Genomic DNA, 72089 nt, shown 5'->3' with positions numbered 1-72089 from the left:
GACGAAAGTAAGAAAGGGTTCTTACCTATGTTACCAGGCAAGGTCTTGAGTAAAACTCAAGGACCGGCTACGGCAGAAGAAAGAGAAAGGATGAGTAATATCCCCTATGCCTCGGCAGTAGGATCTATCATGTATGCCATGCTATGTACTAGACCGGATATAGCACATGCTGTTAGTTTGACTAGCAGATATCAAAGTGATCCAGGAATGGAACAACACGGACAGCGGTCAAGAATATCCTGAAGTACTTGAAAAGAACTAAGGATATGTTTCTTTGTTATGGAGGTGACCAAGAGCTCGTTGTAAGTGGTTACACCGATGCAAGTTGGAACACTGATCCTGATGACTCTAAGTCACAGTCTGGGTACGTGTTTATATTGAATGGTGCTACAGTAAGCTAGGCAAGCTCGAAGCAGTGCACGGTGACGAAGTCTTCAACAGAATCAGAGTACATAGCGGCTTCAGAGGCTTCATCAGAAGCGGTATGGATGAAGAGGTTCATTGTAGAGCTCGGTGTGGTTCCTAGTGCATTGGACCCATTAATCATTTACTGTGATAACATGGGTGCCATCGCGAATGCACAAGAGCCAAGGTCACACAAGAGGCTGAAGCATATCAAGCTGCGTTACCACTCGATTCGCGAGTACATCGAAGATGGAGAAGTAAAGATTTGCAAAGTACACACTGATCTGAATGTAGCAGATCCGTTGACTAAAGCTCTCCCTAGGGCAAAACATGACCAACACCAGAATGCCATGGGTGTTAGGTATATTACAATGTAATCTAGATTATTGACTCTAGTGCAAGTGGGAGACTGAAGGAGATATGCCCTAGAGGCAATAATAAAGTCGTTATTATTTATATCTCTATGTTTATGATAAATGTTTATATATCATGCTATAATTGTATTAACCGAAACATTAGTACATGTGTGATATATATGTAGACAACAAAGAAGTCCCTAGTATGCCTCTTAAACTAGCTTGTTGATTAATGGATGATTAGTGTCATAATCATGAACATTGGATGTTATTAATAACAAGGTTATATCATTATATGAATGATGTAATGGACACACCCAATTAAGCGTAGCATAAGATCTCGTCATTAAGTTATTTGCTATAAGCTTTCGATACATATTTACCTAGTCCTTATGACCATGAGATCATGTAAATCACTTATACCGGAAAGGTACTTTGATTACACCAAACGCCATTGCGTAAATGGGTGGTTATAAAGGTGGGATTAAGTATCCGGAAAGTATGAGTTGAGGCATATGGATCAACAGTGGGATTTGTCCATCCCGATGACGGATAGATATACTCTGGGCCCTCTCGGTGGAATGTCGTCTAATGTCTTGCAAGCATATGAATAAGTTCATAAGAGACCACATACCACGGTACGAGTAAAGAGTACTTGTCAGGAGACGAGGTTGAACAAGGTATAGAGTGATACCGAAGATCAAACCTCGGACAAGTAAAATATCGCGTGACAAAGGGAATTGGTATTGTATGTGAATGGTTCATTCGATCACTAAAGTCATCGTTGAATATGTGGGAGCCATTATGGATCTCCAGATCCCGCTATTGGTTATTGGTCGGAGTAAGTACTCAACCATGTCCGCATAGTTCGCGAACCGTAGGGTGACACACTTAAAGTTGGATGTTGAAATGGTAGAATTTGAATATGGAATGGAGTTCGAATATTTGTTCGGAGTCCCGGATGAGATCCCAGACATCACGAGGAGTTCCGGAATGGTCCGGAGAATAAGATTCATATATAGGATGTAATTTTATGTGAATTAAAATGACGCGGAAGGTTCTATGGAAGGTTCTAGAAGGTTCTAGAAAAGTCCGGAAGAAACCACCAAGGAAGGTGGAGTCCCGGAGGGACTCCACCTCCATGGCCGGCCAACCCTAGTGGGGGAGGAGTCCCAAGTGGACTCCCCCTTAGGGGGCCGGCCACCCCCCCCCCCCATATGGAAGGTGGAACTCCCACCTCTAGTGGGAGTCCTAGCTTGGGTAGGTTTCCCCACCATATGGAAGGTTTTAGGTTCGGATCTTATTCGAAGACTTGGAGACCAACACTTGGGGTTCCACCTATATAATGAGGGGCCAAGGGGAGGGGGCCGGCCACCCAAGAACCACAAGGTGGCCGCACCCCTATAGTGGCCGGCGCCCCCTCTCCCCAAACCCTAGCGACCTCTCTCCTCCACCAAATCCCGCACGCTTAGCGAAGCTCCGCCGGACTTCTCCACCACCACCGACACCACGCCGTCGTGCTGTCGGATTCAAGAGGAGCTACTACTTCCGCTGCCCGCTGGAACGGGGAGGTGGATGTCGTCTTCATCAACAACCGAACGTGTGACCGAGTACGGAGGTGCTGCCCGTTCGTGGCGCCGGAGGGATCGTGATCAAGATCTTCTACGCGCTTTTGCAAGCGGCAAGTGAACGTCTACCGCAGCAACAAGAGCCTCCTCTTGTAGGCTTTGGAATCTCTTCAAGGGTGAGACTCGATAAACCCCTCGTTGCTACCGTCTTCTAGATTGCATCTTGGCTTGGATTGCGTGTTCGCGGTAGAAATTTTTTTGTTTTCTATGCAACGTTATCCTACAGGGATCCGGTGTGGCGCCATAACTGCTGGCGCAGAAGTCGAAGGGAAGTGACCCCTGACACTGGTGCGACAGATACAGTGTGCATGTCACTGACAGGCACAGTACCCGAGAAATTCTCGACTTCGCCGAGGAGAGGTTTAATGTCTAAGATACCGGAAAATACCTTGCAAAGAGAGAAAGGACGTGAGTTCGGCAAAGATGCCGGGATCTAAACTAACCACCGGAAAGATTAAATCGGTACCTTAAGATATGGGAACCTGGCATGGTCTGTTGGATAGAATCCACCAGACTATACCAGCTTCGGGGACTAATGTTGGGGGGATGACCCCCGATATGCTAAAGGCATGCCAAACCGGATGGTTTGAGCCATCAAGATACCGGTTTAATGTTTATACCGGAGCACAAAGTTGAGCGTTTGGCTAAGTAAAGCTAAGCCGGTATCCCTAAGAGGGATATACCGGAACCAGGTAAAGAAGACACCGGGCTACCGGTAAGAAGTGTCCTGTAGCACGTCGGCAAGACTGGTCAAAGATTCTCTTCAGAGCTAGAGGATAAAGATGAGCTAAGCAAAGTAACTTTAAACGAAGCCCTGGCGCCAAAGAGGAAGATGACGCTGAAAGAAGCCGGAGGACGTCAGCCTCCCTGATTAAAGAAGACCCCGGTGTCATCTATGATTAAAGTAACTTTGTAAAGTAGTTTGTCTAGTCAAAGATGCCATTAGGGTTTCTTCCCCTGTAAGCCACCCTCTCCCCTATATAAGGAGAGGGGGCACTCCCTATCGCGGGATGATCAATCACTAGAGAAACCATGTATGCACAACCTGCATCCTGTTGAGATCAATGAAGAGAAAGATCTAGAGCAGAGTTCTTCCTTGTGTGTTTCTTCTTCTATCTTTGCCTTTGGCTGAGTTCTTGAGGAAACCATCCGGAAGTTCATCCCATCTAATCAAAAACCCTCCCCCGGATCCTCTAGCGCCCATTCGGCCCCAACTTAAGCCATCCCATGGTATCTGCTCGTTCACCACGACGACAGGCGGTGCCCACGGACGTCACCGCGTCGGTGGAAGCTAAGCCGCCAAGGATTTCTCCTGACCCCCCTCCCCCCAAACCCCACTCCAGATGCTTCATCGTGCTCCACCAAGCTTGCAGCCCACCAACGCGCGCCACCATGGTTTTGCCAACACCAACGCCGTCTCACCATTGAAATCAAAACACGACCAGCGGGAGCGACCGAGGTGGGCCGAACTGTTTCGTCTGGTCTCGCCCCTTGGTATGTGTGTTGCGGTAGTAATTCTTTCTCATGTCTCCTAACCCAATCGATCATATGCCACACAAGATGGGATGCAATGTGTGCACCTCACGCTAGCTGGGCATTAGGGTTTACTCAAAAAAACACATTGTAATTTTGGTTTTGAACTAAAACCTGAAATTTGTCGAATTTGTTTGATGCCCCGATAATTCATCATAATTTTTGCATTGTAATTTAGGTTTTCAAGTGAAACCTGAAATTTGTCCTATTTTTTTGGATACCCGATAATTACTCAAAAAATTTCATTGTAATTTGGGTTTTGGTTTTGAACTAAAAGCTGAAATTTGTCAAATTTGTTTGATACCCTGATAATTCATCATATTTTTTGCATTGTAATTTAGGTTTTCAAGTGAAACCTGAAATTTGTCCAATTTTTTTTGGATACCCGGTAATTACTCAAAAAAAATTCATTGTAATTTGGGTTTTGAAATGAAACCTGACATTTGTTCAAATTTTTTGATTCCAGATAATTCGACCATGTTAACACAATGTGAAACGCCCTAAGAAAATGTGTGCATATTGCATTGTGTCTATATCAAAATAAATTGAAAAATCGTAGCAACGCACGAGCACTTTGCTAGTATATTGATATATGAGCACATACCAAAAATTCGGACAAAAGAAATTCCTACTGTTCATAGTCACTCGAATTTCCTCAAACCTAAGGAACATAATCATAGTATCAGATTATAAGAGCATAACTACAGCTCTCTGCATTCTTACTGGAATATAGCCCCAACCAACGAAATAGAAAAGAAAATGAACTACAAAGAATCAAACTGGTACAACACAGCAACACATACGGCAAGAAGCTTTTGCTTCAAAGTAGATAGACATATATGAGAAACCATGATTCTGAAAATGGGAAAAACTTCAACATGTAGCTTGATGGAAGTATATGGAACAGAAAACTCAAGGAATGTAGAGCAGCTTCCACGACTCCAAGGAAGGGGAACTTGTAGCCTCGGTTGTCATGGAGGCGCTGTTCACCCCGGCGGAGGCGACGCCCCCGTCCTAACCCTAGCAGCAGTAGGACCGGCGGAAAAGCGCCGGCCTTGCGGCAGGCGTCCGAGGCGGCGCCGACCAGCCGGGATCCACGGGTAGGTTCATCGTGGGGTAGCGGATAGGAGGAGAGGGTGGCTTCAGGTTGGTAGTAATCGGCGCCGCGGGGTCTCGCCGGAGCCGGCAGGAATCGACCGTCGACGGAGGTGGCTGGATGGGGATCGGGAGTGGAGCAAGCGGTGGATATGAGACAGTGAAGAAATTGTTTTTATTTTTTGGCGACACACCAGTCGCGGCATCATGGTACTGGACAAGATTCTACGGAGTACGGAGTAGTATTTTTACAGTATTTGTTGATACCCAGAAATAACAGTTTCCATTGTATGATAAGGACGAGAACACTGGTGAACTGATTTATTTAGCACATGCCTCCTTAGTGATCTGATGTTCAATTTTACTGGTATAATTACTTTGAGTCAACTATATCTTAAGCTGATGAGAATATCTGTACTATCTAACTTCTGGGGAGTTATGCTATTAAAATTAGCTGCTTCAGAAATTATACTCGTGAATCAGAATGAAGAAAGAAATTGTACTGTACTTTCTAAATGACAGCCATAGCAAAGCTGTCCTCACAACCAAACTGAAGCATTGAAAAGAGCAAGCTCAGCTTTCGTCAGTTATGCTGTATCACATTGTCTTACACGTATAATGCACCGATGCAGAATTTACAGTCACAATGAACTGATGTATTTACCACAGTAATGCAAGTGCCTCCTTGATGATGTGCAACGAGACCTGGTGCAACTGATAATACAAATCCAACTTATGTTGCTAAGAAAATATGGCATTGTCTAACTTCTAATTTGTTGCTACCATTGTCATCAGACATAGTACTGAATTCTCCATGCTGCTGTTCTCCAAATCATCCTCAGCCTTCTCCTTTGCCAATGTCAACCTCTCGGGAGAAGAAGGTGGGGATCCGGGAGATGCTAACCTGTGGAGTTTAGGCGCTGTGAAAATTGCTGCATGATGAGATAGCTTGTACGGAGCGCGACGCAGCCCATGCCGGCGACGGCGAGCGTCCCGAAAACACGGTTTGTCCCGCCGAGCGTGGCCCCGATCCATCCTATCAGCGCCAGAACACCGATGGCTATGCCGCAGACAACGAAGATCCTGCCATCCCGCGCGAAGACCGTGAGGAGGGGAGGAGCAGCGCCGGCGAGGAAGCCCAGGACGGTCACCACCGTGTCCATGGCGGCGCGCTTCATGTGTGTAGAGGTAACGGCGGTCGCACTGAATTCGGCGACGGATAATTGGACCAACCCAAGTAGAAACGCCAGCAGGCCGGCTTCCAGCAGCACACTGCTCACGGTATCACTGACCACCATCATGGGAACGGAGACCGTCAGCACGCCTTGAAAGGCGTTCGCCAGGAGACGAGTGAGAACCTCCATGGTTGCCGCCTCGAAGCGATCAAGTACTGTGCTGTTCTAGGTACTATAATTCACATGTTACCGAAGCTGTTTGTGGAGCAGTCATTAAGTAGTCCATGTTACGGAAGCTGGTCCCGTCGATTGTACGCGCGCGGCCCGCCCATTGACGCGGTCACCCCCTGTGAGTGTGTCTGTCGATGCCAGGATCGGCATCGACCTCGGGTGGAATCTCTGGTGCACGAAAATGCGTGTTCTGATGTTTTCTGGATGCAGACGAGCATTGTGCATAACTTTGCAATTGCAAGTTTAGCCAAATTCGAAAGTCGACAATGGAAAAAGTTTGAAAATTCAGTTAAGACTGAAAATTTAGAAATGATTTTGAGGTCCAAGATGGAGGATTTTGGAAAAAAAAAAATTTTGCATTAGATGCCGCACATCATGTGCAATTGTTTTCTACACTACCATTTTCCCAAATTCAGAACCTGGTGATGGTGAAATTTTAAATCTTCAAACAGAGGAAATGGTTCTTCGAAATTTTGAAAGGGTTTTAGAAAGATTTTCGACTTGGGCTTTTGGTGGCTTATATAGAATCCAAGGGTGCATCTAAAAATCCAACTTGTCCATCCAGGGGAAAAGTTTGAGAATTCAAATATTTTCAAAATTCAGAAAGAGCATATTAAGGGTTTGGCATTTAGTGAGGTTTTTGACATGCCATTGATCCAAAGTTTTAGTAGGAGGTGTTGGAGCGACGAGGTACTTCAGCTAGAAATTTCAAAGAAAAGAGCTTGGGCTGCTAGGCTTCTGTGATGTAGCGGTCGAAGGAAACAATTAAACATGAGCAGCATATTGTACCAACTAGCTACATACTGTGGAAGGACGAGCACAGCGTCGATCAAGCACAAGGAATATAAAAGGAAAGGAAAAGAGGAGGGAGATAGCATGGCTCGATGCATACAGGTAGCTAGCTACATGAAAATAATAGGAAGAGGAATCGATTGGGTGCAACTCGTGTAGGTATCATACATGAGAGCATCCCCACTCGTTGGCGCTCCCCACGCCCAAATCCGGCGAAATTTTTGTCCGGATTGGAGGAAGATTTAACGTGGGGGGCAGTATATTTCCAGTCGTGTGCTCCCCAAGCGGCGTTTCTCGGGGAAAAAAAGGACGGCTCGGGGAATCCGGACGAAAGAGGAGACACGTGGGCGTGGGCGGTTGGTTTAGCTTCATCCGGAGTCCCCGAGCGCTCCCCGGGGGGCCGGGGATGGCATGGGGAGTCCGGACGAAAATAGGCTCAAATCCGGATCAAAACGAGGAACCGGGGGCCTGACTGGGCCGTTTTTCGCCGTCCGAATGAAAAAAAGTGGCCGTGGGGGGCTCTGTGGGGAGACGAGTGGAGATGCTCTGACCAAGTTCAAAGTGGATTTTTGGAGAAAAGCAAATGAGAAGCACATACTCCTCGAAATTACTACATCTCACCATTGTTTTTCCCCACCTGTCACCCGGAGATTCGCAGCATCAATATAATAACAAGTGATACACCTCGCAGATAAATACCATCCTCATATATATGATAAAGCAATATAAGTTCAGTACTGAAAATCAAGTTACTTGGGCCCTAGTAACAAGAATTAAACATAGCAAAGGTGTACCAACACTCATACAAGAATATCTTCAAGACGAACACCTAAAATCTCGACATATGTGGAGGATTACATGATCAATCTCATCCAAAACACATCCGCCGCTAAAAGTACAGAGAACTACTCACTCATGATGATAGGAGTGAGCACATGGTGGTTGATGATGACATCGGTGGCGGTGATGATGAACAAGCTCTCCAAATCCCTCTCTCCCGGGTGGAGAGCGGGATCAATCTGGCCCCCAAAACGAAGATCGTGATCTCGGCGGCGCTCTGTTTCGCGATACATCGCGTCCTTCTGGGGAGTCAGTTTTTAGGGTATATAAGGCACCACGCGAAGGGGGAGGCGAGACGACGATCGAGGGCCGAACGGACTTGGGTTGCGCGGCCAAGAAGTTGGGCCGCGCCACCTAGGCTCTTTCGAGCCTCGTGGATCCCCTCTCGTGATCCAAAGCTCCAGATGCTTCCTTTTGGTGAAAAACTTCTGTGGTATTTTTGCCCGATTTTATTTCGTGCGAAAACTTGATAAAAGGAGACTTTGCTAAAAACAACATCAGATTTACCAGTTTTTATCCAAATAAGGTGAGATTCCAGAGTAATTCATTGAGCAAAGTGCTTGGAAATGGAGATACATTTGGGATGTATCAACTCCCCCAAGCTTAGCTCATTGTTTGTCCTCAAACAACTCAAACGGGCAGTGTAGAAGCGATAAAAAACTTTGACAAAACTTTGCTCTATGCATGCATAGTTTTTTTAACATGGCAAGTATTCGATACATAGCTTCACAAATGAATGACAGAGTGTTACTAAATAGGCACTATATTCATGTTCCTATATCCATGCATGGTGTAAGAGAGGTATTATATGTCCCACTATTTGGACAAGATTAATTGGTAATAGTAAAAAAGTAAAGTTCTAGCATTGCATTCGGTTAAATGATGAACAAGGTTGTTGAGACCTTCCGATTCTTTCAATTGTTGACAAGTAATTTCATCGTACTAGCATTGCAACACCAAATAATGGGAGGATGGCGTACCCTTCCTAACGAGGGTGCTCTGATAACCCACAAGTATAGGGGATCGCAACAGTCTTCGAGGGAAGTAAAACCCAAATTTATTGATTCGACACAAGGGGAGGTAAAGAATACTTATAAGCCTTAACAACTGAGTTGTCAATTCAGCTGCACCTGGAAAAGCACTAGTAATAGGGGTGATGTGAAAGCAGCAGTAATATGAGAGCAATAGTAATGCGAATACACAGACAGATAAAGAATACGTAGGCAATGGCACCAGAAAATAGTTGATACTACTTCCAATGATATATAGAACGAGTATATGATGATGAGAGATGGACCAGGGTTCCCAGCGATCTACACTAGTGGTAACTCTCCAATAACAAGTGACAAGTGTTGGGTGAACAAATTACAGTTGGGCAATTGATAGGATTGAAAGCATTAAGACAGAACATCAAGATTATTAATCATGTAGGCATGTTTTCCATATATAGTCATACGTGCTCGCAATGAGAAACTTGCATAACATCTTTTATCCTACCAGCCGGTGGCAGTCGGGCCTCAAGGGAATCTACTGGCAATTAAGGTACTCCTTTTAATAGAGCACCGGAGCAAAGCATTAACACTTGGTGAAAACATGTGATCCTCATACCACAGCCTTCCCCTCCGGTTGTCCCAATTTCTGTCACTTTGGGGCCTCGGGTTCCGGACAGCAATATGTGCAAACAACTTGTAGATACAATCTAAGCAATAATTATAGAGCTTAAATCTAAGATCATGCCACTCGGGCCCTAGTGACAAGCATTAAACATAACAAGATTGCAGCAACAATAACTTCACAAACTTTATAGATAGACTAATCATAATGTATCATCCATCGGATCCCAACAAACACAACACCGAGTACATCAGATGGATCTAAATCATGTAAGGCAGCTCATGAGATCATTGTGTTGAAGTACATGGGAGAGAGAGTACCAACTAGCTACTCTACTGCCAGAACCCGTAGTCCACGGGGGAACTACTCACGGAGCATGATGGAGGCGGTGGCTTCGATGGAGATGGCTTCCGGGGGCACTTCCCCGTCCCGGCAGGGTGCCGGAACAGAGATTCTATCCCTCGAATTGGAGTTTCGTGATGGCGGCGGCGCCCCTGGAGTCTTTCTGGAGTTTCGTCAATCCGTCTCGTGTTTTTAGGTCGAAAGGGGTCTTATAGGCGAAGAGGCGGCGCAGGAGGGGCACCAGGGCGCCCTCCCCATAGGCCGGCGCGGCCAGGGGCCTGCCCGCGCGGCCCTATGGTGTGGGGCCCTGGGCCACCTCTCCGTCTCCCCGTCGGTGTCCTGGTGCGTCTCGGTGAATTATGATGGTTGGTCTTCGTTTCGTCGAATTCCGAGAATATTGCCCGAACAGCCTTTCTGGAACCAAAAACAGCAGAAAACAGGAACTGGCACTTCGGCATCTTGTTAATAGGTTAGTTCCGGAAAACGCATAAAAACATTATAAAGTGTGAGCAAAACATGTAGGTATTGTCATAAAACAAGCATGGAACATCAGAAATTATAGATACGTTGGAGACGTATCAGCATCCCCAAGCTTAGTTCCTACTCGCCCTCGAGTAGGTAAACGATAATAAAGAATAATTTCTATAGTGACATGCTACTTACATAACCTTGATCATACTATTGTAAAGCATATGATATGAATGAAATGACTCAAGGCAATGATCTATAGTTGCTAACAAATAGATAACATATAGCAAAACTTTTCATGAATAGTACTTTCAAGACAAGCATCAAAAGTCTTGCATAAGAGTTAACTCATAAAGCAATAAATTCAAAGTAAAGGCATCGAAGCAACACAAAGGAAGATTTAAGTTTCAGCGGTTGCTTTCAACTTTCAACATGCATATCTCATGGATAATTGTCAACACAAAGTAATATGATGAATGCAAATAAGCAAGTATGTAAGAATCAATGCACAGCTGACACAAGTGTTTGCATCTAAGATGGAAGGGAGTAGGTAAACTGACTCAACATAAAGTAAAAGAAGGGCCCTTCGCAGAGGGAAGCAGGGATTAAATCATGTGCTAGAGATTTTTAAGTTTTGAAATCATATAGAGAGCATAAAAGTAAAGTTTTGAGAGGTGTTTGTTGTTGTCAACAAATGGTAGTGGGCACTCTAACCCCCTTGCCAGACAGACCTTCAAAGAGCGGCTCCCATGATGTAGTTTATTTTTATTTTTGGGTGACACTCCTTCCAACCTTTGCTTTCACAAGCCATGGCTAACAGAATCCTCGGGTGCCTTCCAACAATCACATACCATGAAGGAGTGTCTATTTATTTTAGTTTTATTTAGAGATGACACTCCTCCCCACCTTTGCTTTCTCAAGCCATGGCTAACCGAATCCTCGGGTGCCTTCCAACATTTCACATACCATGGAGGAGTGTCTATTTGTGATTAATTGGGGCTGGGAACCCCGTTGCCAGCTCTTTTTGCAAAATTATTGGATAAGCGGATGAAGCCACTAGTCCATTGGTGAAATCTGCCCAACAAGATTGAAAGATAAAACACCACATACTTCCTCATGAGCTATAAAACATTGACACAAATAAGAGATGATAAATTTTGAATTGTTTAAAGGTAGCACATGAAGTATTTACTTGGAATGGCAGGAAATACCACATAGTAGGTAGGTATGGTGGACACACATGGCATAGGTTTTGGCTCAAGGTTTTGGATGCACGAGAAGCATTCCCTCTCAGTACAAGGCTTAGGCTAGCAAGGTTATTTGAAGCAAACACAAGTATGAACCGGTACAGCAAAACTCACATAAGAACATATTGCAAGCATTATAATACTCTACACTGTCTTCCTTGTTGCTCAAACACTTTTACCAGAAAATATCTAGACCTTAGAGAGACCAATCATGCAAACCAATTTCAACAAGCTCTACGGTAGTTCTCTACTAATAGGTTCAAACTACATGATGCATGAGATTAAACATGATCTACTTGAGAGCTCAAAACAATTGCCAAGTATCAAATTATCCAAGACAATATGAGGCATTTTCTGTTTCCAACCAAATAGCAATAAATGCAACAGCTTCCAACTTTTACCATTGAACATTAAAAGTAAAAGCGAAGAACACAAGTGTTCATATGAAAAAGCGGAGCGTGTCTCTATCCCACACAAGGATTGCTAGGATCCGAGTTTATTCAAACAAAAACAAAAATAGAAGCACACAGACGCTCCAAGTAAAGCACATAAGATGTGACCGAATAAAAATATACTTTCAATAGAAGTGTCCTGATAAGTTGTTGATGAAGAAGGGGATGCCTTGGACATCCCCAAGCTTAGACGCTTGAGTCTTCTCGAAATATGCAGGGATGAACCACGGGGGCATCTGCAAGCTTAGACTTTTCACTCTTCTTGATCATATATCATCCTCCTCTATTGACCCTTGAAAACTTCCTTCACACCAAACTTCTCATAAACTTCATTAGAGGGGTTAGTACTCAAAAAACTTTTAATCCACTTTAGTCCTGTAGTGACACATTGCAAGAACTTAATAAAACATTAGCTACAGCTCTCCATGTCTAGAAAGCCTTGCTTAAAGTCCACAAGAGACAATGCAAAAAACAGAGACATAATCTGCCAAAACAGAACAGCCAGTAAAGACGGATTTTTAAGAGGTACTTCCATTGCTCAAATCAGAAAACTCAAAACTAATGAAAGTTGCGTACATATCTGAGGAACATGCATGTAAATTGGCAGATTTTTCTGAGTTACCTACACAGAACCCTGCCCAAATTCGTGACAGATAGAAATCTGTTTCTACGCAGAAATCCAAATCTAGTATCAACCTTCTATTAGAGACTTCACTTGGCACAACATTGCAATAAAATAAAGATAAGGAGAGGTTGCTACAGTAGTAACAACTTCCAAGACACAACAAAACGGTAGCAAAATAAAGACATGGGTTATCTCCCAAGAAGTGCTTTCTTTATAGCCATTAAGATGGGCTCAGCAATTTTAATGATGCTCTCATGGAAAATAGAAAATGAAGCAAAAGGAGCATCAAGAAGCAAATTCAAAACACATTTAAGTCTAACCCACTTCCTATGCATAGGAATCTTATACACAAATAAATTCATGAAGAACAAAGTGGCAAGCATAAGAAGATAAAATAAGAGTAACTTCAAAATTTTCAGCATATAGAGAGGTGTTTTAGTACCATGCAAATTTCTAAAACCATATTTTCCTCTCTCATAATAATTTTCAGTAGCTTCATGAACAAACTCAACAATATAACTATCACATAAAGCATGCTTTTCATGATCCATAAACACATAATTTTTATCAAGCTCAAAAATAATGGGGTCAAAACTTTCAAACCCACTTTTATCAATAATATAACAAGATGATTGATCAACCTCAAGAGATATGGGACTCATAGATAAATTCAAGACTTCTCCAATCCCATTTTCATTAGTAGTATAATTAATATTATCAAGTAAGATAGGACCATCATCTAGAGCTTTATCATAAACATTTGCTACGCAAAACTCTTTAGTACCATGCATTTCGACATCAGGCACAAACAAAGCATTATCATAAGATTTATCAAAGTAGCATGGATTATCATAGATAACAATATCATAATTATTCTCACAAGTTTTACTCATAGGTACTATTTCAAGAGAATCCACAGGAACATAACATTCAACCTCCTTTGGTAAGCATGGAGGACAATCAAATAGTGTAAGAGATAGAGAGTTACTCTCATTAGAAGGTTGGCATGGGTAGCTAATCCATTCTTCCTCCTTTTGTTCATCACTCTCCTCCTCTTTTTCATCCAATGAGCTTTCAGGTTTATCAATTTCCTCCTCTTTTTCATCCAATGAGCTTTCAGGTTCATCAATTTCTTCTTCCACTGGTTCCTGCAAATTGTGAGTGCATTCTTGTGCATTAATGAGTCTCTCTTTATAATCAATGATATAAGGATTATCACTGTAACTTTCTATGCAAAAATTAAGGATAGAAGAGACATAATCTTTAAGGTCCTTACAAACAACACAAGTTTCATAATTTTTAGACATGAAGGATTCTATCTCAGAGGCTCCCATAAATATGACAAATTGTTCTACCTCTTCGAACCCAAGATGAATATAGTTATTCCAATTATAGTTCATAATTAAAACTTCTTCACTAAAGCCACATTGGAATTTAAGATGTTTAGTATCCTGTTGAGAGCAACGGTTTATATCATGGCGTTTAAGCAAGATTTTAGCAATTGTATTCAATTTTTCTATCACAACACTCATCACTTCACCCGCTCATGATTCTCTATAATTATTATATAATTCAATAAGCTCCAACATGGTTATGTGTTCTTCCATAACAACAGTTTTTAATTTTTCGATTTTCAAATTTTTATGGATTTTTGGGTATATGAGAAAAGTAAAACAAGACAAAAGTAAACTAAGCAAAATAATACTAAACAGAAATAAACTAAGCACAAATAAACTAGACAAAAGTAAACTAAGCAAAACAAAATAAAACAAAATAAAAACAGAGAGAGGTAGAGTGTACTTCCCAGGTGAACTTATGAGTAGAGCTATGCCTCCCCGGCAACGGCGCCAGAAAATAGTCTTGATAACCCACAAGTATAGGGATCACAACAGTCTTCGAGGGAAGTAAAACCCAAATTTATTGATTCGACACAAGGGGAGGTAAAGAATACTTATAAGCCTTAACAACTGAGTTGTCAATTCAGCTGCACCTGGAAAAGCACTAGTAACAGGGGTGATGTGAAAGCAGCAGTAATATGAGAGCAATAGTAACAGTAACACAGCAGCGATAAGATATCTGAGAGGCAATGGCACCAGAAAATAGTTGATACTACTTCCAATGACATATAGAACGAGTATATGATGATGAGAGATGGACCGGGGTTCCCATCGATCTACACTAGTGGTAACTCTCCAATAACAAGTGATAAGTGTTGGGTGAACAAATTACAGTTGGGCAATTGATAGGATTGAAAGCATTAAGACAGAACATCAAGATTATTAATCATGTAGGCATGTTTTCCATATATAGTCATACGTACTCGCAATGAGAAACTTGCATAACATCTTTTGTCCTACCAGCCGGTGGCAGCCGGGCCTCAAGGGAATCTACTGGCAATTAAGGTACTCCTTTTAATAGAGCACCGGAGCAAAGCATTAACACTTGGTGAAAACATGTGATCCTCATACCACAGCCTTTCCCTCCGGTTGTCCCAATTTCTGTCACTTTGGGGCCTCGGGTTCCGGACAGCAATATGTGCAAACAACTTGTAGATACAATCTAAGCAATAATTATAGAGCTTAAATCTAAGATCATGCCACTCGGACCCTAGTGACAAGCATTAAATATAACAAGATTGCAGCAACAATAATTTCACAAACTTTATAGATAGACTAATCATAATGTATCATCCATCGGATCCCAATAAAACACAACACCGATTACATCAGATGGATCTCAATCATGTAAGGTAGCTCATGAGATCATTGTATTGAAGTACATGGGAGAGAGAGTACCAACTAGCTACTCTACTGCTAGAACCCGTAGTCCATGGGGGAACTACTCACGGAGCATGATGGAGGCGGTGGCGTCGATGGAGATGGTTTCCGGGGGCACTTCCCCGTCCCGGCAGGGTGCCGGAACAGAGATTCTGTCCCCCGAATTGGAGTTTCGCGATGGCGGCGGCTCCCCTGGAGTCTTTCTCGAGTTTCGTCAATCCGTCTCGTGTTTTTAGGTCGAAAGGGGTCTTGTAGGCGAAGAGGCGGCGTAGGAGGGGCACCAGGGCGCCCTCCCCATAGGCCGGCGCGGCAAGGGGCCTGCCCGCGCGGCCCTATGGTGTGGGGCCCTGGGCCTCCTCTCCGTCTCCCCTTCGGTGTCCTGGTCCGTCTCGGTGAATTATGATGTTTGGTCTTCGTTTCGTCGAATTCCAAGAATATTGCCCGAATAGCCTTTCTGGAACCAAAAACAACAGAAAACAAGAACTGGCACTTCGGCATCTTGTTAATAGGTTAGTTCCGGAAAATGCATAAAAACATTATAAAGTGTGAGCAAAATATGTAGGTATTATCATAAAACAAGCATGGAACATCAGAAATTATAGATACGTTGGAGACATATCATGCTCCTCGGCAATGCCCACCATGAGGGGCTTAGTGTTGACGGAATACTGCAGAGATAAATCGATGCTAGTTAACTGCCCGATGGAAAAACAATATTACTCTACTCAGGGCTCGATTCTAGATCTTCTGGAACCTTCGGATCCGTTCTTCTTCGGCTTCAGAAGTTTTTATCGGGTGCGCGTCTAGCGCTCCCAATGGGAGTAGCCCCTGAGTATATGGACGTATGTTTGCAACCGTGCATAGACTCAATTTAAGTAGTCAAATGCAGTAGATTCCTTCGGATGATTCATTAATGAGGGGCCAATAATTTTGATGATATCATCAATGACGTCATAACTGCAGCTACGGGGTTGACGGGACATGACCTGCTAGGCCCACCCCTGCTCTGAGTAGTATGTTTGGCAAATGACCGATCGTTGCGCTTCATCCGAGGCATCCACTCGATTTTCGCATGTAGTGGAGGTAATTGTCCTTTGGTTTGGTGATTATCTGATACGTGGTGAACCAAATCTTCGTCCAATATTTCCGGCACAGATCCACCGGACCAGATCCTTGATAACTTTCCCCTTTATAAAAGGAGGCGCAGAATTTAGTTTTCTTCTTCTTCCCATTGCTTTCTTCTTCATTTTTTCTTGCAACTCATAACCGCTACGCCATTATCGCCGCCGCGCTCAAACCACCACCGTTCTCGAAGAAAGTTTAGGACGGTGAAGAAGAAGGGCGCTGCCGCCTCAGCCAGTGTTGCCACGAGCGCCACTGACCCCAAGGCTGCCACGGCCACAACGAAGAAGGTTGCGCCGGAGAATTCCATCGCTATTACTAAGGATGCTCCAGGCGACTGGCCTGCTTCGACAATGACGAAGCGTGACGAAAAGAAGGCGGGAAGTCTTGTCCTGATCTCCGACAAGGAGGGAGATGTCCTTCTACCAGGTTCAGATTTACGCTCCAATCCTCCTGCTGGTTTTACTGTAATGTTTGCCGCATTCTTGTACCATGGGTTATCCTTGCTAGCACATGAATTTCTTTGGTGTCTTCTGCTTTCGTACGGGATTCAAATTTTTCAGTTGACCCCGAATTCTACTCTTCACCTTGCAATCTTTATCACCATCTGCGAGGCTTTTCTCGGAATCGATCTTCATTGGGGTTTATGGAAAAAGATTTTCTTCGTTAAGCGTTATAGTAGTAGCAGCGGACCCTTTATCACCGGCGGAGTTGGTTTTGTTGTTAGAAAAGAAGTAGACTACTTCAACTTCCCAATGAAAGAATCAATCCAGTGATGGAGGTTGAAGTGGTTTTATCTCAGATATCCATCGACAACTGATCGTAACACTTGCCTGCCGAAGTTTGTTGATGTTCTCGAAGCTACGCCGAAGAAATCTTGCAAGAACATGCTGATAGCCGAAGAAAAGATAGTAGCCAACAAGTTGTTTGAAAGAGTATTGGAGATAAAGGAATCTGATGGTCAAATAATGATTGGTACTGAGGTTATCGTTCTATTCTTGAAGCGTCGTGTCCAACCAGTTATGTCTAGAGCTCATCAAATATGGTTGTATTCGGGCCCCAAGAAGAGACTCGAATTAATGCTGCATAACTGTCAGAAAAAGAACTCTTGGACGAAGTCTGACGTTTGACTCATTTTACTCAAGAAGACTCAATTCCCCTACTGGCCCTTCATGATCCGTATGATCTTGCTCACCAACCATCTGAGTAATCTTTTAGCTTTCTTTTAGCTTCGGTGGCTGGGCATCGGTCTCCTCGCGCTTCTACGGTGGTGGCCAAGGTGGAGCAGTGATGCATCTACCACGTCAACGGTGGCGAGTATCAATGGCATGGTGCGGCGGGGTTTCCACGTCGAGCGTGACTTGATGTACTCACGCAGGGTGGGGGCACTGCTTGGCCTCGATGGAGGGGCTAGTGAAAATTATGCAAATCTTTGCCCTGAAAATTTCTCGTTGGTTTCGACGGCTGTTCCTGTTCGTGGTTGATGGGGAAATTTCGTTTTTGCAGGGCATGGCCAGTCTGACATGATCTTTCATCTATTATCGGGTTTGTATGTGTTATGTGCTAGCTTCAAGTTTTTATGTAGGTTTTTTATCAGATCGTTGTTGGATAAAATAATAAAGAAGGTCATATGCATCTACTCGAGGTCAGGGGTCTCATCCTCCATTTTCAAAGAAAAATATATAGTTAACTAAGGAGCATATCAAACAACTGGTATCGAGGCCATGCCATGCAAAATCGAAATAAAACACAAAATACGTTTCAGTCAGCACATGGTCCATATATTTCGCAATTGCATTGTATGATTTAAAAACTTATTATCATGTAAAGCCCTCTCCATTATAAGAAATGAAGATATTGTCATGAAAACGAAAAAGTGCAACCACACATTTGGTGAAGAACTTGGAACACAAGTTCCTGGCCAGATTTGAGAAAATGCTATAAAGCATTACAAATATTGTATTTGGGAGCATGGGCAAATGTATATAGATCCAGGAATTGAACGGGGATTCTGACTGATATGATGGAACGTGAGAATTTTTTCCGTATTCACACTGAGTATTGCTACAATGAATTTGTCTCGGACCTGAACATATGCAGATGGTACACGGCAATGTATATTCATGAAGTGAAAAATAGAACCTTTTCAGGTCTGTACCCTGTAAGCACATGGAAGTTTCTCCGACTAAGCTGTGTGCTGCCGACAACAAACAGTTGGATTCATGTACTATTAAACTTCCCGGTGATAATTACAAGGTAACAAACAATGCACAACTCGTCAAACGATACTAAAACCTTTAGAAAGAACAACCAGCCTTTCTCCAGGATGCTGTAACGGCAAAAATGGCAAAAGTGCAGGCATATGACTTGTAGGGAAATCGTGAGCTAGGGCAAATAAAGTCGGTGGGTGTGTGTGTCGCGTAGAGCTCATGACTTTGGCATTACGTGCAGATGAATTGGATTCATTCATGTCCTATTAAACTTCCCAGTGCTTATAATTAAAAGAAAACAAACAATGCACAACTCGTCAAACGAAACTAAATAACCTTTAGAAAGAGCAACCAGACTTTCTCTAGGATGCTGTAATGGTACCCTAAAAAAAATGGGATGCTGTAACGGCAAAAATGGCAAAGTGCAGGCAGATGACTTGGAGGGAAATCGTGAGCACGAACAAATAAAGACGGTGTGTGTTTGTGTCGCGCAGAGCTCAGGTCGGGGCATTACGTGCAGATATTAAACTGCGCGCGCGTGCGTGTGTCCTTACATACGAGATATGGATGGTAGACAGTGGTATCAAGTAATTTGTTCACTGGTATGTCAACATATAGCTAAGAATTTATTCTGTGCGACGTTGGTCCTGAGGTAGGTCACGAATGAGAGCTTTCAACGAACGATGATTTTTCTCCTCGAGCAGGGTGAAATACTATGACAACTCTAAAATTGTGACTATGTGTCGAGAAGTTAGTTGTGGTTGTAGATGTTGGATGTTTAGAGTAGTCCGCATGTGGCGTTGTTGTAACAGCTTTCTCCCGATTTTCATTCGTAGTTAATAGATTGGGTCAAAAAAAATTCTCTGTTTTTTTAATCGAACACTAACATTGAATTTGTTCTGTTTAGCTTCCATTGATCCAAACACCAAGATGACGTCGACCGGCTAGCTCAACGTCACGGCACAGGTCGTCGCTCGAATTTATCGTCGTGCACTCATGCATATGCATGAGTCCAGTTTCGATTTACACCAGTTTTCAGTCCCAGATCTCCTACGTACCATGTACTCCTCTGGTTCTGACTACCACTCAAAGGTACCGTACGTAGGAGCTAGGGTCGATGGAGTTGTGCATGAACAAGTGTTCAAGTTGTCGTTATTGGGTTGGATTACTCCCCATTTGATTAGATATATTATTTTTTTACGTTAGCTGTGTCAAGTGATTTGCAGCAAATTGGCCTCAAATCGAAGTATAATATTGATCCTGAAACTAGGAAGGAGGATGGTTTTGTATGGAGATTCACCGGAATATACGGTGAGTCAAATCAGATGAGAAGGAGAAGACATGGCATCTGCTTCGGACTCTTAAGCATCAAAACTCTAGGCCATGGCTATGCCCTAGAGACTTTAATGAGATTTTGCATTCGAGGGTGAAGGAGGGCGTGGGGTGCCAAGACCACAAGTCCGTATGGACCGTTTCAAAGAAGCACTGGAGTTCTGCGAGCTTGAGCGGTGGCAAAGCAAACATGGAGGGATTGTTTCCCGGCCTTCAAGGTAGTAAATGGTGCCCGTGCTGTTCAGATCATAGATAGACCATTAATTATTGATACTCATGCCTCGGTGAGGCCCAAGCGAGGGCCGGCGAGGGGGATGATGCCCTGTTTTGAAGTTAAGTGGTTAGAAGAAGAGGGGTGTAAGGCGGTGGTGGAAAATGCATGGTCTCTGGCTACTAATATCTAGCATAAGGATGTTGGAGGTGCGTTGAAGGGTGTCTTAGGGGATTTGAGCGAGTGGAGTAAGAACGTGATTGGTGATCTTGATAAAAGAATTAGCAAAACGGTGTTATAGCAGCGATGGGGCAAGTGCTCAGGAGTCTATCCTGTGTTGATAGACGACCTGTCAAACGGTGTTATGGTGCTAGCTGCCATCGATGTAGCCGTGTCCGCTCATTTTCGATATATTAATATCAAAAGATACCAATTACACTCAGCCTCTGCAACAACGCACCAGCCTAATGGCACTACGGATGCACACAGCTAAAAAAAAATTTAAGAAACAAAAGTCCCGCTACAGTATCTCGGGTCTAACAACAGCAATACATCCACCGCCAAGACAACACCTGAAATACAGACTCTCCAAAAATGACGCCTTCAAGGGAACAGTGCTCTAACACCATCGTCGCCAATCAAAGATCTTAGGTTTTCACCCTGAAGATAGTCCCCGCTCTCAAAACAATGCCTCCAACAAGGTCATTGTCAGACACAACCAGTTAAGGTCAGACCTTGGGTTTTCACCCTAAAAGGTAGGACTCTGAACTTCACCTGTGTTGTCGCCCCCACTTTCATACCGCTGCTGTGAAGCCCGGAACACCAAGCCAGTTCCATCTCACCACCAAGATCCGACCACCATTGCTCTTCCACCAATCTTGACTTTCATGACCTTCTCCGCCAGCACCATGGAAAGAAAACAAGCTCCATGATATTAACAGCCAGCAGAGCTTCGAAGCGCTCCCTCTGAAACCAAACGGTCAGATAAAACATGGGTGCACTCGACCGAAAACACTCAATCCAGCAATCTTCAGGCATTGATCGCACAATGAATTTCGCCGGTAGGACCTTCCGGAACACGACAATCTAGCAAGCTCGGTGGGAAGAAGCTTCCGAACGATCTTCACTTGGCGCGAGAGAAACCCTAGGACTGCCACCTTTATTAGGCAGAACGGCAGGCCCCCTCGCCGCCGCCCGCCGGCAACCTGCTCCGCCGCAGACGCCGCACTCTACCAGCGGCCAAGAGGCAGCAAAGAGAACGGCGACGACCAAGCAGGGTCAACCCCGACCAGAACCGTCCCAACCATGCAGCGAAGAAGACCAGATAGGCAGCACGGGAATCACCCAGATCAAGATCTGGAGTTTTCCCCAACACCACCCAATCTGGCCCAGATCTTCACCGCCGGACAAGGCGCCGCCGGAGGAGAGTCTCCGCCACCACCCCGATCAGGGGCGCCACCCTGGTCGTTGCACGCAGATGAGCCGCCACCACCTCCCTAGCAGCCATGGCGCCGATCTCCGGCGTCCACCACCCCAGTCCACCTTCGGGGGCTGGGCCCGCCGCCACGCGGCAAGGGCCGGCGGCAGCGGCGGCTGGAGGAGCAGGCGGCGGGGGCTGTAGGCGGCGGCGCGGTATCGCCCCGGTGTCGCCCTAGGGAGCGACACGGGCGCGAGGCGTTTTTTTTTCACGGAGGTTAAATGGAAATGTTCCATATAAAAAATACACTAGAAAAAAATAGACTATAAGTGGGATTTTGGTGGAATCCCGATCAACACCTTTACATTCTAGTGGTAGTCAAAGACACAAATACATTAAGTGAATAAAAGTTTCATGTAGTATATATTTCACGCTTAGCCGCAGTTTTTCACCACCGTGGGATGCCTGTGGATGACCCTCAGCCCTTCTAGACACGAGCGCGGCAGCACGCGCACGAAATGCTAAAAAGGGCCAGGCCGTGTGACTCGGCAGGTCAAATACAGATAGGCTTGCCATTGCTGCTAGATTCTTGACCTGACCACAACGTTTCAGAAACAAAGATCTCCCCTGGAGACCATCATCCATTCAAAAACCAGACAGGAGAAAGGCGTTTGGTAAAGAAAAGTATACTCTTTGTTTGCTTGACTTGCGATGCTTGCCACATGCATAAATCTTCTATCTATCTAGTATCAATTCCAAACCAGACAGGAGAAAGACGTTCGCTAAATAATGGCTCGGATTATGCAGCTAAAGAACTTTTAAAAGATCTACTGCACTATTACTAGAACGACAAACAAATTTTACATTAAGAAAAGGATGCCGGTCTTTTTCTTCTTTTGAGAACTAAAGGACGACGCCGATGTGATTCTCGGCATAAATTCCGCGACGCGCATGGCGATTTCCTCCGGCGTACGTAGTCGCCGACTCTCGGTATTCACCACCTCATGCATCGCCATCACAGCCACCGCAAAGATGCTGAGACCGCTGTTACTCTGTAAACTAGATATATATGCTCCAGCACATCAATAAGGCCTACCTACGTCCCCCGCAAAAAAAAAAAAGGCCTACCTACGTCTTTATTTTTATCAACAAAAAAAAGACGCCTACGTTTGGGAGCAAGTAGTAAGAGACGTGGTGGTTATGATGACCTAGCATAGGCTTGTCATTGCTGACATAAGGATCGCATGAGAAGGTTCTTGATCTGACCATGACGTTTGACAAACTGAGCTCTCCCCTAGAGACCATCATCCATTGCAAACCAGACAGGACAAAAGGCATATTCGCTAAAGAAACGTACTCTTTGTCTGCTTGACTAGTGATGCTAGCTAGGGAGAGAGATTTGGTGCACATGAACACTAATGATACCTCTCTTAAAAAAAAAGGACGTACCCAGTGCTGAGAGCTTCCGCACTGTGCGGGGTCTGGGGAAGGTGTTAGTGGCAAGCCTTACCCTCACATTGTGCAGTGTGAGGAGACCGCGACTCGAACCTGGAACCTCTCGGTCATAGGCGGTGAGGCTCTACCGCTGCACCAGGCCCGCCCTTCAATACCTCTCTTAAAGAAAATTAAAAATTATATTTCTAAAATTTATAAAAATCTGAAAATAAACTATGATGTGGTCAGTATTGTATCCCACAAATGTGTAAACTTTCAACTGAAAATAATGTGTATTTTAGGCTGCATGTGGATCTAAGTATAATAATTCAAATATCCAAAAAGAAATCAGATTTTTTCATTTTTGTATAGCTCAGAGAATGAAACATTTGGGATACATCATTACCTACGTTTATAATTTTATTACTTTTTTTCAACAGAAAAAAAATTTCAAATTTTTTTATACCATGAGAGCACTGGTGCCCAGGATCCAAATGACTTTTCGTCCTAGCTACTTGCAACATTAACTATACGAGGAAATTATAATAGGAACGAATGCACTTGGTACATTTTAGCCTATATTTTATCTAAAATTTGACAATTATTTATGACCGGAGGGAGTAAGGAGAACTGAAGATACATTAGGTCATCTAGAGATGGTTGTGATATTTTATTTTATTTTTAAAACTGGGAAAAACCCCATTCCATTATTCAGCACCACGTTGCAGGTACTACCAAAGCATCACTTGTACATTCATGTGTAGTAAATATGCAATTGGAGAGCAAAGCAGAAAAATGGAGTTCCATGATAGCTGAATAAGTAACAAATTGCGACCTAAAGTATCCATGTCCTATAAGCCTAAAATCACCCAAATCGAGAGGTTTCCTAGTGCATACCAATAATGAGCTGCACGTTGGTTCATGAATTTCTAAATGCATCGCTAGATGGCCACACCTCTATATACCATTTTAAAGCCTGCTGGGTTCAGTTTGTCTCGAAGTCCTTCACATCGCCCCTCCTGAAGCATTGATCGACCACACCACCTTATTTCTCTCACCCCTGTTGGTTTAGCTCCACCTCGTAGGAACAAACATCCGTGACCCTGATTCGATTCTACTCCGTAGCCAAGAAACTCAAAACCCACTTGCTAGTTGCTAGTTGCCCAAAATGATATAGGTGTCGTGTGCACAGCTACTAGATTAAGAGTGCAAAACAGTAACGGGAGGGACAAGATGTGGCAGAGTATGAGTGAGAGGTCTGGTCGCAGTGTTCTAATGTTTCCGTTTACCCTCTGTGCGGGCACGAAATGCTAAAAAGCGCGATAGTTCTTGACCTGCCACGACAATCATTTATTCTAAACCAGACAGGAGAAGGCAGTTAGCTAAAGAAAAGTACTTTTTTATCTGCGCGCTTGACTAGCGGTGCTTGCAACATGATCTTCTATCTATCTAGCTATTTACGGGACAACACAAACTGAACCGATGACGATGACGATGCCGAACTTATTCGACGCGCAGGACACGGGTACGATCGGTTTCCTCCGGCCGTACGTAGTCGCTGGGTTTCTTCCTGGATCAGATCAAGTTTACATCTAGCAACGTGCGTGCATATCAATCTATACCTAATAATAAAGAAAAAAAAGGGCTTCTTGTTGGTTCATTTTTAATTACCCTTGAAGTTCACGAAAATTACTGCCATTGCCACCGGTAAGTTAGATACCGCTTCGTCTTTTCCCGTGACCAGGGATCGAAAAGTAGACCGTGCCTCATCGTCCTGAGCGAAGGCCGGCTAAACATGGCTCCCATCAATCTCCATATCTCTCTCCCTTCGCCGAACTGAATGATGCCCCCCGACCTCCGAGGCGTCCGTCCTCTACGGCGACGACCACCTGCCGTGACGCATCCGCCCAGGTGGCCAAGCCAGCCTTGGTCAGCGATTCGATTCGCGGGAGCACGATGCCAGCGGCATGGACAAGAGCAGCACGTCAAGTGCGAGCGCCGGGAGGCCACGCCCTTAGCCGAACGCGGAGACGAGGAAGCGGCAAACCAGAGTGAGACCGTTGATTGCTGTCTCATCTTGCGGGCGTGGTAGAGAATGGCCTTCGCGAGCAGACGCTTCAAGGGCCTGATTTGTTTTCTTCGTTCTTCAGCACTGAGAATATGGCCACATTTTAATTGACTTCGTGAAATTCGTTTGGAGCGTGGAGATAGCGAGCGATTGGTTAGGTACTGATACTGATGGATAAAATGCCTTAATAAGGAAAAAATACTAATTTTCAGAGATAACATACAACTGAATATCGACACATTATCTAGGACCCCAGGAGATAATTTCCCCAATGTATGTCCCCTGATTGAACAGAAACACGGTTGATTGTGTGCTGCTCAGTTGTTGCATGCCTGAATTAATAGTCAGATACACAGTACATGTCTGAATCTGTGTTAGTATGATTCAGGTTTTTCCAGTCTCTGTCTCTCTGAACTTAGTCTCAGACCTCCTGAAAATTCTTGCTGCAAATTGACATTTTTTTGTAAGACCTTACTTTAGCTAAGACAAGTGACGTCCTAAAGAGATGTTTATTGTTACTGAAGCTAGCAGATCATTAATACCAGCAATAGATGCAGCTTCGGTCCAACTTATTTAGACATGTAATTTTCTGGGCATAAGTAGTAACGGCTCAGATATGTGAGGTCTCAAATAATGGTGCTAAAGATCGTGCAAGTTTTTATTAGCTAAATTGTAGGTTTTTCCGGTTTCTTATCCCTCGCGTGGGGCGCATGGATCCAACTCCTCCACGAAATGCAGTCGAACCGGAAAGAAATTCGGAGTATCAATCACCCGATGGGCAACCTGCACCCTATTTAATCTGATCTTTGTTCAATCTCAAAGCAGAAAAATCACGACGAATATGACGCGCCACAATCTGCTCCTTCACGACGGCTGTCATAAGCTGGGTAGTGGACGGAGATGGGTACTTGCAAAGGAGTACACGGCAGGCGGGCGCCGGCCAGCACAACTTTCAGTACCATTATGTCGGACGGTGGTGGTGATGGTCGTGTAGCCATCGCTGTGGTCGGACTTTATTGTCTCATCGGGCTTCGATATACATACAAGGGTTCCTCGTCCATGCATCGCGGAGTGGCAGGAACCACGCCAGATCAACGATGGCATTGACCTCGTGCCAACATAGGGAGGTGTCCAAGTCCGGTTCGGCACGAACCGGCGACAACTTTCTGGTGTGCGGCGTCGCCACACTAAGTACCGATGCCTTTGAAGGCATGGGCTAATTCATGTTCCTTACGGCTCCGGGTTGATATCAACCTCTACTTCTGCTATCTTTGATAGATAGATGGAGTAAGGAGTGACATGTTCCTGGTGTGTTGTTTCCCTATTTCGTATGTTGTGGTGAGTTACCGGGTTATGCATGCTGAGGAGTAGACTACCCTGTTGGCCACTGATCGGCCGAGATGATCGATTTTGGTCTAGAAGGATTGCATGCCTAGCTTCTCTCCATTCCACGGCCTATCATGCGGTTGCATATATTTTCTCCTTGGGCCACGCATTGCGCTCGCGTGCATGTATGGAGCTACTGATTTTCTATTAATTGTTTCTGTCTCCTGATTTTGGTTTAAATAAGACTGATTTTTTTTGTATGTGCTAGAGAGAAAAATGAGAGATAGAAAGATTTTTTGTTAATATATTTGATACTAACTGCTGTGTGCGCTGCTACTGATTGTTGTGTGTTTGTGTTCATTAGTTGAAGGTGGATGGCAGGGCGGCGACGCTCGGGTGGAAGGTATGGTACATCTTATAAGTTCTTTTGTGGATTCCCTTTGGGTGTGAGAATTTAGGGATTTCGGTATGGGTTGAAAACTTAACTTACTGGAAAAACTTAGATTTTACCAACAATTATCATTTAAAAGTTAACTTTTTATTCTTCTGATGCAACGCATGGGCAAGTTTACTAGTGTGTTATAATTTAAATATTATATTTTTCATGGTGAAACTTGAATCACATGGTCTATGTTGAGTCCCAAACCAACACATGTGTCTCTCATATCTAATAACAATGCGCACCGATAACATATATATACCGGGCCCATGCATCTGCCACTTCAAAGCCTATATATAAGCTCATCATGTATGCTGACTTTTTTTTGCAAGAGCCTAGAGGTTGACTACATCTGGTTTAAAATAATTGCCAAAGAATGGACACATTAAAACATATCTATATATGTATTCATTTTTGTACAATAGTTTTAAATGGGAGAAAGTATTTTTTATCTAAACTGTTTATGGTTATGAGTAGCTTAATTAAGTAACTGAACTAATTAAGTTCTGGCCATTAGCCCATGAAATTATACTTGACCTGGCCGCTAGTGCATAGTAGATCTCTGTTGAGTCCCAAACCAACGCATGTGTCTCTCGCATCTAATAACAATGCACAGTGGCAACATATATATACCGGACTCATCGGCCACTTCAAAGCCTATATATAAGCTCATCAAGTATGCTGACTTACTTTTTTGTAAGAGCCTAGAAGTTGACTGTATATGACATACTCCATCTTCTTTTAAGTAATTGCCGAAAAATGGACCCATTAAATCATATCTATATATATTCATTTTTATACAATTGATTTAAATGGGACGAAGTACTTTTTATCTAAGTTGTTTATGGTTATGAGTAGCTTAATTAAGCAACTGAACTAATTAAGTTCTCGTCATTAGCCCATGAAAGTATACTTGACCTAGCCGCGCGTACATAGTACAACGATGCATATCATTTTTTAACAGGGATTTTTCTCACATGAGCATACATGGTAACGTGATACACCGTACGTGAATAAACTGGCTAGCTGCAAATTAGTTTGTAGGATATGTTATTTTCAGCAAAAAGAATCGTTCAAATCTTAAATCATATTCATTCGCACTTAAAAGTGATCAATTTCTAGCTAGCTAGCGATTGCACCTTTTTTTTTGGAACGGACCCATCTATGTCTTTTTCAGCTCCAAAATCGTTCAAACCTTATATCCTATCTCCACACACGGAAGTAATCATTTTTTACCTACTCAGCTAGCTAGCGAGAGAGCACATCTTTTTTTTTTCTTTCTTTGGAACGGATTCAGCTAGTTAAACGGAGGTAGATTTCAACGATACACTTTTAAAACGAAACCCATAGATGTCCAAGTAAATCTGGAGTCCACGTAACACCTTCCAAACGGAACTGTATGGATTTATTATTAATAATCTAACTATCAATCATATCTTGCCGGTTCCACATCTATTCTAACTCTTTATATACGTGACATTGTTGACCCTTATGTGTACTAACCACAGTTTTACGTAACCTTTGTTTTCTTTAAATCAAAGCCACAAATTTTAGATCTAACAGTTAAAATAATTCTAATGATGTGGATTAATGTGGTGTCTCTATTAAACATCCTTATTTTGCTTCTAACTATCAATCATATCTTGCCGGTTCCACATCTATTCTAACTCTTTATATACGTGACATTGTTGACCCTTATGTGTACTAACCACAGTTTTACGTAACCTTTGTTTTCTTTAAATCAAAGCCACAAATTTTAGATCTAACAGTTAAAATAATTCTAATGATGTGGATTAACGTGGTGTCTGTATTAAATATCCTTATTTTGCTTTTAGTATATACTAGCAAACGTACCCGTGCGTTGCATCGGGAATAAAGAAAATCAACTTTTGCTTAAAATATCGCATTGCCTAAATTTGTCCCAAAGTTGTTCCATTTTAGTGCGGCCACAAGAAATTAAGGTTGCAACATATCTTAATATATGTCAACATTCGAGTGTATAAAAAGATAGTAACATGTAATAACAAAAATATGTCTTACGTTTATCAAAACATTCTATTCGGTGTGACCATGCTACCCCAATCAATTATGTCTCCTTTCCCATAATCACAGTTTAGGGACTAAAAGTACAGTGCATTGATATTTACCTATATGTGTAACACATTAATATATTTATATGCTTGTTTGCATACAACAAAATAAATATTATATTTGCATCTAATATCCACTCTATCAGTTGTCTATTTACGCATTGAAGAGAGAAACCGTAAATACTTGAGGAAGTAAATTAAAACTGAAATCATCTAGGAGTACGTAAATTGTATCAGATGAATATTACCTCACATACATGAAGCTAAGGTAGCACCTTATCCATCGATTGAGAATTGTTGAAACTGCAGACTACTCGCTGTCCGCACTCGGTTGTACTTGTAGGTAGACTCAACCATGTAGCAGCATCAAGTGATCATCTAGTGTGAACATCAAGGATTCTTGAAGGGTCTCGTTCTTCTCGTGCCGTGCGCTTCTTTTGTTTCTTGGTAGGCTCCCGTCGCTGCTCCGGTCCTGGACATATGCTGCCGCCGCAACCGTCTGTACGCTGCTGTCGAGGTTCAAGACATACGACCACAAAACCTCCGCCGCCATTGAAGCACATCTCGCCTAACACCTCCAGCATGATTCTCATCCTCCCCTGCTGGTCGTACCCGAAGATCAGCGAGTTCCAGGACATCGCTTAACATCAAATATATGGTGGAATTGGATCTTTGTTCGCGTCAGATCGGGGTCCAAAACACCTCCCGTCGCCTCTGATGGCTTTCAACAACGGCTTCTCCTTCGTGGAGACAGGCGAAGGCACCAAATTCGCCTCCCTGGATCCTCTTCCTGTCAATGCATGGTAGTACAGCCAGTCCGGCGCCGATTTCAGCAGTGGCATTACGAACTAACATGCAGGCGTGTAGTTTTAGATCGGAGCTCGTAAGATTGGGTTCGTTCACCCATTGACCCGGCGGCTCGGCCTCCTCGACGGCTCGGCCTCCTCGATTCCCTCGAGCAGTCATATTGTCGCTAGCCAAGGCGAGCTGACAGCCGGGTGTTTGATCGATCGCAGTAGCCGGAGGGGGCCAGCCAAGGTGGGGAACCGAATCGATAAAGGATTAGTAACGATTGTGGCGGCGGCGCGGCTTGTAGTCACGCACGTATGCAGTATGATGGTAGCGATACCGGAGTGAGCTGCTGCTTAGCCCGCACACATCGGCGCACCGCTCGCGTTGTGGGCTGCCACGGGCACGCCACGCCAAGGCTCCCCCGTCTTCAGCATCCGCGGCCTGCCACTCCAGCGAGTTCCCGCAATCCCGTGTAGAAAAGCTGCCTGCGCTAGTTCGCATCGGCGACGCTGTCAGCGAAGATGTCGGCGAAGATTGGCCACGCCGGAACGGTTAGTTGATGGTGTAGTCGTGTAGATATCTACGGATTTCTTCGATCCGGTCTGGGTTCGAGAGGTTACGACCTGTCCTGGACTCCTGGTACGATCCCACCTAGTGCATAAATATAGACAGGATTACCTAGTGCATAAATATAGACAGGATTAGGACGCGTCTACGATTCGTTTTGATCTCCTCGTGCGGCCGTCGTGTTTGAAAATAATCTATCGGAGCAAACTAACCCAACTGACTCGAATCCTTTTTTCCTCGTGGGTGGCAAAGTGGGTAGTGCAAGGGTAGATCCGTCCTAAAAAAGTGTTGGACCAAGGAAACAATCCTTCCTTTAATATTAGGTATAGAATAGATAGATAGAAGATTGAGCAATCGAGAGTCCCTTTAAATGAAATGACTTCCCTTTATCTACGTATATGTGCATGTAGTCTAAAAAATTAACTAGATATATACAAATTTAAGCAAAGGTTCATCCAAAAAAAAAAATAAGCAAAGGTAAGTCAATTAGTATAAATCAGAGAGAGTAATAAGTACTGTAGTTAAGAAGGACGTACAAGACAGCGTAGCCGCATGTTTTTCACCACCGTGGGGCGCCTGAGGATGACCCTCAGCCCTTCTCTATTTCCGTTTACCCTCTGGAAATGCTAAAAAGCGCGAGGCTGTATGATTCGACAGGTCAAAAACTGATAGCCTTTGTCATTGCTGCTAGCTTCTTGACCTGACTGACGTTTCACAAACAGAGCTTGCCCCATATCCATTCCGAACCACACGGGAGAAAAGGCATTTGCTAAAGAAAAGTACAGTACTCTTTTGTTTGCTTGACTAGCGATGCTTGCCGCTTGCAACGTACGGTCGCTATTAATCGACGCGCTCACTACCCTACTTACGTGCATGCACCTAACTTCCTCCGTGTCGATTAGAAGCAGCCGGAGAGAGTAGCAAGTTATAGAAAAATATTAAAATAGGAACGATGCAATTGCTATCTGCCTACATGGTTGGCAAATAAAAAAAAATACTCTCTCCGTTTCTCTGCCCTAAATAATTATTGCAGGTTTAATAAATCTAGATAATATATTTTAGCTTATATTTTGTCTAAACACGTGATCAGTTTTTACGATCAGAGGGAGTTGCGAGAATTGAAGATACATTAGCTCATGTGATTTTACCTGCCAACCAGACGGAGGAGACGCCGATCAATACTACTCTCTCGGTTCCAAAGTAAGTATTGCAAAAAAAGTTAGATAAAGATATACTCCCTCCCACCATTAATAAAAGGCCACACCGTTTTTTATGTCAAACTTTAACTAACGATGTAGTCAACCAAATATAAGTTAGAGCATCTTCACCGGTGCCCCCTAAATAGGCGTTAGCAGGGGCGCCGGCACTGCATCCTCTATTTGTGGGTGCTGTTCCCACACCGGCGCCCCCAAACCGGCGACTTCGATAGGAGTTTTTTTAGATAAACTAAAAAAAAATTGTAGTTTTATTTTCATACCATTCATGATCGAGGAATGAATAATGTTTTAGGGCAAATCTGCGTAAAACATTATTCACTCCTCCACCCCGGATGACATGTGAAACCTGCTTCATCTCTAGCCTATTACCTACTAGCCACCCGGCTCTACGGAGGTGGACGATCGCCTGTTGCTCTCTCTGATGCTCCTCCGTCGTCGATCGCCCGCTGCTCTCTCCACCACGAACGTCAAATAGGCGACTCTATCCGCAGCCGCTGCCTCCAGAATCAGCTGCTGCTCCAGCTCCTCTCGCCACCGACGTTGCTCCACCTCCAGCCTCTGTCACCGCAGCTGCATCTCCACCAAACGCCGCCGCTCGTAGACTTCATCCTGACGCTGCTGCTCCTCCCGCATCAACCGCCGCAACGAAGCTACTCCCACCCCTGCTGCTGGCGCACCTCCCATCGGCGCTGCCGCTCCGCCTCCCGGTGACGCCGCCCCGCCTCCAGCGGCGGCCGCTCATATGCATCTACGGTCGCCGCTAGCGCTGCCGCCTCCCACGCATCGAACATTGTGTTATTTTTAGGGGTTAGATTTTTGCACCAATAAGGCGGAGGAGGAGGGATAATATAGACCGGCGGCGAGGCGGGAAACCTCCCGCGTGGCGCGTGGCAGGAGAGTTTCCCGCGTGGCGTCTGTAGGGATTCGTTGCATAGAAAACAAAAAAATTCCTACCGCGAGAACGCAATCCAAGCCAAGATGCAATCTACAAGACGGGAGCAACGAGGGGATGATCGAGACTCACCCTTGAAGATTTCCAAAGCCTACAAGATGAGGCTCTTGTTGATGCGGTAGACGATCACTTGCCGCTTGCAAAAGCGCGTAGAAGATCTTGACGGTGCCACAATCGGGCAGCACCTCCGTACTCGGTCACACGTTCGGTGTTGATGAAGACGACGTCCTTCTCCCCGTTCCAGCGGGCAGCAGAGGTAGTAGATCCTCCTTGAATCCGGCAGCACAACGGCGTGGTGGCGGTGGCGATGGAGATCTCCGGCGGAGCTTCGCTAAGCGTTGCGGGAGAGGGGGAGGAGTAGGGCGGCTAGGGTTTGGGGAGAGGGGGTGGCCGGCCTCTATGGGGTGCGGCCAGCTTGGTGGCTTGTGGTGGCCGCCCCCCTCCCCTTGGCCCCTCATTATATAGGTGGAACCCCCAAGTGTTGGTCTACAAGTCTTCGAATAAGACCCCAACCCAAAACCTTCCATGTGTAGGGAAACCTACCCAAGGTGGGACTCCCACCTCAAGTGGGATTCCCACCCTTCCATGAGGGGGGGTGGCCGGCCCCCTTGGTGGAGTCCACCTTGGACTCCCCCCTCTAGGGTTGGCCGGCCATGGGTGGTGGAGTCCCACCGGGACTCCGCCTTCCAAAGTGAATTCTTCCAGACTTTTCTAGAACCTTCTAGAACCTTCCATAAATTCATCGGATCATTTTAAAACTTATAAAATGACTTCCTATATATGAATCTTATTCTCCGGACCATTCCGGAACTCCTCGTGATGTCCAGGATCCCATCCGAGACTTCGAACAATACTTCGAACTCCATTCCATATTCAAGTTCTACTATTACAACATCAAACCTTAAGTGTGTCACCCTACGGTTCGCGAACTATGTGGACATGGTTGAGTACTCTCTCCGACCAATAACCAATAGCGGGATCTGGAGATCCATAATGGCTCCCACACATTCAACGATGACTTAGTGATCGAATGAACCATTCACATACGATACCAATTCCCTTTGACACGCGATATTTTACTTGTCCGAGGTTTGATCATCGGTATCACTCTATACCTTGTTCAACCTCGTCTCCTGACAAGTACTCTTTACTCGTACCGTGGTATGTGGTCTCTTATGAACTTATTCATATGCTTGCAAGACATTAGACGACATTCCACCGAGAGGGCCCAGAGTATATCTATCCGTCATCGGGATGGACAAATCCCACTGTTGATCCATATGCCTCAACTCATACTTTCCGGATACTTAATCTCATCTTTATAACCACCCATTTACGCAGTGGCGTTTGATGTAATCAAAGTACCTTTTCTGGTATAAGTGATTTATATGATCTCATGGTCGAAAGGACTAGGTAACTATGTATCGAAAGCTTATAGCAAATAACTTAATGACGTGATCTTATGCTACGCTTAATTGGGTGTGTCCATTACATCATTCATACAATGATATAACCTTGTTATTAATAACATCCAATGTTCATGATTATGAAACTAATTATCTATTAATCAACAAGCTAGTTAAGAGGCATATTAGGGACTCATTGTTGTTTACATAACACACATGTATCAATGTTTCGGTTAATACAATTATAGCATGGTATATAAATATTTATCATAAACACAAAGATATATAATAACCACTTTTATTATTGCCTCTTTGTTGGGGGGATAACCCCCGGTATGCCAAAGGCATGCCAAACCGGATGGTTTGAGCCATCGAGATACCGGTTTAATATTCTTACCGGAAAGTAAAGATAAGAGTTTGGGCTAAGTGAGGCTAAGCCGGTATCCCCAAGGGGGTATGCCGGAACCCGGTAAAGAAGATACCGGAGAGAAGGGCCTGTCGGCAGGACTGGTCAAAGATTCTCTTCAGAGCAAGAAGACAAGGATGAGCTAAGCAAAGCGGCTTTAATCAGAGCCCTAGCGCCAAAGAGAGAGATGACGCTGAAAGAAGCCGGAGGACGTCAGCGTCCCTGATTAAAGAAGACTCCGGCGTCATCTGTGATTAAAGTAGCTTTGTAAAGTAGTTTGTCCAGTCAAAGATGCTATTAGGGTTTCTTGTTCTGTAAGCCACCCTCTCCCCTATATAAGGAGAGGGGATACTGCCTCATACAGGCGCGTGTCCCCAGAGGAGATTAGACGATAGAACCTGTATCCCAGCACTTGTAATCATGTTGAGATCAATGAAGCTAGCGATCTAGTAAAGAGTTCTTCCTCTTGTCTCTCTTCTTGCATACCGGCCTTTGGTTGTGTTCTTGAGGAAAGCATCCGGAAGTTCATCCCATCTAGTCGCAAACCCTCCCCCGAATCCTCTAGCGTCCATTCGGCCCCAATCTAAGCCATCCTATGGCATCTGCTCGTTCACCACGACGACAGTAGTTGGCGCCCACCGTGGGGCATGAAGTGGCGCTTGAAGGAGTTCACATTCGGGCGGGCATCCTCGAGGTCTCCGGCGAGCGTACGGTGTCCGCGCTCGTGCAACGCATCTACGCCATGGACTTCATCAACGACAACGTGGGCTGCTTCACCAACGGCGGCATCTTCCCCAAGAACGGCCGCATCATCGAGTTTGGCAGCCACCGCGTCTACTTCGGCACCGTCCCTGTGCGCCAGCGCCTCTCGCCAGTGCTGGTGGCACCGGACCCGCCAAGATGGCTCTGTGCTGGCCGCGCCGCTGGCAGCGTCGAGGTAATGATGACCGCCGTGGTTGGTGCAGGAAAAGAAGCTGTGGGTGAGGGTGCTGGTCGTGCGGCTTCGACCCGTGCGGCCAAGCCACCGCTAGAGCGCGACGCAGGCGCAGCGGGAGCGTCATCCGCGCCACCGGAAACACCGCTCCAAGCGGCGATGAACGTCCTCGCCACCCCCATCGCGCAGAACATCGACCCGGCAACGGCTCAGGCGGAGCTGGAGGCGCAGCACCAGAAGGTGCTCGAGAGCGGCAAGGACATCGTCCGGGCGCAGCGCGAGCTGAACCTAACCCTACGTGAGTATAACGCTGCCCATGGATTTGCTTCTGTTAGCGCTCATGCTGCTAGGATACCGGAAAACCGGTTAAAAGCTCGCAACCTAGATCAGGATTTGCGCAAAGAAATTCTTGCCGGCAAAAGTACCTCTGCATCTTTTAGCAGCGTGAAAAACCTAAGTACAGTAGCCCGGATAAAACTATAAAAGCTGCTAAAGCTGCAGTAGAGCTATGTGAATCGCTTTCCGGAGATGCTTTGGCAAAACTGTAGGATAACGTTGCATAGAAAACAAAAAATTTCCTACGGCGAACACGCAATCCAAGCCAAGATGCAATCTAGAAGACGGTAGCAACGAGGGGGTATCGAGTCTCACCCTTGAAGAGATTCCAAAGCCTACAAGATGAGGCTCTTGTTGCTGCGGTAGACGATCACTTGCCGCTTGCAAAAGCGCGTAGAAGATCTTGATCACGATCGGTTCTGGCGCCACGAACGGGCAGCACCTCCGTACTCGGTCACACGTTCGGTTGTTGATGAAGACGACGTCCACCTCCCGTTCCAGCGGGCAGCGGAAGTAGTAGCTCCTCTTGAATCCGACAGCACGACGGCGTGGTGTCGGTGGCGGTGGAGAAGTCCGACGGAGCTTCGCTAAGCTACACGGGCTATATGGAGGAGAGGGGGCGGCTAGGGTTTGGGAGGGGGTGGCCGACCACTTCAAGGGGGGCGGCCAGCTTGTGGTCTTGGGGTGGCCGGCCCCCTCCCTTGGCCCCTCATTATATAGGTGGATCCCCAAGTGTTGGTGTCCAAGTCTTCGAATAAGACCCGAACCAAAAACCTTCCATAAGAGGGGAAACCTAGCCCAACTAAGACTCCCACCAAAGGTGGGAGTTCCACCTCCCATGTGGGGGGGTGGCCGGCCCCCTAAGGGGGAGTCCACTTGGGACTACTCCCCCACTAGGGTTGGCCGGCCATGGAGGTGGAGTCCCATGTGGACTCCACCTTCCTTGGTGGTTTCTTCCGGACTTTTCTAGAACCTTCTAGAACCTTCCATAGAACCTTCCGCGACATTTTAATTTACATAAAATGACATCCTATATATGAATCTTATTCTCCGGACCATTCCGGAACTCCTCGTGATGTCCGGGATCTCATCCGGGACACCGAACAAATATTCGAACTCCATTCCATATTCAAGTACTACCATTTCAACATCCAACTTTAAGTGTGTCACCCTACGGTTCGTGAACTATGCGGACATGGTTGAGTACACACTCCGACCAATAACCAATAGCGGGATCTGGAGATCCATAATGGCTCCCACATATTCAACGATGACTTTAGTGATCGAATGAACCATTTACATATAATACCAATTCCCTTTGTCTCGCGATATTTTACTTGTCCGAGGTTTGATCTTCGGTATCACTCTATACCTTGTTCAACCTCGTCTCCTGACAAGTACTCTTTACTCGTACCGTGGTATGTGGTCTCTTATGAACTCATTCATATGCTTGCAAGACATTAGACGACATTCCACCGAGAGGGCCCAGAGTATATCTATCCGTCATCGGGATGGACAAATCCCACTGTTGATCCATATGCCTCAACTCATACTTTCCGGATACTTAATCCCACCTTTATAGCCACCCATTTACGCAGTGGTGTTTGGTGTAATCAAAGTACCTTTCCGGTATAAGTGATTTACATGATCTCATGGTCATAAGGACTAGGTAACTATGTATCGAAAGCTTATAGCAAATAACTTAATGACGAGATCTTATGCTACGCTTAATTGGGTGTGTCCATTACATCATTCATATAATGACATAACCTTGTTATTAATAACATCCAATGTTCATGATTATGAAACTAATCATCCATTAATCAACAAGCTAGTTTAAGAGGCATACTAGGGACTTCTTGTTTGTCTACATATCACACATGTACTAATGTTTCGGTTAATACAATTCTAGCATGATATATAAACATTTATCATAAACATAAAGATATAAATAATAACCACTTTATTATTGCCTCTAGGGCATATCTCCTTCAAAAACAGCAAGAGCGTGTTAGAGAGCTGCTAGAAACTATTGAGCAGCAGAATGCTGAGCAACTGGCTAAGCTGAACAAGGCCGCGGCCTCAAAATCCGCGCGTTCAACAAAGAATGCCGGAAGCAAGTCCCATGGGCAGGCATCGTCCCCCCATCCGGACAGAAGAAGAGAAAAAGAGATGAACGCACAGCAGATGACTGTGTACGATCCGGTTCTTGCCGGAAAACAACAAGCCGGGCAACATGATGCCGGTAGAAAAAGGCAAGGGGTAGGTAGAGGCTACGCCAGAGGAGGCTATGCCGGAGACAATCATGCCGGTAGACATGAAACCGGGCAAAATTATCGAGCTGCAAGGGCAGCGTATGAGGAGATGCCACCACCAAGGTACCGGCAGGCAAGAGCCGCGGAACCGGAAAGATACGGAGAGGGAGATTCTGAAGTAGAGCGAACAAGAGTCTACCGAAACCCCTTGGGGGATCGCCTGGGGGAAAGATGTTTGCCAGACCAGGATGCGAGGCACAGGCTGGACAGAGTACATCTTTCCGAAATGATCGAATCCGAGGGTCCTCCTGGCCCAAAATGTTTGGGCCCATGGATCATGGGAGAAGAACCACCTGTACGCAATTTCCAGCTGCCCCGAGACACAAAAACGTATGATGGCACGACCAAGCCGGAAGATTGGCTGGCGGACTATGTCACAGCTGTTTATGTAGCTGGTGGTGGAGTAAACCGGCGTTGGGCGGTGAGAATCATACCGTCCTACCTGGTAGGCCCTGCACGGATTTGGCTTAACAACTTGCCGGCAGGAAGCATAAACGGATGGCTGGACTTTGAGGAAGCCTTCGTGAACAACTTCAGTAGCACTTACAAGAGGCCAAACCGGCCCCAACAACTCGCTTTATGCCAGCAACGTGCCGGAGAGACAGACAGAGATTATCTTACCCGGTGGAACTCAACAAGAAACACGTGTGAAGGAGTGATTGAATCACAAGCAATTGCTTGGTTCAGTCAAGGATGCCGGAGAGGATCACCGCTGTGGCAAAAGCTGCAGAGAAGCATGCCAGCAACCTTGGCAGAGATGATACGTGTGGCGGATAGCTATGCATTGGGAGACCCATTGCAACCGGCGGTACAAGCTGAGCCGGAGCAGCGACAGGAACAATACCGGGACAACCGGAACAACAAGAGAAGGGAAGATTTCCCGGATCGAAGGTACGCTCCGCAGCACGTTGCTGCCGTGCAAGAAAATTATGATGCCGGCGGCAGCCAAAGGCAAAAAACCGGATCGCAGCCATGGGCGGGTCCAAAAAAGCAGTGGGTCGAAAAGAAACCCTGGGGCCAGAAAAAGAATTGGCAGGAACCCGTAAAGTACACCATGGAAGCCACCATGGATCAACCTTGCCGGTGGCACACACCAAACCCAGATCACCCGTCAAACCACTTGACGAAGGATTGTTCTTGGACCAAGTACTTGATGCAAATAGGAGCGGTAAAGGACGCGCAAGCACAAGGGTGCTCAACAGTATTGCCGCCGTCGCAAGATATGCTGCGTCAGCAACAACTACCGCCACCGCCACCACTCACCGGAGCAAACGCTTTACCGGTGCAGCATCAGCCAAATAGGCAGCAGTACCAGCAAGTTAACCGGGTGGAGCAAAACGATGATCAACCACCTCCACCGGCACCTTTAGGCCGGAATGTTTACGAGGGCCCGCATATGTGCCGTGTTGTCTTTGTCACTGAGCCAACAGACAGGCAAAGTGTGCACCGCCGCTCCATGGAGGTCAACGCCGTGATGCCGGCAGTTCCCAGATACATGCTGTGGTCAGATCAGGAAATTACTTGGTCATTTAAGGATCACCCCAAAATCATGCCAAATCCGGGTGGATACGCTCTTGTTGTGGACCCAATCATGAAAGGGCCGCAAACCCGAGTGAAATTCAGCAAGGTGCTGATAGATAACAGCAACAGCATAAACATCATGTACAAGCACACCATGCATACGCTGGGCATAACAGAAAACATGCTTCAGCCAACGCGTACAACGTTCCACGGAATCGTTCCGGGCTTATCCTGTGCTCCGGTAGGAAAAGTTCGGGTGGACGTGGCGTTTGGAGGACGTGACAATTGCCGGGTTGAAAATGTTGAGTTTGAGGTGGTGGACCTAGACAGTCCTTACCATGCGTTGCTGGGAAGACCAGCGTTGGCAGCTTTCATGGCTACGACTCATACAGCTTACCTCAAGATGAAGATGCCGGCACCTCGTGGACCCTTAACTGTGGTGGGGAACTATAAGGTCTCACTGGAAACTGCATCTGCCGGATCAAACCTGGCGGAATCGCTGGTGATCGCGGAGGAAAAAAGAAGAATGCAAACTGCGGTTGCGCTGGCTCAATCCTCACAGTTGAGTTTAGCGGCAATGAGTGGAAGCTTGGGCTCACCGGCATTCAAGCCGACAAATGAAACAAAGGACATTGTGTTGGATCCGGCTTACCCAGAGCGCACCGTTCGCATCGGTGCCGGACTCGATCAAGCATAGGAAAGCGCACTCGTCAGCTTCCTCCGTGAGAATCGGAATATCTTTGCCTGGTCAACTGATGACTTGGTGGGTGTTCCGAGGGAGCTGGCTGAGCACTCCTTGAATATCCGGAAAGACGCCAAGCCGGTGCGGCAACCCTTGCGCCGTTTCGCTGAAGATAGGAGGAAGATTATTGGAGAAGAAGTAACCAAACTGCTTGTTGTCGGATTCATTGTGGAGGTCACGCACACAGAGTGGCTGGCCAATCCGGTAATGGTCGAAAAGAAAAAAGATAAGAATCTGGAGGCAAAAGCTCCAAAGGTGTGGCGCATGTGCATCGACTACACCAACCTAAACAAGGCTTGCCCAAGAGACCCTTTTCCTTTGCCACGGATCGATCAAGTGATTGATTCAACCGCTGGGTGTGAGTTGTTGTCCTTCCTGGATGCGTATTCCGGTTTCCACCAAATTCCCTTGAAAAAGGAAGATCAAATAAAAACTGCGTTCATTACCCCGCACGGGGCTTATTGCTATGTCACTATGCCCTTTGGTTTGCGCAACGCTGGTGCAACGTACCAGCGCTGTATGCAAAAATGCTTGTTCGATCAAATCGGAAAGAATGTGCAAGTCTATGTGGACGACATTGTGATAAAAACTAAGGTAAAGAACACCTTAATCGATGACATCCGGCAAACATTCAATAACCTGAGACGGTTCCGGATGAAGCTTAATCCGGCAAAATGTACTTTCGGTGTCCCTGCCGGCAAGTTGCTTGGTTTCCTTGTGTCAAGCCGGGGGATTGAAGTCAATCCGGTAAAAATCTGGGCAATAGAAAGAATGACTATCCCACGAGAACTGAAAGATGTGCAAAAATTTACCGAAAGCTTGGCATCACTAAGCCGGTTCGTAAGCAGGTTGGGAGAAAAAGCTCTGCCACTCTATGCTCTCATGAAAAAATCCGATACGTTCGTCTGGACCCCTCAGGCAGACGCAGCGTTTAAAGAACTGAAAACAATGCTGGCCACAGCACCTATACTGGCTTCACCTCTAGAAAGAGAGCCTATGCTGTTATACATAGCAGCAACAAACCGGGTTGTGAGCGTAGTGGTTGTGGTTGAAAGAGAAGAGGAAGGAAAAACCGTCCAGAGGCCGGTATACTACCTGAGCGAGGTGCTCTCCCTCTCAAAACAAAACTACCCTCATTTCCAAAACATGACTTATGGCGTGTACATGGCCGCCACAAAACTCAAGCATTACTTTGAAGAACATCCTATGAAGGTGGTGAGTGAAGCACCAATCTCCGATATCATGTGCAACAAGGACGCTAGCGGAAGGATTGCAAAGTGGGCAATCCAGATATCACCATATGTACCAGCGTACGAAAGAAGGGATGCCATAAAATCACAGGCTTTGGCTGATTTCCTCGTCGATTGGGCGGAGATGCAATACAAACCGCCAGATCAGAGGATAGAATACTGGAAAATGCACTTTGATGGATCCAAACTCAAAGAGGGTCTAGGTGCGGGTGTGGTGCTTACCTCGCCAAAAGGAGATCACCTCCGGTATGTTTTGCAAGTGCATTTCAGGGCATCGAATAATGTCGCTGAATATGAAGCTTTGATCCATGGGCTTAAGGTCGCAAAAGAAATCGGTGCACACCGGATCATTTGCTACGGATATTCAGATCTTGTGGTACAGCAGTGTTCCGGGGATTGGGATGCAAAAGATGATAACATGGCCTCATACCGGTTTCACGTGCAAAAGATTGCTGGATTCTTCGAAGGGTGTGAGTTTCACCATGTGCCGCGCGCAGAAAATGAAGCCGCGGATGCCTTGTCCAAGCTGGGCTCATCCAGGCAAGAAATCCCTCCCGGAATAGCTTTAGCTCACTTAAGAGTGCCATCGATCAAACCAAGCCCGGAATCGGAATCAATTTTCGTACCGGAATCGCATGTAGTACCCATGGATATCGATGAAGGAAACCCGGAGACTGCTCCGGCAAGCTCGGGGACTGCTGTACCCATACCGGAAGAAACGATGCTGGTGGATAGCATGGAGATAGATGCACCGGTGTTTCTGGTTCGAGAGACACCGTCGTGGGTTAAACCTATTAAGGAATTCCTGATCAACGGCATCTTGCCGGATGACGAAAATGAATCAAGGAGAATCCAAAGAAGGTCCAAGGCATATACATTCATCAATGGTGAGGTGTACAAGAGAAGCGTTACCGGTGTCCTTCAAAGATGTGTGGAACCGGAAGAAGGGAAAGAAATGCTTGAGGAGATTCACCAAGGAGAATGTGGGCATCATGCTTCATCAAGGGCGCTGGTAGCAAAAGTATTCCGGCACGGGTTTTATTGGCCCACTGCTTTGGAAAACGCTGAGGATTTAGTAAGAAAATGCAACGGGTGCCAGAGGTACGCCAAGCAAAATCATACCCCAGCGTCCGGTTTAAAAACAATACCATTAACATGGCCGTTTGCCGTTTGGTGCCTCGATATGGTTGGCCCATTCAAAACTGCAAGAAGCAGCATGACTCACATCTTGGTTATGGTGGATAAATTCACCAAATGGCTAGAAGTGAAACCTATCGCGAAATGTGATGGGCATACAGCGGTGAAATTCTTAAAAGATGTCATTTTGCGGTATGGATACCCGCACAGCATCATCACTGACAATGGAACCAACTTTGCTCAAGGTGAATTCAAAAGATTTTGTGAGGACAACAACATCCGGTTGGATTTGTGCTCAGTGGCACACCCACAAGGCAATGGCCAAGTGGAAAGAATGAATGCTTTGGTACTTTCCGGTATCAAACCGAGACTCATTGATGCGGTGGAAAAGTCACCGGGATGTTGGCTCGATGAGCTACCATCAGTACTGTGGAGTATAAGAACAACTCCAAACCGGTCTACCGGATACACTCCATTCTTCATGGTTTATGGAGTAGAAGCGGTCATACCAACCGACATCATTCATGATTCACCAAGGGTACAACTCTATACTGAGCGAGAGGTCAAAGAGGCCAGAGAAAATGATGTGGACTTGCTAGAAGAAGCAAGAGAGCTGGCTTTGGCAAGAACAGCCATTTACCAGCAAAACCTCAGACGCTATCATAGCCGGAAGGTTAACCCGAGAGTTTTCCGGGAAGGAGATCTAGTGCTACGCCTAGTGCAGCGCACTGAAGGCCGGCATAAGCTCTTACCACCATGGGAAGGTCCCTTCATTGTAAGCAAAGTGCTTCACAATGATGCATACTACTTGATCGATGCACAGGAGTGGAAAAAAGGAAAGGCGGACAGGTCCGGAGAGGAGAGCAAGCGTCCATTGAACGTAGCTCTGTTGCGTCCTTTCTACTCTTGAAGTTGTGGTGTAAGAAGTTCCTTTTTGTACCTTACATGCTATGAATAAAAGATGTCGGAGCCTCAAATGAATCTCGGGGACTACCCCAACCTAAGTTGCATGTAACTTGTTTATTTTTTCAGTTTACCGGTTGCTTATTGAACGTTTTTTCTTTCCGATTTAGTAGTGTGCTAAATCCTACCGGAGTCTTCGACTCTGCTGCTGTCCGCGACCCGGCTTCATGGCAAGCAAGATAAACTGGTAGGGGATAAGCACATGAACTGCGAAGAGGGAGAGCAGGAAAGAACAATCCGGAAAATTTAACTAACCCCGGTTAAACCGGTTTTTTGCAAAATTTCGAAGTTATTTCTAAGTTCAAGAAAATGCTTGTTTGGTGAAAGAACCTTGTGCTCATACGCCAAAGAATGCCCAGAGAAGGCAGGCAGAGCCAAGGCAAAAGAACCAAGTGTGCATCGAATTGGATGCGGAAACAATTTAGAAATCTTTGCAGTGCAGGATAAAAGCAAAACCAAAAGCAAATATGCTAAGACAAACTTAAGATAATTAGCTACCGGTATAACCTACCGGCACAAACTGTTGTACGGCAACCAAAAGCGGACTTAAAGTTTTACATCATAAGCCCCGGCATACCGGGGCAGAATTTAACAAGACATTGTTTTGAGACACGCAGGACCAGATAGCATGACACAGGTAAATTTTCAGGCAAGTAGATAATCAGGCAGTGGGGGCTTCGGGAGGGGCATCGCCAGCACCGGCATCGCCCAGAGGCTCCTCCTCGGCTTCATCCTCCTCCTCGTCGAGATAATCTTGGACGTCAGGAGGGGGAGGGATGAAGGTGCACATATCGGCGTACTCCGCGATGTGGTACGCGCGATCCTGCCGCTTAGCGGTGAGAATCGGGTCCAGATCGGTTTCCGCGCCTTCGCGCACTCCGGTGAGGGCATCCAGGTTCAGCTCCGGGTACCAGGAGCAAGCAACGCGGAGGGCAGAGTCTGCTCCAGCGCGGGCAGCAGAACACTGCCACTCGCGGATCCTCTTGCCGGCGCCCTTGAGACAGTCGCTGATGAGTGAGAAAGTATCCGGCACCTCCTCGCCAGGCCACAGAGTCCTGAAGAGCTGGGTAGCTACATCAGGAATGTCAGATAAGTTGCGATCTATGGCGCGCATATGAGACACCCGCACATTCAGCGCGACCAGATGGTCATAGGGGGTCCATGGCACGGCAAGATTCGCTTGGCCCTGGGCAGTTCGGCGCTCGTCAACCTTCTTAACATCATACTTCTGAGAATCCGGGAAGAGGCCTGTGCAAGGAAAGAAAAAGGCTAAGGAAGGGAATCCGGACGAAAAGGCAACCGGACGGAAAGATAACGAAAAGAAAATGTGATCGGAAGAAAAACGGCTTGTGGGCAGTAGTTAGAAAGTGCAAAAGGAAAGGACTTACGGTAGGCAAGTGTGTCAGTTTGCAGGACCAGCCGGTTGCACTCCTTCTGCTCCTCCTCCAGCCGCGCAGCTTTCTCCTCGGCAGCCTTCTGGGCTTTGGCCAGCTCCTCCAGCTCAGCTAGCAACACCGAGTTGGCGTTGCCGGCATCTTCAAGAGCTTCATTCATCTTGGCCGCTGCATCAGTTTCGGCAGCTTTGAGGGCCTTAGCATGATCAAGCCCCAGCTGGATGAGCTGGGACTTGAGCTCCTGGTAGCTAGTCTTTTGGGCGCTCAGCTCCTCCTGATGCCGCCGGATGAGCTGGTCCTTCTCCCCTATAACCCGGAAAAGAAGGTGTTAACAAGATTGTGCTGGTTAAGATGAAAAGAAAACCAAGCTAACAGGAGAGAGGAAAAATTGTACGTTGGGCGGCAGCGAGCTGCTCCTTGAGAGCCTCAATGGAAGCTTCCGGGATCACTGTTAAGCAAAAAATTATAAATGTTAGGAGGAAAAAAGGTTTCCGGTAAGAAGATGCCGGTGGTACAAAAACTTACCTTGGCACTTGTCATGTGCCTCAGCGAGGTCCCGGTGTTCCCATAGGAGCTCCTCAAAGAGGGCCTTCCGAGCGTCAGCCGTGAGCTGTTCAAGAAAAAGAGATTAGCTAAGTTTTGCGCTAAGAACAAGGTTCTTAACCCGAAACTCGGGGACTGGCAGTGCTAGTTTTGCGCGTTTTTAAGCTAAGTTTTGCGCTAAGAACAAGGTTCTTAACCCGAAACTCGGGCACTGGCAGTGCTAGTTTTGCGCGTTTTTAAGCTAAGTTTTGCGCTAAGAACAAGGTTCTTAACCCGAAACTCGGGGACTGGCAGTGCTAGTTTCGCGCGTTTTAAGCTAAGTTTTGCGCTAAGAACAAGGTTCTTAACCCGAAACTCGGGGACTGGCAGTGCTAGTTTCGCGCGTTTTAAGCTAAGTTTTGCGCTAAGAACAAGGTTCTTAACCCGAAACTCGGGGACTGGCAGTGCTAGTTTCGCGCGTTTTAAGCTAAGTTTTGCCCTAAGAACAAAGTTCTTAACCCAAAACTCGGGGACTGGCAGTGCCGGTTTCACGCTAAGTTTTTAAGTTAAAGTTTTGTGCTAAAAGCTGCGCTCTCACCACAAAACTCGGGGACTGGGAAGATAGACAAGAGAGAAACCGGCATGAAACTAAAGAAAAGATAGAAAAAATCCGGAAGCAAGGAAACCGGTAAAAGTTGAAAAGAGTTAGTAGAGCGTACCATCAAGTTGTTCGTGGCATCATACCACGCGCTGTCGAGCTCCTTCACGGCGCTGCAAAGCCGCATGAAGTGCTCCTCGGAAGACCGGTCCCCAACAGGGTCAGGTGCCGGCAGCCTGTCCTTGCCCAAACCGCGGGTCGCCGGAGTCATATCTGCGGCGTTCCACTTCTGGGCGTAGGGCAGCAGATGCCCCAGGTCCCGGCCCCTGCGCTGGAACTCAGTGATACGGCCAAGCAGGCCGGTGGCCTTCGTGGCGGTATCCCTGGCGGCCTTGGAGACGTGCAGCACCAGGGGCTGCTGGCCGCCGGAAGGGGCGCTAGAGGCCGTCGCCTTCCCCTTGATAAGCTTGGAGATCTTGGGCGGCGGCGCAGTTGGAGCGGCCCCGGAGGGCTTGGTGCGAGGAGCATCAGGCGGTGGCATCAGAATGGTTCGTGGAGAAGGGGGAGCGCTGGGCGCGTCTCCCGGGTTGGAACTTTCCGGCGCGGAAGATCCCGGCGCGGAAGTTGTCTTCTTTTCAAGGACGGGAGGAGCCGAAGGCTCCGCCCGCCCGGCAGCTTTTTCCTCGGCGCCGATGTTGCTGGCGCCGGTATCCTGGTTCTCTGGGAGGAAGGAAAGATCCTCCTCCGTGCGGTGATCTGATGATGTAGGGGCCGCACGCCCGAACTTGTTGTGCCCCCCGAAAGGGAGGCAGAGGTGTTGCCGGCACCAGATGGTGTCGGGCTTGAGCGAGGAGGAGGGGTTGAGGTCCTTGCGGAACCTTCAGAGCCCGCTGGCCTTGAGCCAAGCTTGAGCGCGGGGCTGAGAGAAAGAAAGAAAGATAGTTGGAGAAAAGCAACCGGAAAAAGAACTTGGCAAAAAGAGGCAAGCAAGAAAACAAGAAACTTACCCGGAGGCAGTCGGCATCTGCTTGCGCCCGTAGCGGCGCACGCCCACTTCCTTCTCCCCCAAGGGCTCAGTCCGGAAGCGCTTGGAGGGAGGGGCCTGGCTGGAACCGGCATCAGATGCCGGCAGCTTGTTCTTTTGGCCCTGGGCCATGAGTTTGTCCACAAACTCATGGCCGGCCTCGGCGCGCAAGGGCGGCGCGTGCTCGTGGATCTATAAGTTAAACATAGCTAAGAAAAAATTCGCAAGAAAGCAATAACGGAGAAGTATAAGAAACCGGAAAAGAAAATACCTCAAGCATGGACAGGTCATCGGAGGACCCGGTTGGCTTCGGTGGAGACCGGCCAAGGCGCGTAGCCGGAGTCTTGCCCATCTTCAGATCCTTCCAACGAATGTAGGGATCTGGGTCAAAGGAGTCAAGGGCGCGCTTCACGCAGATCCCACGCCGCTCTGCTTGAATGAGGGGGAAGCGGTCCTTGGCCTGAAACACGAAAAAAGAGGATTAACAAGAGCAAAAAAGTTACCGGCAAAACCAACCCCAATTACGTAATCTCTTACTTCTTGGGTCGGAGGGTTAGTAGTGCTGAGGGGAAGGAGGCCCCATTCCCATTCAAACGGCATAGCAGTTTGGCAGATCTGCTTAGCCTTGCGGACGACGTCCTTCTTGCTAAGGGGACGGCCTGTGATCTTGGTGGGATAGCCAGGACCGTACATCTCGCTCATCCTATGCACCCGGCGCTTCAGAGGAAGCACCCGGCGCGAAATAAAGGTGCGGATGATATCATCCGAGCAGATGTTGGTCTGTAGGAATAAATCCAAGCTCAAAGCCGGAGAGATTAAACCGGTATCCTAAAAACATGAAAACCTGGCATGGTCTGTAGGATAGAATCCGCCAGACTATACCAGCTTCGGGGACTAATGTTGGGGGGATAACCCCCGGTATGCCAAAGGCATGCCAAACCGGATGGTTTGAGCCATCGAGATACCGGTTTAATATTCTTACCGGAAAGTAAAGATAAGAGTTTGGGCTAAGTGAGGCTAAGCCGGTATCCCCAAGGGGGTATGCCGGAACCCGGTAAAGAAGATACCGGAGAGAAGGGCCTGTCGGCAGGACTGGTCAAAGATTCTCTTCAGAGCAAGAAGACAAGGATGAGCTAAGCAAAGCGGCTTTAATCAGAGCCCTGGCGCCAAAGAGAGAGATGACGCTGAAAGAAGCCGGAGGACGTCAGCGTCCCTGATTAAAGAAGACTCCGGCGTCATCTGTGATTAAAGTAGCTTTGTAAAGTAGTTTGTCCAGTCAAAGATGCCATTAGGGTTTCTTGTTCTGTAAGCCACCCTCTCCCCTATATAAGGAGAGGGGGTACTGCCTCATACAGGCGCGTGTCCCCAGAGGAGATTAGACGATAGAACCTGTATCCCAGCACTTGTAATCATGTTGAGATCAATGAAGCTAGCGATCTAGTAAAGAGTTCTTCCTCTTGTCTCTCTTCTTGCATACCGGCCTTTGGTTGTGTTCTTGAGGAAAGCATCCGGAAGTTCATCCCATCTAGTCGCAAACCCTCCCCCGAATCCTCTAGCGTCCATTCGGCCCCAATCTAAGCCATCCTATGGCATCTGCTCGTTCACCATGACGACACTCTTGGGCATATCTCCAACAGTCTCCCACTTGCACTAGAGTCAATAATCTAGATTACATTGTAAGGTACCTAACACCCATGGCATTCTGGTGTTGGTCATGCTTTGCCCTAGGGAGAGCTTTAGTCAACGGATCTGCTACATTCAGATCAGTGTGTACTTTGCAAATCTTTACTTCTCCATCTTCTATGTACTCGCGAATCGAGTGATAACACAGCTTGATATGCTTCAGCCTCTTGTGTGACCTTGGTTCTTGTGCATTGGCGATGGCACCCATGTTGTCGCAGTAGATGACTAGTGGGTCCAATGCACTAGGAACCACACCGAGCTCTACAATGAACCTCTTCATCCATACCGCTTGTGCTGAAGCCTCTGAAGCCGCTATGTACTCCGATTCAGTTGAAGACTTCGCCACCGTGCACTGCTTCGAGCTTGCCCAGCTTACTGCAGCACCATTCAATATAAAAACGTACCCAGACTGAGACTTAGAGTCATCAGGATCAGTGTTCCAACTTGCATCGGTGTAACCGTTTACAACGAGCTCTTGGTCACCTCCATAACAAAGAAACATATCCTTCGTTCTTTTCAAGTACTTCAGGATATTCTTGACCGCTGTCCAGTGTTCCATCCCTGGATCACTTTGATATCTGCTAGTTAAACTAACAGCATGTGCTATATCCGGTCTAGTACATAGCATGGCATACATGATAGAGCCTACTGCCGAGGCATAGGGGATCTTACTCATCCTTTCTCTTTCTTCTGCCGTATCCGGTCCTTGAGTCTTACTCAAGACCTTGCCTGGTAACATAGGTAAAAACCCTTTCTTACTTTCGTCCATTCTAAACTTCTTTAGAATCTTGTCCAGGTATGTACTCTGTGATAGCCCTATTAGACGTCTTGATCTATCTCTATAAATCTTGATGCCTAATATATATGATGCTTCACCAAGGTCTTTCATTGAAAAAATATTATTCAAATAACCTTTTACACTGCTTAATAGTTCTATATCATTCCCAATCAATAATATGTCATCCACATATAGTTTCAGGAATGCTACAGAGCTCCCACTCACTTTCTTGTAAATACAGGCCTCTCCATGACACTGTATAAACCCGAAGTTTTTGATCACCTTATCAAAGCGTCGGTTCCAACTTCTCGATGCTTGCTTCAGTCCATAGATGGAACGCTGAAGTTTTCATACTTTGTGAGCATTTTTAGGATCGACAAAACCTTTGGGTTGTACCATATACAACTCTTCCTCAATGTCTCCATTAAGGAACGCCGTTTTGACATCCATCTGCCAAATCTCATAATCAAAAAATGCAGCTATTGCTAACAAAATCCTCACAGATTTTAGCTTCGCTACAGGTGAGAAAGTCTCATCGTAGTCAACTCCTTGAATTTGTCGGAAACCCTTTGCGACAAGTCGAGCTTTATAGACATTAATATTACCATCAGCATCTGTTTTTCTCTTGAAGATCCATTTATTCTCGACAGCCTTGCGGCTATCAGGTAAGTCTACCAAAGTCCACACTTTGTTATCATACATGGATCCCATTTCGGATTTCATGGCTTCTTGCCATTTGTTGGAATCTGGGCTCATCATCGCTTCTTCATACGTCGCAGGGTCTTCATCATTATTGTCCACAATCATGACATTTAGACAAGGATCATACCAATCAGGAGTGGCACGTTCCCTTGTCGATCTGCGAGGTTCAGTAGTTTCCTCGTTCGAAGTTTCATGATCATTATCATTAGCTTCCTCTGTTGCCGGTGTAGGCGGCACAGGAACAACTTCCGGTACTGCACTACTCTGATCAACTAGTGAAGATTCATCAATCTCATCGAGTTCTACTTTTCTTCCAGTCACTTCTTTAGTGAGAAATTCTTTCTCAAGAAAGGTTTCGTTCTTAGCAACAAAGATTTTGGCTTCGGATATGTGATAGAAAGTGTACCCTATAGTTTCCTTAGGGTATCCTATGAAGACGGATTTCTCCGCTTTGGGTTCTAGCTTGTTCGGTTGTAACTTCTTTACATAGGCTTCGCAACCCCAAACTTTAAGGAACGACAACTTAGGTTTCTTATTAAACCATAATTCATATGGTGTCGTTTCAACGGATTTTGATGGTGCTCTATTTAAAGTGAATGCGGCTGTCTCTAATGCATAACTCCAAAATGATAACGGCAAATCAGTAAGAGACATCATAGAACGAACCATATCTAAGAGAGTTCGATTACGACGTTCGGACACACCGTGACGTTGTGGTGTTCCCGGCGGTGTCAATTGTGAAAGTATTCCGCATTTCTTTAAATGCATGCCAAACTCATAACTCAGATATTCACCCCCGCGATCAGATCGTAGAAATTTAATCTTCTTGTTACATTGATTTTCTACTTCACTTTGGAATTCCTTAAACTTCTCGAAAGTTTCGGATTTATGTTTCATGAAATAGATATACCCATATCTACTCAGATCATCTGTGAAGGTTAGAACATAACGATAACCACCGCGCGAGGCTATACTCATTGGTCCACACACATCTGTATGTATGATTTCCAATAAGTCTGTAGCTCGCTCCATAATACCAGAGAATGGAGTCTTAGTATTTTTCCCATCAGACATGCTTCGCATCTATCAAATGACTCAAAGTCAAGTGATTCAAGTAATCCATCGGTATGGAGTTTCTTCATGCGTTTCACTCCAATATGACCAAGATGACAGTGCCACATATAAGTAGAATTATCATTCAATTTAATTCGCTTAGCATCAATGTTATGTATATGTGTATCACTACTATCGAGATCTAACAGAAATAAGCCATTCTTTTCAGGTGCTCGACCATAAAAGATATTATTCATAAAAATAGAACAACCATTATTCTCAAACTTGAATGAATAACCGTATTGCATTAAACAAGATCCAGATATAATGTTCATGCTCAACGCGGGTACAAAATAACAATTATTTAGGCTTAAAACTAATCCCAAAGGTAGATGTAGAGGAAGTGTGCCGACAGCGATCACATCGACTTTGGATCCGTTTCCAACGCACATCGTCACTTCATCCTTCAATAGTCTTCGTTTATTATTTAGTTCCTGTTTCGAGTTACAAATATGAGCAACCGAACCAGTATCAAATACCCAGGTACTAGTACGAGAACCAGTGAGATAAACATCTATAACATGTATATCAGATATACCTTCTTTCTTCTTCTTGACAAGGCCGCTCTTCAGATCAGCCAGATACCTGGAGCAATTACGCTTCCAGTGTCCCTTTTCCTTGCAGTAATAGCACTCAGCATCAGGCTTAGGGCCGTTCTTAGGTTTTATAGGAGGCGTGGCAGCTTTCTTGCCATCCTTCTTGAATTTTCCCTTAGACTTGCCCTGTTTCTTGAAACTGGTGGTCTTGTTGACCATCAACACTTGGTGCTCTTTCTTGATCTCAATCTCAGCAGCTTTTAGCATGGCAAAGAGTTCAGGTAACTCTTTGTTCATGTTCTGCATACTGTAGTTCATCACAAAGTTCTTGTAACTAGGTGGCAGTGATTGAAGGACACGATTAATCCCCAGTCTGTTAGGAATCACTATTCCCAAGTCACTGAGTTTTTTCGCATGCCCAGTCATGATGAGCATGTGCTCACTAACGGAGCTGCCTTCTTCCATCATGCAGCTGAAGAAGTGTTTCGATGCTTCATAGCATTCCACGGCCGCATGAGTCTCAAAAATAGCTTTCAGCTCATTGACCAACTCATGAGGATCGTGGTGCTCAAAGTTTTTGAAGATCGGCTTCCAGACTGCACAGGATGGCACACTGAACTTGAGAGTACCGAGTTTTCTGAGTCTCGTAAACATTCTTTACTTCATCGGTTTCAGTTTCTACAGGAGGGTCACCTAGCGGTGCATCAAGCACATATTGCAGGTTTCCACCAGTGAGGAAAATCCTCACATGACGGAACCAGTCGGTGAAGTTGCTACCGTTGCTCTTAAGCTTTTCTTTCTCTAGGAACTGGTTAAAATTGATTGGGGACGCCATATCTACAACATATATTTGCAATAGTTTAGACTAAGTTTATGACAAATTGAGTTCAAATTTTAATTCAACATAATTAAAAACTAGGTGAACTCCCACTCAAAACAATATCCCTCGAATTGTCTTAGTGATCACACGAACCAAATCCACCACACCTAAGTCCGATCATCACGAGACAGGATGTAATTTCAATGGCGAACACTCAAAGTGTTCATCATATCAGTCATATGATTCATGCTCTACCTTTCGGTATCACGTGTTCCGAGACCATGTCTGTACATGCTAGGCTCGTCAAGGCCACCTTAGTATCCGCATGTGCAAAACTGGCTTGCACCCGTTGTATGCACTTGTTGATTCTATCACACCCGATCATCACGAGATGCTTCGAAACGACAAGTCTTGGCAACGGTGCTACTAAGGATGAACACTTTATTATCTTGATATTTTAGTGAGGGATCATCTTATAATGCTACCGTCGCGATCTAAGCAAAATAAGATGCATAAAAGGATTAACATCACATGCAGTTCATATGTGATATGATATGGCCCTTTTGTCTTTGCGCCTTTGATCTTCATCTTCAAAGCACGGACATGATTTCCATCATCAACGGGCATGATCTCCATCATCGTCGGCGTAGCGTCAAGGTCCATGGCGCCATCTTCATGGTTGTTCACCTCATGTAGCAACTATTACAACTACTTTGAAATACTACTCAACATGAAATTTAAAGACAACCATAAGGCTCCTGCCGGTTGCCACAATACAATAATGATCATCTCATACATATTCATCATCACATTATGGCCATATCACATCACCAAACCCTGCAAAAACAAGTTAGACGTCTCTAATTTGGTTTGCATATTTTACGTGGTTTAGGGTTTTCGGATAAGATCTAATCTACCTACGAACATGAACCACAACGGTGATACTAGTGTTGTCAATAGAAGAGTAAATGGAATCTTCACTATAGTAGGAGAGACAGACACCCGCAAAGCCACTTATGCAATACAAGTTGCATGTCAAGCGTGGAGCAAATCTCATGAACGCGGTTATGTAAAGTTAGCCCGAGCCGCTTCCCACTATGCCACAAAGATGCGAAGTACTCAAACTAAAGACAACAAAAGCATCAACGCCCACAAAACCATTGTGTTATACTCGTGCAACCATCTATGCATAGACACGGCTATGATACCACTGTAGGGATTCATTGCATAGAAAACAAAAAAAATTCTACCGTGAGAACGCAATCCAAGCCAAGATGCAATCTAGAAGACGGGAGCAACGAGGGGATGATCGAGACTCACCCTTGAAGATTTCCAAAGCCTACAAGATGAGGCTCTTGTTGCTGCGGTAGACGATCACTTGCCGCTTGCAAAAGCGCGTAGAAGATCTTGACGGTGCCACAATCGGGCAACACCTCCGTACTCGGTCACACGTTCGGTGTTGATGAAGACGACGTCCTTCTCCCTGTTCCAGCGGGCAGCGGAAGTAGTAGCTCCTCCTTGAATCCGGCAGCACGACGGCGTGGTGGCGGTGGCGATGGAGATCTCCGGCGGAGCTTCGCTAAGCGTTGCGGGAGAGGACGAGGAGTGGGGCGGCTAGGGTTTGGGGAGAGGGGGTGGCCGGCCTCTATGGGGTGCGGCCAGCTTGGTGGCTTGTGGTGGCCGGCCCCCTCCCCTTGGCCCCTCATTATATAGGTGGAACCCCAAGTGTTGGACTACAAGTCTTTGAATAAGACCCCAACCCAAAACCTTCCATGTGTAGGGAAACCTACCCAAGGTGGGACTCCCACCTCAAGTGGGATTCCCACCCTTCCATGAGGGGGGGTGGCCGGCCCCCTTGGTGGAGTCCACCTTGGACTCCCCCCTCTAGGGTTGGCCGGCCATGGGTGGTGGAGTCCCACCGGGACTCCGCCTTCCAAAGTGAATTCTTCCGGACTTTTCTAGAACCTTCTAGAACCTTCCATAAATTCACCGGATCATTTTAAAACTTATAAAATGACTTCCTATATATGAATCTTATTCTCCGGACCATTCTAGAACTCCTCGTGATGTCCGGGATCCCATCCGAGACTTCGAACAATACTTCGAACTCCATTCCATATTCAAGTTCTACTATTACAACATCAAACCTTAAGTGTGTCACCCTACGGTTCACGAACTATGTGGACATGGTTGAGTACTCGCTCCGACCAATAATCAATAGCGGGATCTGGAGATCCATAATGGCTCCCACATATTCAACGATGACTTAGTGATCGAATGAACCATTCACATACGATACCAATTCCCTTTGTCACGCGATATTTTACTTGTCCGAGGTTTGATCATCGGTATCACTCTATACCTTGTTCAACCTCGTCTCGTGACAAGTACTCTTTACTCGTACCGTGGTATGTGGTCTCTTATGAACTTATTCATATGCTTGCAAGATATTAGACGACATTCCACCGAGAGGGCCCACAGTATATCTATCCGTCATCGGGATGGACAAATCTCACTGTTGATCCATATACCTCAACTCATACTTTCCGGATACTTAATCCCATCTTTATAACCACCCATTTATGCAGTGGCATTTGATGTAATCAAAGTACCTTTTCTAGTATAAGTGATTTATATGATCTCATGGTCAAAAGGACTAGGTAACTATGTATCGAAAGCTTATAGCAAATAACTTAATGACGTGATCTTATGCTACGCTTAATTGGGTGTGTCCATTACATCATTCATACAATGATATAACCTTGTTATTAATAACATCCAATGTTCATGATTATGAAACTAATCATCTATTAATCAACAAGCTAGTTAAGAGGCATACTGGGGACTCATTGTTGTTTACATAACACACACGTATCAATGTTTCGGTTAATACAATTATAGCATGGTATGTAAACATTTATCATAAACACAAAGATATATAATAACTGCTGGAGATATGCCCAAGAGGCAATAATAAAATGGTTATTATAATATATCTTTGTGTTTGTGATAATGTTTACATACCATGCTATAATTGTATTAACCGAAACATTGATACATGTGTGTTATGTGAACAACAAAGAGTCCCTAGTATGCCTGTTAACTAGCTTGTTGATTAATGGATGATTAGTTTCATAATCATAAAACATTGGATGTTATTAATAACAAGGTTATATCATTGTATGAATGATGTAATGGACACACCCAATTAAGCATAGCATAAGATCACGTCATTAAGTTATTTGCTATAAGCTTTCGATACATAGTTACCTAGTCCTTATGACCATGAGATCATGTAAATCACTTATACCGGAAAGGTGCTTTGATTACATCAAACGCCACTGCGTAAATGGTTGGTTATAAAGGTGGGATTAAGTATCCGGAAAGTATGAGTTGAGGCATATGGATCAACAGTGGGATTTGTCCATCCCGATGACGGATAGATATACTCTGGGCCCTCTCGGTGGAATGTCGTCTAATGTCTTGCAAGCATATGAATAAGTTCATAAGAGACCACATACCACGGCATTTAGTAAAGAGTACTTGTCAGGAGACGAGGTTGAACAAGGTATAGAGTGATACCGATGATCAAACCTCGGACAAGTAAAATATCGCGTGACAAAGGGAATTGGTATCATATGTGAATGGTTCATTCGATCACTAAAGTCATCGTTGAATATGTGGGAGCTGATACGTCCAAAACGTATCTACTTTCCCGAACACTTTTGCTATTGTTTTGCCTCTAATTTGTGTATTTTGGATGCAACTAACACGGACTAACGCTGTTTTCAGCAGAACTGCTCTGGTGTCTCATTTTTGTGCAGAAATCCAACTTTCGGGAAAATCCTCGGAATTTATGCAGAAGGCCCTATTTTCCCAGGAAACTAACGGAGCCAGAAGGACGAACCAGGTGGAGGCCCGAGGGCCCCACACCATAGGGCGGCGCGGCCCAGGGGGGGCCCGCGCAGCCCTGTGGTGTGGCCCCCTCGGCCGGCCTCCGACGCCCTCCTTTGGACTACTTATCGGCCTCGACCTAAAAACGCAAGAAGAGAAGTCGAAGTCGCCAGAAACCCTCCAGAACGCCGCCACATCGCGAAACTCCGTCGCGGGAGCCAGAAGTCTCCGTTCTGGCACTCCGCCGGGACGGGGAATTGGAGGAGATCATCGCCGCCATCACCACCAACGCCTCTACATCAACCAGCCATGTTTCCCCCATCCATGTGTGAGTAATTCCCCCGCTGTAGGCCGAGGGGATGGTAGGGATTGGATGAGATTGGTCATGTAATAGCATAAGATTGTTAGGGCATAGTGCCTACTGTCTGTAATTGGTACTTTGATGATATTGTTGCAACTTGTTATGCTTAATGCTTGTCACTAGGGCCCGAGTGCCATGATCTCAGATCTGAACATGTTATTGTTTCATCATGATATTCATTGTTTATTGATCTTACCTGCAAGTTGTATACACATGTCGCTGTCCGGAACCGATGGCCCCGAAGTGACAGAAATCGGGACAACCGGAGGGAATGGTAGTGATGTGAGGATCACATGTGTTCACGGAGTGTTAATGCTTTGCTCCGGTACTCTATTAAAAGGAGTACCTTAATATCCAGTAGTTTCCCTTGAGGCCCGGCTGCCACCGGCTGGTAGGACAAAAGATGTTGTGCAAGTTTCTCATTGCGAGCACGTACGACTATAATTGGAACACATGCCTATTGATTGCTTTGTACTTGGACACCGTTTTATTATTATCTGCAAATGCCCTGCTATGATTGTTACATGAGTTTCTCTCATCCATGCAACGCCCATTCATCCGTCCCCGTGCCTACAGTATTTTAATCCTGCTGTTTACTAAAATCACTACTGCTGTCTCTGTTACTCTGCTACTGTTATTTCACTACCATCGCTATAAAACTGTTACTCTTGATAAACTCTTGCGAGCAAGTCTGTTTCCAGTGCAGCTGAATTGACAACTCCGCTGTTAAGGCTTCCAAGTGTTCTTTGTCTCCCCTTGTGTCGAATCAATAAATTGGGTTATACTACCCGCGAAGACTATTTGCGATCCCCTATACTTGTGGGTCATCAAGACTATTTTCTGGCGCCGTTGCCGGGGAGCATAGCTTTATTTGGAAGTTCACTTGGATTAATATTGTTCGCTGCAAATTCTCCATCATGGGTAAACCTCGCGATACTAAGATCGCCATATTACCATCCACTACAAGAAAGGTACAATTCTGAATACCTCTGCTGCTCTTGATTCACCATCTGTGATTGATAAACTTGTTTCACCGCCACATGCTTCGCATGCGGGTACTTCTGCTGAATCTGAAAACTCTCATAATATTGATAATGTTTCTGCTGTGCTTGATGATAGTGGTTCATTGGGATCTTTTCTAGATGCTACAATTGCTAGGTCTAGACAAATTGAAAATACTGAAACTCCTAATGCTACTACACACGTTAGTTCACACGAACTTGATTATTTTAGTGATGATCCTGATGAAGATTATGTGGAGCTTAATGATGATTTTATTGAAAAATGCAATGCTACTACTGATGCAAGAAAAATTAAAAAGTTGCTTGCAGAACATGCTGTTAGATATAAACTGTCTCCTGATCCTAAGTTTGCCACATCCCCTATAAACATTAGGGATAAAGATTATGATTTTTCTCTTGATCTATCTCATATAGCTATTGTTGAGAAAACACCCTTTTGTGGTACTGAAAAAGAAAGTGCTGTTGAACACATGACTGAGTTATCTACTCTAAGTAGCTTGTTTTCTGATGATGTCAAGATGCGTACTTACTTTGTTGCTAAAATTTTTCCATTCTCATTAAAGGATGACGCTAAAACTTGGTATAATAATTTGCCACCTAATTCTATTAAAAGTCCGAAAGAATTGCTTGATGTTTTCTTCCGCAAATACTTTCCTGCTAGTGCTCAACATATTGCCTTGCAGAGAATTTATAATTTTGACCAGGGAGATGAAGAGAAATTGCACGAGGCTTGGGCGAGATTTTGCTCTCTTATTAGAGCTCGGCACGAGCATGATCTGGAAAAGCATGATTTACTTGATATATTTTATAGTGGACTAACCATTGAGTCTAGGGCATACCTGGATAGTTGTGCTGGTTGTGTTTTCAGGAAAAGAACTCCAGACGACGCTGAAGAATTATTGGCTAAAATAAGCCGGAATCATGATGATTGGACTACGCCTGAACCAACTCCAACTCCAATATTGAAGAAGAGGGGTTTAATTGAATTGAATGATGAAGATATGAGGGAAGCCAAGAAGTCTCTCAAGGAGAAAGGTATTAAATCTGAAGATGTGAAGAATCTACCTCCTATAGAAGATATATGTGAGATAATTCCCCCTTCATCCATGATTGAGGTAAACTCCCTTCAACGCTTTACTAGGGAAGATATTCCGTATTCGAAACCTCCTGCACAATGCTTAGATGAGTTTGATAATTATATTGTTAAGCAAGAAAATTTTAATATGAGAGTAGAGAATCATTTAATGGAAAATTCTCGAGCTATTAGTGAATTGCATGATATTGTGGAGAGAACCTCCAATGATGTTAAGATGCTTGTTAAACATTTTCATATGATTCAAACTCAAATTGGTCAACTCACTAAAGTGCAAAATGACTTGTTAGGGAATAATTCTAAAGAGAAACATGCTTATGAAGTAACAACTAGAGGTGGTGTCTCTACCCAGGATCCTCTATATCCTGAAGGGCATCCCAAAAGAATTGAACAAGATTCTCAACGCATTGAACCTAGTGCTCATTCTAAGAAGAAAAAGAAGAAGAAACATAAAAATGTTGTAGAATCCTCTGAACCTGCTAATGATCCTAATAGTATTTCTATTTCTGATGCTGAAACTGAAAGTGGTAATGAACATGATAATGATAATGATAATGATAAGAATGATACTCCTAATAAAGAAGAGGTTGAAGAAGAACCCTAAAAGCATGCTAAAAATAAAAAGTATACTAAAGAAGACTTTATTGCTGAGAAACATGGTAATGAAAGAGAACCTTGGGTGCAAAAGCAAATGCCTTTTCCTGCTAAGAAACTAAAATCAAAGGAAGAAGAACACTATAATAAATTTTGCGATTGGATGAAACCTTTATTCTTGCAAATCCCTTTGACTGATGCTATTAAATTGCCTCCTTATTCAAAGTATATGAAAGATATTGTTACTAACAAAAGGAAAATCCCCAATGAGGAAATTTCCACTATGCTTGCTAATTACTCTTTCAATGGCAAAATTCCAAAGAAGTTGGGCGACCCAGGTATACCTACTATTCCTTGTTCTATCAAGAATAATTATGTTAAAACTGCTCTATGTGACTTGGGAGCCGGTGTTAGTGTTATGCCTTTTTCTCTTTACAAGAGACTTTACTTAGATAAATTGATACCTACTGATATATCTTTGCAAATGGCTGATAAATCCACTGCTATTCCTGTTGGTATATGTGAGAATGTTCCTGTTCAAGTTACTACTAACTGCTTGATATTAACTGATTTTGTTGTGTTGGAAATGCCTGAAGATGATAATATGTCTATTATTCTTGGGAGACCTTTTCTTAACACCGCAGGGGCTGTTATTGATTGCAATAAAGGAAAGGTTACTTTCAATGTTGATGATAGGGAGCATACCGTTTATTTTCCCAAGAGGATTGAGAAAGCGTGTGGAGTTAATACTATTTCTAATGTGAGAACTATCAAAGTGGGAACTATTGATTGTCCTATATATGAGCCTAAGGAAGAATATCAAACTCTTGTGATTGGATCCATATCAATACAATTCAAGGTAACATGATTGATTTGAGGTTTATTTCTTCTTATGCCATGAAAAAGTTATTTGGTGACAAGACTTGATCAACCTTGTTAACGGATACTTTTTATATGCATAAAGGAGGTAAACAACATATCTTTCTTCCTCCACTTGCTCTAGTTGCTGTAGCATTTTTAATTTGCAAAGTTCCTTAGTTATTTGAAGATTTCAAAATTTTTCCTGGCCAGTAATAATAAACTAAATACCCAGAAATGTGCGTTTTTCAAAGTTTTCAAAAATTCACAAAAATTATACCGTTGGTCCTATTTTTCGACGAGGCACCTGGGAGCACCAGAGGATGACCTGTGGGGCACCAGAGGGCGCCAAACCACAGGCCGGCGCGGCCAAGGAGGTGGCCGCGCCACCATGTGGTGTGGGCCCCCCTTTGCCCCACTTTGTCATCTCTTTCTCCCAGCACCTTCTCTCTCCCGAAAAAACTCGTACCAAGTTCCTCTCTCTTGCGTTTTTGCTCCAGAGCTCTAGATTTCTCGATCTCTTTGCTCAGCCCAGATTTCCTGCTGAAATTTGACACATTTGCTCCTTGGTATGTGACTCCTCCGCCCATCCAAGTAGAATCTTGTTTGGTTGAGTATATCTTGAATATTTTGCTGCTGTAGGTAACATGTTTAGTGAGCTTGCATGCTTGTTCTAAGTGGTAGAAACTAGCTTTGATGCATGATTAGTACTCTAGCAAGTTCCTATGGTAGTTTCCCTCAATTATATGTCACCAAATCAAATTTGTATATCATTTGTTGAAAATTTCAGAGAAGCTATGAAGAAGTTCAACTTTGGAGAGTTGTTCAAGAAAGGGACAACCAGCACCGGGAGGCCTTCTAGGGCCGCCACCCGGATTAGGCGATCATACAATGAAGACATCATCGCGCCTAGCTTCACGCCCGAAGAGGACAACGGGCCTCCTAATGCTTCTACTTTTCCATGCTATGATTTTCTAAGGAATGCAGGGATATTGGAGGATTTCTTAACCCTTGTCAAAAGGGCAGGGTTAACCACCTATATGGGAGATGAAAGGGAGCAATACTATATGCTCACCAAAATCTTCGTCGAGAGTTTCCAGTTCAACAACAAACAATATGAGCCGACGGTTGCATTCAGGATCTATGGTAATCCTGTTACTATGCAATTGAAGGATTTTTGTCGTGCATTGGATATTGCCCCTGTAGGTACAGCAAGTAGGATTGATGACAACCCCCGGGACTTGTTGGAGCTCTATCGAGGGATTACCGATGATGATTGTCGCACCATTCAGCGTGGCAAGATAAGGAACATTCAACTCCCCGCCATTAAGTATTTTGCATACTACATTGCTACTAGCATTCTTGGTAGGGAGAACACTAGCAACATTTCTAGTTACCATCTTGCTTTCTTGAATATTGCACTTACTGGTCAAACATCTTATCACCTTGGTGCTCTTATTGCTCGCCGCCTGACTAACAGGGGGCCTATTTTTGGAGGAACTATCGCACTGCGTGTTTTAACATATCTTAATCTTCCTATTGATCCTAATGATGTGCCATTGGCCCCTAGGAAACTTGATACTATTGCTATGAAGAGTCATCATTTTGTTACCACTGATTCTACTTTAGATAATATGGTGTATAGAATGTTGTTTTCTGACGGGGATGAGAAAGAAATTCCTCTTCCCCAACCAGGTTTGTTAAGTATTGACAGGCAATCATGGTCGTGCACTAAGGAGGAAGTGGATGAGCATTTGAAGATAAAAGACTTCCACCAGCAACATGACTCCGAGGACGCCGGGGCCTCCTACGACCACACCGTCACATATCCGGGTGCTTCTTCTAGCACATACCCGGAATACGATCCATCTTCATCATACTACGGAGACACTACCTCATGGGATCGATGGGGTTGAACTCCACTTAGGCCAAAAGCCTAAGCTTGGGGAGAGGTATACCGGCATCACTCATTCTTTGCATATTATGGTTGCTGGATACTTGTACATACTTGTTTTGTTCGTTTGACTGGTTTTCTAATGAGAGGAAGATGATATTTGGGGAAGTGCTGCCTGAAAACAGATTCTGGAACGTTACCGTAAAAATTCTCAAAAATATCCAGAGCGTCATTTTGAGCTGCCAATTTTTGTGCAGGTTCCCCAGGTTGTTATCTAACTTTCATTAGTTGAACACTTTTCGATCTGAGCAACGTAAGATTTTTGTAAAAATCGATTCCTGTACTGCTATCAGGTTTTGGCAGATTTCTGCCATCTCGCTTTTCTGTGTTTCTTTTAGTTTGCTATTTCTTGTTTTCGCTTTGTTTCTTTCCCAAAACACAAAAAGACCAAAAATATTTCTGTTGTTTCTCTTCACCATTTGTTTGCTTTGGTTTCTTGCATTTGTTTCGCTTTATTTGCTATTGCTAGTTTGCTATAAGAAAACCCAAAAAGATTTTACTTTGTTTGTTTGTTTCTTTTTGTTCTTGTTTCTAGTTCGAAAACACCAAAAATATTTGCTGTTCTTCTTTGGTTTGTAAAGTTCTTTATGAGTTCAATGGTCTTCGGTGGCTGGAGCGTGGTTTTCATTTCATATTATCCAAGCTACACAAGTGAAAAGGCAACAATGACGATCTACGACAATCTGATTGTGGTGAGAGGCTGGTATGAACTCTATTTGTTTTCATTTTTGTACATATACTCATCCATGTGGGCATGCTTAGTTGGTTCATGTGAGGTATATGTTATTTGAGAAAGTCTAGTAGTTTATGATCTCTCATGATTAGCTCCAATTTATTAATATGAGTAGCATGTCATGGATGTTTGCTTGCATTGTTTTATTCATAAGTAAGTATGGCATTGTGGTATCCTCCTCTGAATAATTCATTTATATCGACTTGGCACATGCTCCCGCATGCATATGACTGAACAAAAAGTCAATTAAGCCTCGATGATATATATTGCTTCAGAGTTCTTGTATCACTTTTATGCCTCCGTTAATTTATTTTGCCGCAAGCATGATTATGACAGTTACTGCTCTCTTGATTTGTCGCTCCCTAGTCTATTGCTAGCCTTCACTTGTACTGAGCGGGAACGCTGCTCGTGCTTCCAAACACCTAAAAACCAAGTTGTTCCAAAGTGTCCACCATAAATACCTATGCATGGCATTTCAAACCATTCCAAGTAAATTCTCCTGCGCTACCTTTAAAACCTTCAAAATGCTTCTCAATTTGTGTTTATGTTTCATAGCTCATGAGGAAGTATGTGGTGTTTAGCTTTCAACCTTGTCATTTACTTTTGACGGACTCTCATATGGACTAGTGGCACATCCGCTTATCCAATAATTTTGCAAAAAGAGCTGGCAATGGGATTCCCAGTCCCAAATTAATTAAACTTAAATAGACACTCCTCCATGGTTTGTGATTGTTGGACGGCACCCGAAGGATTCGGTTAGCCATGGCTTGTGTAAGCAAAGGTTGGGGGGAGTGTCATCATCATAATAAAACTAAAATAAAAAGGCACTCCTTCATGGTATGAGATTGTTGGCAGGCACCCGAGGATTCGGTTAGCCATGGTTTGTGAAAGAAAGGTTGGAAGGAGTGCCAAATAAATATGCAATAATACATGGGAGCCGCTCTTGAAAGTACGGTTGGCGAGGTAGTTAGTGTACCCATTACCATTCGTTGACAACAACAAACACCTCTCAAAATAATTTTACTCCTGTCTTTATAAAAATGAAAAGCTCTAGCGCATGTTAATCCCCTCGCTCTCTGCGAAGGGTCAATCTTTTACTTTTATGTTGTGTCTCCATTATTTCTTTGAGCACTATCTTGAGAGCACAACTGTCATTCTTAGTATAATATGCTTGTCTCAAAATATGATTGATTGTGGTATAACTTTGATGCATTTATCTTTGACAATCACTACTTCTAGTCTTTCTATGAACTCCAAAGGTGCCCGGGCATTTATGTTTTGCCAACCAAATACAGGCAAGCGAGATACCACTTTATCATACTCTCTTATGAACATTGCAATCCTGCTTATATACATGATTCATGATACTTATTATTAATTGTTGGTACCTCTCCATGATTGACATAGCTATTAGATGATCTTATTTGCATGTATCTCATTATGAATTGCTTAAGTATTAGCCATAGCATGAGAATATATACATCATATGAGCAAATGTGTTCGTGAAAGTTCTTTTATCGCTCAGTTGTTAACTGAATTGCTTGAGGACAAGCAATAAGCTAAGCTTGGGGGGAGTTGATACGTCCAAAACGTATCTACTTTCCCGAACACTTTTGCTATTGTTTTGCCTCTAATTTGTGTATTTTGGATGCAACTAACACGGACTAACGCTGTTTTCAGCAGAACTGCTCTGGTGTCTCGTTTTTGTGCAGAAATCCAACTTTCGGGAAAATCCTCGGAATTTATGCAGAAGGCCCTATTTTCCCAGGAAACTAACGGAGCCAGAAGGACGAACCAGGTGGAGGCCCGAGGGCCCCACACCATAGGGCGACGCGGCCCAGGGGGGGCCCGCGCGGCCCTGTGGTGTGGCCCCCTCGGCCGGCCTCCGACGCCCTCCTTTGGACTACTTATCGGCCTCGACCTAAAAACGCAAGAAGAGAAGTCGAAGTCGCCAGAAACCCTCCAGAACGCCGCCACATCGTGAAACTCCGTCGCGGGAGCCAGAAGTCTCCGTTCTGGCACTCCGCCGGGACGGGGAATTGGAGGAGATCATCGTCGCCATCACCACCAACGCCTCTACATGAACCAGCCATGTTTCCCCCATCCATGTGTGAGTAATTCCCCCGCTGTAGGCCGAGGGGATGGTAGGGATTGGATGAGATTGGTCATGTAATAGCATAAGATTGTTAGGGCATAGTGCCTAGTGTCCGTAATTGGTACTTTGATGATATTGTTGCAACTTGTTATGCTTAATGCTTGTCACTAGGGCCCGAGTGCCATGATCTCAGATCTGAACATGTTATTGTTTCATCATGATATTCATTGTTTATTGATCTTACCTGCAAGTTGTATACACATGTCGCTGTCCGGAACCGATGGCCCCGAAGTGACAGAAATCGGGACAACCGGAGGGAATGGTAGTGATGTGAGGATCACATGTGTTCACGGAGTGTTAATGCTTTGCTCCGGTACTCTATTAAAAGGAGTACCTTAATATCCAGTAGTTTCCCTTGAGGCCCGGCTGCCACCGGCTGGTAGGACAAAAGATGTTGTGCAAGTTTCTCATTGCGAGCACGTACGACTATAATTGGAACACATGCCTAGTGATTGCTTTGTACTTGGACACCGTTTTATTATTATCTGCAAATGCCCTGCTATGATTGTTACATGAGTTTCTCTCATCCATGCAACGCCCGTTCATCCGTCCCCGTGCCTACAGTATTTTAATCCTGCTGTTTACTAAAATCACTACTGCTATCTCTGTTACTCTGCTACTGTTATTTCACTACTGCTACTGCTATAAAACTGTTACTACTGATAAACTCTTGCGAGCAAGTCTGTTTCCAGGTGCAGCTGAATTGACAACTCCGCTGTTAAGGCTTCCAAGTGTTCTTTGTCTCCCCTTGTGTCGAATCAATAAATTGGGTTATACTACCCGCGAAGACTGTTGTGATCCCCTATACTTGTGGGTCATCAGGAGCCATTATGGATCTCCAGATCCCGCTATTGGTTATTGGTCAGAGAGAGGTCTGAACCATGTCTGCATAGTTCGCGAACCATAGGGTGACACACTTAAGGTTTGATGTCGTTTAAGTAGATATGGAATATGGAATGGAGTTTGAAGTTTTGTTCTTAGTCTCGGATGGGATCCAGGACATCACGAGGAGTTCCGGAATGGTCCGGAGAATAAGATTCATATATAGGAAGTCACTTTCCAAGTTTGGAAATGATCCGGTGAATTTATGGAAGGTGGTTTCTAGAATTATCCGGAATAAATCACTATGGAAGGAGGAGTCCCGGAGGGACTCCACAAACCCTAACCAGCCAACCAAGTGGGAGGGTGGAGTCCATGGTGGACTCCACCTCCTTGGCCGGCCAAGAAAAGGGGGAAGGGAGAGAGTCCCTGTCCCTCTAGGTTTCGTCCATAAGGCAGTTTTTCTTTTGGGGTCTTATTCGAAGACTTTGGGCAAACCCTTGGGGTTCCACCTATATAATGAGGAGGAGAGGGAGGGGGCAGCCCATGGCTTGGCCGCACCACCCCTGCCCCCCTTGAGGCCGGCGCCCATAGCCCCCTCTCCCCAAACCCTAGCCTCCTCTCCTCCACATACAAACTCCTGCAGCACATAGGCGAAGCCCTGCCGGAGTTCTCCACCACGCCGTCGTGCTGCCGAGATTCCGAGGAGGATCTACTACTTCCGCTGCCCGCTGGAACGGGGAGAAGGACGTCGTCATCAACACCGAACGTGTGACCGAGTACGGAGGTGCTGCCCGATCGTGGCACCGTGATCAAGATCTTCTACGCGCTTTTGCAAGCGGCAAGTGATCGTCTACCGCAGCAATAAGAGCCTACTCTTATAGGCTTTGGAAATCTTCAAGGGTGAGTCTTGATCATCCCCTCGTTGCTCCCGTCTTCTAGATTGCATCTTGGCTTGGATTGCGTTCTCGCGGTAGGAAATTTTTTGTTTTCTATGAACGAATCCCTACAGTGGTATCAGAGCCGTGTCTATGCATAGATGGTTGCACGAGTAGAACACAATGGTTTTGTGGACGTTGATGCTTATGTTGTCTTTAGTTCGAGTACTTTGCATCTTTGTGGCATGGTGGGATGAAGCGGCTTGGGCTAACTTTACATGACCGCGTTCATGAGACTTGCTCCATGTTCGACATGCAACTTGTATTGCATAAGTGGCTTTGCGGGTGTCTGTCTCTCCCACCATAGTGAAGATTCAATTTACTCTTTCTATTGACAACACTAGTATCACCGTTGTGGTTCATGTTTGTAGGTAGATTAGATCTTACTCGAAAACCCTAAACCACGTAAAATATGCAAACCAAATTAGAGACGTCTAACTTGTTTTTGCAGGGTTTGGTGATGTGATATGGCCATGATATGATGATGAATATGTATGAGATGATCATTATTGTATTGTGGCAACCGGCAGGAGCCTTATGGTTGTCTTTAATTTTCATGTTGAGTAGTATTTCAAAGTAGTTGTAATAGTTGCTACATGAGGTGAACAACCATGAAGACGGCGCCATGGACCTTGACGCTACGCCGACGATGATGGAGATCATGCCTGTTGATGATGGAGATCATGTCCGTGCTTTGGAGATGAAGATCAAAGGCGCAAAGACAAAAGGGCCATATCATATCACATATGAATTGCATGTGATGTTAATCCTTTATGCATCTTATTTTGCTTAGAACGCGACGGTAGCATTATAAGATGATCCCTCACATTAATATCAAGATAATAAAATGTTCTCCCCTCGTATGCACCGTTGCCAAAGTTCGTCATTTCAAAGCATCTCGTGATGATCGGATGTGATAGATTCAACGTTCATATACAACGGGTGTAAGCCATGTTGCACACGCGGAATACTTGGGTTTGCTTGACGAGCCTAGCATGTACAGACATGGCCTCGGGACAACGGAAACCGAAAGGTTGAACACAAGTCATATGGATGATATGATCAACATGTTGATGTTTACCATTGAAGCTACATCATCTCACGTGATGATCGGTTTTGGTGTAATGGATTTGGATCGTGTACCACTTAACAACTATGAGGGATGTTGTATTAAGTGGGAGTTCATTAGTAATTAGATTAAAACATGAACTAATTATCATAAACATAGTCTGAGTAGTATTTTGAATTAATTTTTGTAGTATTGGCATCCGCTTTCTACCATGCGCTAGTCTTGTTATTGAGATAGAAATACTGTTAAAATCTGACAAGAAACTTTACAGATTGGTACCGTATTGTTAAATAATCAAGAATTGATTAAGTTCTATTAAAAACTTTTAGTAAACCTCACATTGTTGATTCAAAGAACTATGGTTTCAATTAGTACCTAAAGTTATCTTGTCTCCGTGAAACTTGAAAGTTCAAATATGTTTGAAAAGTAAGGAACTGAAAATTTAGTTTTCAGAAATAATCAAGGTATGAGATATATGTGATATCTAAGACCTTATTGCAAGATGATAGAATATAATTTGGTGAGACTACATAAACTCATAAGTTTTATGGGAATGTACGAAGGTTGAAGACGCAAGGCGTCCCAATCCTCCAACTATTGGGGCACTAACGATATTCGCATATCCATGAAGTTATCATCCTTAGTATGCACCGTTTCTAAGACTCGTCGTTTCAAAGCATCACGTGATGATCGGGTGTGATAGATTCTACATGTGCATACAACGGGTGCAAGCCAGATTTGCACATGCGAATACCAAGGTTAAAACTTTACAAGCCTAGCATGTACATACATGGTCTCGGAAAGTCGTCATGATATGATGGATAAAATTATGAGTGAAATTGTTCATCGTATTACAAAGTTACTAATAGTGAAATCTGAAACACTTGTCATATGATGATCAACTTCAAAGCAAGAACCTCAAGGTTATTGGTATTTGACCAACAAACCTAGAAGTTATTAAAGATGAAGTGTTTTCTGAATAATGAGGAAAGCTAAAAGAGAAATTACAAAAGATATTTTGGCAGAAAGAAAAGAAAAGACTAGAAAGTCTAGCTCAGGTGTATATATATGATATACATGTTATGGTTGTATTCCTAGTTAGGTCACACAATGAAATTCTTGGGTATTAGTACCATATTGGTTGGTATGAAGTGTCATACAAAACAACACAATACAAGAATACAATGGCCTAAGTGACTGACAAGGAATATGATAGGAATACACGTCTGGAACAAAATAAAGTGTTATTATGTTCGTCGTTGGCATTCTATCTAGCTCTTAGAATTTATAATAAAGAACTTAATAATTGTTATTTTGCTCTAGTCAAATGAAAACAATGTGTTGTTCAAATTATGACATTACTCCATGTATGATGGATAAGTTATTATAAATCTTAATGGTGAAACACACATACATAACACTGACGCTAAAATACCATAAGGCAAATGATTTGAATTCCACTTATTTGTGGAACCGCCATTTAGGTCTTGTTAGAAAGGAACGCATGAAGGAACTCCATGTAAATGGATTTTTGGAGTTATTTGATTTTTGAATCATTTGGCGCTTGCAAATCTTTTCTAAAGAGAATGATTAAAATACCGTTCATAGGCCAAGAGTTGAACGGGTAACTAACTTAGTGGAAAAATACATGATGATGTATGTGGTTCACTGGATATAGTTGTGTGCGGGAGATTCTTCTACTTCATGAAAACTTTCAACAATGAATTGAGTATATGTGGATATATTCAATAAGGAAGAAGTTTGAAACATTTGAATGGATTCAAATAATTTTCAGCATGAAGTAGAAATCATCGTAATAGAAAAGTCAAATATCTATGATTGGATCATGGTGGAAATATTTGAATTACGAGTTTTAGCGAACATCTAAGAGAGTTATGAAATTGTTCTACAACTCACGTTTCTTGAAGTATCATAGTGATGATGAAGTGTCCAAGAGATGTATCCAAACTTTGTTGGATTAATGATGAGATAAAATAAAATAAAGCCATTATATTTTTGTGGATTATGCTTTAGAGACTACCGCTTTTATACTGAATAGAGCATCATCATGATCCGTAGAAATGACACCATACGAGTTATGGCATGGTTATGAACCCTAATAGTCCTTTCTTAAATTTTGGTATGCATAGCATAAGTAAATAAGTTTACAACCAAAATCGGATGAATGTCTTTGTTGGTTATCCTAGAGATTTGATTGGGAATTCTTCCCACGAGACATAGACAAAAGTGTTTGTCAATGTTTCTTATTTCCGAGAAATTGTTTCTAGCGAAGTATTTTGAGTGGGAGGACAATAGAACTTGATAAAGTTTATGAACCTGAGCATAATGATCAGAGTAGCGCAGCATCGGAATTGGTTCCGGAAGCGGCCACGACGATCATGGCTCCCATGACTACAAAGTGTTTTAGCCATGGAGATCGAAGTACATATTGAACCTTGTAGGTATGGTTTACTTTGTGATCAAATAAATGATTTGAGGACAAAGGATTGATTTTGAACAATGATAAACCAACTACAAACAAAGAAGTTATGATGGGCCCTGACTCCGTTAAAATGGCTATACGCCTTGAAATCCAAGATAGATGAATACTTTTTTGAAAGTAAATGGATCTATAAAATTGATGGACTTGGATGAAATATCCTTGAAGAAGCTCGACTTGTCGAAAAGTTGTTTACGACAAAGTTCAAAGAGTTGACTACGATAAGATTAGATCTTCCGTAGCAATGCTTATAGTCTATGTGGATTATTCTAGTAATCACTACACATTTCTTTTATGAGATATGTTAGTAGGATGGCAAAATACATTACTTATCAGAAGTGTGTATTAAAGGTGTATACAAGATACAACCAAAAGTTTTGCTGGTCCGTGGAATACTAGATAGGTATACAAACTTCAATTGGATGAAGTGAGTATCACGGAGTTGGAATCTTTACCAGATGAAATAGTCAAAGAATTTTTTGATTTCATCAGAGACGATGAAGAGGCTTGCATTTGCAAGAAATTAAGTGGGAGCGCTGAGACATATTTATAATACTTTATGTAGATGACATATAGTTGGTTATAAATGATGTAATTATATACTTGATTAAAAGGTTTCATTGAAAATTAACTTCAATGAAAGGATATGGACTGAAACATATTTAGTGTCAAGATCTATGAAGATAGATTGAAACACATAATAAGTTTTAAGTCAAAGTACATAGAATGGATATTGAAGTAGTTCAATATAGAAATATTAAGAAAATGTTCTTGTCATGTGAAGGTTTAACAAGACTTGAGTGTATCTAACATTCGATGAGTAAAAACACATGAGTGATTTTAGATCATGAATAGAATGTACAAAATCAGATATCTTGTGCTCTAAAAAGTTAGGAGCATAGACCAGAATGATTCATGTGATGAGTATTGGACAACAGTAAGAATATCGTTGAGTACTTTAGAAGAACCAATGATATATATATATATAATTTTGTATGGAGAAATGACAAACAAATCGTTGTAAGGTGTTGCACCGATATTGGTTTTGTCACATATAAAATACAATTTCAATCTCAAATTAGACTAAGTGTTGTTTAAAAAAAGGTAGCACAATGAGCTAGAAGTTGTCTATGCTAGATTTAGAAGAGTTCTAAATATTGTG

This window comes from Lolium perenne, chromosome 1, assembly GCF_019359855.2.
Source record: "Lolium perenne isolate Kyuss_39 chromosome 1, Kyuss_2.0, whole genome shotgun sequence".
Taxonomy (NCBI): Eukaryota; Viridiplantae; Streptophyta; class Magnoliopsida; order Poales; family Poaceae; genus Lolium; species Lolium perenne.
This window is presented reverse-complemented; position numbering follows the sequence as displayed.